The sequence below is a fragment of the Engystomops pustulosus genome, chromosome 8, assembly GCF_040894005.1.
Source record: "Engystomops pustulosus chromosome 8, aEngPut4.maternal, whole genome shotgun sequence".
NCBI lineage: Eukaryota > Metazoa > Chordata > Amphibia > Anura > Leptodactylidae > Engystomops > Engystomops pustulosus.
Window position 1 is genome coordinate 124,039,995 of NC_092418.1, and position 72,089 is coordinate 124,112,083.

At 46.5% G+C, this 72,089-nt stretch overlaps 1 long non-coding RNA gene across 1 annotated transcript; it reads right to left on the minus strand.

The window, feature by feature from the left end:
• Nucleotides 1-15,526: 15,526 nt before the first annotated feature.
• LOC140074988 (uncharacterized) lies at nt 15,527-34,451 on the minus strand. Its single transcript, XR_011849324.1, has 3 exons — nt 34,099-34,451; nt 31,594-31,739; nt 15,527-16,136 (listed from the first exon to the last, which is right to left on the minus strand). It is a non-coding gene; the product is annotated as an uncharacterized lncRNA (long non-coding RNA).
• Nucleotides 34,452-72,089: the final 37,638 nt, after the last annotated feature.

A 72,089-nucleotide genomic window follows, 5' to 3' on the forward strand; every position in this document is an offset into this window, starting at 1 on the left:
TCTGTACTGTGACATCACTGTGTGTATTATGTCTGTACTGTGACATCACTGTGTGTATTATGTCTGTACTGCGACATCACTGTGTGTATTATTCCTGTACTGTGACATCACTGTGTGTATTATCCCTGTACTGTGACATCACTGTGTGTATTATCCCTGTACTGTGACATCACTGTTTGTATTATCCCTGTACTGTGACAACGCTGTGTGTATTATCTCTGTACTGTGACATCACTGTGTGTATTATCCTGTACTGTGACATCACTGTGTATTATCCTGTACTGTGACATCACTGTGTGTATTATCCCTGTACTGTGACATCACTGTGTGTATTATCTCTGTACTGTGACATCACTGTGTGTATTATCCCTGTACTGTGACATCACTGTGTGTATTATCCCTGTACTGTGAAATCACTGTGTGTATTATCCCTGTACTGTGACATCGCTGTGTGTATTATCCTGTACTGTGACATTGCTGTGTGTATTATCCCTGTACTGTGACATCACTGTGTGTATTATCCCTGTACTGTGACATCACTGTGTATATTATCCCCTGTACTGTGACATCACTGTGTGTATTATCCTGTACTGTGACATCACTGTGTGTATTATCCCTGTACTGTGACATCACTGTGTGTATTATCCCTGTACTGTGACATCACTGTGTGTATTATCTCTGTACTGTGGCATCGCTGTGTGTATTATCTCTGTACTGTGACATCACTGTGTGTATTATCCTGTACTGTGACATCACTGTGTGTATTATCCTGTACTGTGACATCACTGTGTGTATTATCCCTGTACTGTGACATCACTGTGTGTATTATCCTGTACTGTGACATCACTGTGTGTATTATCCTGTACTGTGACATCACTGTGTGTATTATCCCTGTACTGTGACATCACTGTGTGTATTATCCCTGTACTGTGACATCACTGTGTGTATTATCCCTGTACTGTGACATCACTGTGTGTATTATCCCCTGTACTGTGACATCACTGTGTGTATTATCCCTGTACTGTGACATCACTGTGTGTATTATCTCTGTACTGTGACATCGCTGTGTGTATTATCCCTGTACTGTGACATCACTGTGTGTATTATCCCTGTACTGTGACATCGCTGTGTGTATTATCCCTGTACTGTGACATCACTGTGTGTATTATCCCTGTACTGTGACATCACTGTGTGTATTATCCCTGTACTGTGACATCGCTGTGTGTATTATCCCTGTACTGTGACATCACTGTGTGTATTATCCCTGTACTGTGACATCACTGTGTGTATAATCCCTGTACTGTGACATCACTGTGTGTATTATCCCCTGTACTGTGACATCACTGTGTGTATTATCCCCTGTACTGTGACATCACTGTGTGTATTATCCCTGTACTGTGACATCACTGTGTGTATTATCCCTGTACTGTGACATCACTGTGTGTATTATCTCTGTACTGTGACATCACTGTGTGTATTATCCCTGTACTGTGACATCACTGTGTGTATTATCCCTGTACTGTGACATCACTGTGTGTGTATTATCCTGTACTGTGACATCACTGTGTGTATTATCTCTGTACTGTGACTTCGCTGTGTGTATTATCCCCTGTACTGTGACATCACTGTGTGTATTATCCCTGTACTGTGACATCACTGTGTGTATTATCCCTGTACTGTGACATCACTGTGTGTATTATGTCTGTACTGTGACATCACTGTGTGTATTATCCCTGTACTGTGACATCACTGTGTGTATTATGTCTGTACTGTGACATCACTGTGTGTATTATGTCTGTACTGTGACATCACTGTGTGTATTATCCCTGTACTGTGACATCACTGTGTGTATTATGTCTGTACTGTGACATCACTGTGTGTATTATGTCTGTACTGTGACATCACTGTGTGTATTATCCCTGTACTGTGACATCACTGTGTGTATTATGTCTGTACTGTGACATCACTGTGTGTATTATGTCTGTACTGTGACATCACTGTGTGTATTATCCCTGTACTGTGACATCACTGTGTGTATTATCCCTGTACTGTGACATCACTGTGTGTATTATCCCTGTACTGTGACATCACTGTGTGTATTATCCCCTGTACTGTGACATCACTGTGTGTATTATCCATGTACTGTGACATCGCTGTGTGTATTATCCCTGTACTGTGACATCACTGTGTGTATTATCCTTGTACTGTGACATCACTGTGTGTATTATCCTGTACTGTGACATCGCTGTGTGTATTATCCCTGTACTGTGACATCACTGTGTGTATTATCCCTGTACTGTGACATCACTGTGTGTATTATCCCTGTACTGTGACATCACTGTGTGTATTATCCCTGTACTGTGACATCACTGTGTATTATCTCTGTACTGTGACATCACTGTGTGTATTATCCCTGTACTGTGACATCACTGTGTGTATTATCCCTGTACTGTGACATCACTGTGTGTATTATCCTGTACTGTGACATTGCTGTGTGTATTATCCCTGTACTGTGACATCACTGTGTGTATTATCCCTGTACTGTGACATCACTGTGTGTATTATCCCTGTACTGTGACATCACTGTGTGTATTATCCCTGTGCTGTGACATCACTGTGGGTATTATCCCTGTACTGTGACATCACTGTGTGTATTATCCCTGTGCTGTGACATCACTGTGGGTATTATCCCTGTACTGTGACATCACTGTGTGTATTATCCCTGTACTGTGACATCGCTGTGTGTATTATCCCCTGTACTGTGACATCACTGTGGGTATTATCCCTGTACTGTGACATCACTGTGTGTATTATCCCTGTACTGTGACATCGCTGTGTGTATTATCCCCTGTACTGTGACATCACTGTGTGTATTATCTCTGTACTGTGACATCACTGTGTGTATTATCTCTGTACTGTGACATCACTGTGTGTATTATCCCTGTACTGTGACATCGCTGTGTGTATTATCCCTGTACTGTGACATCACTGTGTATTATCCCTGTACTGTGACATCGCTGTGTGTATTATCCCTGTACTGTGACATCACTGTGTGTATTATCCCTGTACTGTGACATCGCTGTGTGTATTTTCCCTGTACTGTGACATCACTGTGTGTATTATCCCTGTACTGTGACATCACTGTGTGTATTATCCCTGTACTGTGACATCACTGTGTATTATCTCTGTACTGTGACATCACTGTGTGTATTATCCCTGTACTGTGACATCACTGTGTGTATTATCCCTGTACTGTGACATCACTGTGTGTATTATCCTGTACTGTGACATTGCTGTGTGTATTATCCCTGTACTGTGACATCACTGTGTGTATTATCCCTGTACTGTGACATCACTGTGTGCATTACCTCTGTACTGTGACATCACTGTGTATTATCCCTGTACTGTGACATCACTGTGTGTATTATCCCTGTACTGTGACATCACTGTGTGTATTATCCCTGTGCTGTGACATCACTGTGTGTATTATCCCTGTACTGTGACATCACTGTGTATTATCCTGTACTGTGACATCACTGTGTGTATTATCCCTGTACTGTGACATCACTGTGTGTATTATCCCTGTACTGTGACATCACTGTGTGTATTATCCTGTACTGTGACATCGCTGTGTGTATTATCTCTGTACTGTGACATCACTGTGTGTATTATCCCTGTACTGTGACATCACTGTGTGTATTATCCCTGTACTGTGACATCGCTGTGTGTATTATCCCCTGTACTGTGACATCACTGTGTGTATTCTCTCTGTACTGTGACATCACTGTGTGTATTATCCCTGTACTGTGACATCACTGTGTGTATTATCCCTGTACTGTGACATCGCTGTGTGTATTATCCCCTGTACTGTGACATCACTGTGTGTATTATCTCTGTACTGTGACATCACTGTGTGTATTATCTCTGTACTGTGACATCACTGTGTGTATTATCCCTGTACTGTGACATCGCTGTGTGTATTATCCCTGTACTGTGACATCACTGTGTGTATTATCCCTGTACTGTGACATCGCTGTGTGTATTATCCCTGTACTGTGACATCACTGTGTGTATTATCCCTGTACTGTGACATCGCTGTGTGTATTATCCCTGTACTGTGACATCACTGTGTGTATTATCCCTGTACTGTGACATCACTGTGTGTATTATCCCTGTACTGTGACATCACTGTGTATTATCTCTGTACTGTGACATCACTGTGTGTATTATCCCTGTACTGTGACATCACTGTGTGTATTATCCCTGTACTGTGACATCACTGTGTGTATTATCCTGTACTGTGACATTGCTGTGTGTATTATCCCTGTACTGTGACATCACTGTGTGTATTATCCCTGTACTGTGACATCACTGTGTGTATTATCCCTGTACTGTGACATCACTGTGTGTATTATCCCTGTACTGTGACATCACTGTGGGTATTATCCCTGTACTGTGACATCGCTGTGTGTATTATCCCTGTACTGTGACATCACTGTGTGTATTATCCTTGTACTCTGACATCACTGTGTGTATTATACCTGTACTGTGACATCACTGTGTGTGTTATCCCTGTACTGTGACATCGCTGTGTGTATTATCCCTGTACTGTGACATCGCTGTGTGTATTATCCCTGTACTGTGACATCGCTGTGTGTATTATCCCTGTACTGTGACATCACTGTGTGTATTATCCCTGTACTGTGACATCACTGTGTGTATTATCCCTGTACTGTGACATCACTGTGTGTATTATCCCCTGTACTGTGACATCACTGTGGGTATTATCCCTGTACTGTGACATCGCTGTGTGTATTATCCCTGTACTGTGACATCACTGTGTGTATTATCCTTGTACTGTGACATCACTGTGTATTATTAGGATAAGGTCCTGTTACTCGTTTGCTTTGTTGCTTATTATTCCCAGGAGACTTTAATATCCGAATAAAGTTTTTGTTTTTGATCTGAATAAAGTTTGCATTTCTCTCTCTTGTGGAGAATATAAAATGTTCTTAATTACAATCTGCAGGAAAACCTTCAATGTATCAATAAACCTGGAATCAGGCTATAAAATTGTTACTGGTTGTGGAGCAGAAAGGTCACGGGTGGAGAAGTCATTTCTGGAGAAGTATCTGCAGGAATATAATTATCGGCTGAGCCGTGAATAAGGGGTTTGTCTTGTGCCCAACTTTTATCTGGATCCGGAAGCCGCTGATTTACAATAAACACTTCATATCTTGTACGTTACAGACCTGCGGAGGAGGACGGGGAGGTCCGGGCCCGGTGCCCACCAAATCAATCCAGGACACACAGAACCCGGGGACCTGCTCAGGGAAACCGAACAAAGGTCTAATTCAGCTTGTGATTAGGAGATTTGGGAAAGACAATGGTCGTCTTTATATAACAACAACCTCCTCTATATAATGTACACAGTGTCCGACTGGGAGGACTAGACCCATCCGTGAGATCCCTGGGGACCACCAGCCACATCCACCTGTTACCTGACCAGGTCATTCCCATAAACGTGGCCGACACAAGTTACTTCTCATTAGGGATGAGTTGGGTTCTTCTTTCGGGTCAGTAATAAGTCCATGTTCAAGTCTGGGATTCTGCGTAACGCTCAACGGTAACGCCCATGACCGGTGCTGGCACCAAGCCCAGGTGCTATCCCTTACATGCTCCGGTATGTAACTGAGAACTGTGCTGGCACCAACCAATGGTGTCATCCCTTAGATGCCGCGGGCAAAGCCACCAGCTTTCTGGGGTTCTTGTCACTTCCTGTAACGTTGCGTCGCTGGATATTACACTGATACCACTGATGACCTCCCTGGCATTATGTAGGGGACATCAGTGCTGGCCCGGTCACGGCTGTTAACAAGTCGACCCATCTTATAAGCCAGTAAGAGGTCATCAGCCATGATCAGTGCAAGCACCAAATACGGATCTTCAGAATCGGGTCTGGGTATACGAACCTGGACAGTTAATCCACATTCGGCTGAACCTGTCAGACCCGATTCCACCTGATTCCGATCATCACCACTTCTCAGCCCTTGCCATGGGCTGGATGCTCCCGTCAGTAACTTGGTGACAGGTTTTTGTCTTGAACTTTGCTGATGAGCGATGATTAGGGCCCAATAGTCTTATGGACAAGTGGAGCCTTGGGGGGGGAGGGGGGGATGGTACTAGTTGTCTAGATTCTGCATCGTGTCAGCCCAGAGCGCCGGTGCATGATTTGCTCTATATAGTAAGAAGATCCGGCACAACTGGGCACCGGATGATCCTCGTGGTCCAGTGGCAGCTCAAGTGGTTGGGGCTGAGCTGCATTAACGATGAAGTGGGTGTGGCGATGCCGAGGGTGAAGTAGTTGGTGGCAGCACTGACCGGGGCTCGAGCAGAAGACGTGGTCATATCTGTCTGTAAATAATGCAACAACCTTTTACTTGTTTAGATGGGTCCATTTGTGGCACTGATGGCTTTGTGGGATGGGCTAAAGGTCACAGGGCACCCGCCAGCCAATCAGTGACTCACGGAGAGGCACTTGTGATATAAGAAGAAGTGACTCCCTCTGGTCCCGGGCGCTTGTTAGTGCTGAATTTATCATACGCTGATGTGTGATGTCATCTCTGCCCCCCCCCCCCCCCCCCCCCCGCTGCAGGTGTAGAAGTGGCGTAAGGAGGTAAACTGGCGCAATCACCCGGCCAGATTTCAGGAATTGCGCCAATTTCATCACTAATTTTAATTGCTAAACTTATAGGGAACCTGTCACCAGGGACCTCATTTTCACTAAAGACAGGCTGCAGGAGCCCATCACACCTGCTGCTCATCTGTCTTTCTGCTTTCTCTAAGCATTTGCATTACAATATAATTGTGTGTTATAAATTACCTTGCACCCTTACAGAATCCTCTTTGTAGTACCAGGGGTTGGGCTTTTGTTTGGATGCATTTCAAAAACAGCATGTGACTTGTTTGTGCTGCTCACTCCTCAGCTCTCAGACAGCTCATTTGTGCTCCAGTAGAGCTCCTCCCTCTCCCACTGATGTCACTCTGTGAGCTCTGTAAAGGCGCAGGAGGGAGGAGCTGCACAGGAGCACAAAGGTGGGGGCTGAGAGCTGAGGAGTCTGCAGTACAGACAAGTCACATGTTGTTTTCTGAAATGCCTCCAAATCAAAGCCCAACCCCTGGGACTACACAGAGGATTCTGTCAGGGTGCAAGTTAAGTTATAACACACAATTATATTGTAATTAGAGATGAGTGAGCACTAAAATGCTCGAGTGCTCGTTACTCGAGTTGAACTTTTCCTGATGCTCGAGTGCTCGTATCGAATAACGAGCCCCATTGCAGTCAATGGGAGACTCGAGCATTTTTCAAGGGGACCAATAAAATGTGTCATTTTAGAAATAAGGAAGTCAGTTTTGTTTCTTAATTTTTTTTATTCAATGGAATATTCATGGAACTTCAAAAAGAAGAATGACCCGTGTTATACATCTGCAATGTGTTCTTCACAGATATTGTTCTTCACAGATATTGTTCTTCACAGACTATTGTAAAGAACACCGTTCTGCGCTCGTGTCTTCTGATAAGTTAGGAGATGTATAGAAACATCTGCAATGTGTTCTTCACAGATATTGTTCTTCACAGATATTGTTCTTCACAGACTATTGTAAAGAACACTGTTCTGCACTAATGTCTTCTGATAAGTTAGGAGATGTATAGAAACATCTGCAATGTGTTCTTCACTGTGTTCTTCACTTAAATGATCCTTAAGTGATTCCTGCAGGGGAAATAATTGTCCGAGCAACGAGCAGTTTCGAGTACTCTAATACTCTAACGACCATCAAGTATACTCGCTCATCTGTAATTGTAATGCAATATCTGTATCTGTCCTCCACATGTATACAACTTTTGACTTGCCGTTTGCGCTTATTTGCAACTTTCTTCACTCCTAAAACTTTCTCCCTTCAGAGTTCTCCTCTTTCTAGTTTTCTACAATGTTTCCTGAGTTATCACCTGCATCCAGATGTGAAAGTTGCAACTTTTTTGAAAAGTTGCAAAAAAGGTTGCAAATTTTTTGGCAAATCTACCGCTGCCCCGGACAAGGCGTAGAAATTACCTGGGGAACTTTTGGAGTCGGGAAGTAAGAATTCTCCTTATAGAAACTAGAGGCAGCTGTGTAGGAGTGCAGAGTCTTATAGCCATGGATGCTGCACTAAGGGAATTCTGGGAAAATAGGCAAAGTTTTCCAGGATGGGATAAGGAAAACCACACCTCTTCTAGCTCCTTGTGAGGCAGCTCCTTGACATCAAGCATGACCTCCAGGAAGCCTAATGACCTGATGCAGGATTAAAACCAAACCAGTCCATGTATTCCAGAAGGACCAGACTCCGCTCTGTAGATGGCGATGAATGATGTTTCCACCTGGTTGGGTCTCCTCCGTACAGCGCAGGGGGTGGGTTTGGGTGGGTGAGAGGCTTGTGACTGGAGTCAAGAATAAGAGAGCTCCTTATAGAGACTGACAACTTTTAGAGACTTTTTGTTATGAAGTCGCAAATTTACTAAAGACCAAAGTCACTCGTATCAATAAGGAAGAACAGCTACATTACATCCGACCAGCAGGAAAGCCAAGAAAAGTCCCCAAAAACAGACGGACAAAGCCAGACTTATGATACATGTGCCCCTATCTATGTTCTCAGCAGGACAACACGTGGGGCAAATCTACCTTCTATCTATCTATCTATCTATCTATCTATCTCCTATCTATCTATCTCCTATCTATCTATCTCCTATCTATCTATCTCCTATCTATCTATCTCCTATCTATCTATCTCCTATCTATCTATCTCCTATCTATCTATCTCCTATCTATCTATCTATCTATCTATCTCCTATCTATCTATCTATCTATCTCCTATCTATCTATCTATCTATCTCCTATCTATCTATCTATCTTCTATCTATCTATCTATCTCCTATCTATCTCCTATCTATCTATCTATCTATCTCCTATCTATCTCCTATCTATCTATCTCCTATCTAACTATCCCCTATCTATCTATCTATCTATCTATCTATCTATCTCCTATCTATGTTCTCAGCAGGACAACACGTGGGGCAAATCTACCTCCTATCTATCTATCTATCTATCTATCTCCTATCTATCTATCTCCTATCTATCTATCTATCTATCTATCTCCTATCTATCTCCTATCTATCTATCTATCTATCTATCTATCTCCTATCTATCTATCTATCTCCTATCTATCTCCTATCTATCTATCTATCTCCTATCTATCTCCTATCTATCTCCTATCTATCTATCTCCTATCTATCTATCTCCTATCTATCTCCTATCTATCTCCTATCTATCTCCTATCTATCTATCTATCTCCTATCTATCTATCTATCTCCTATCTATCTATCTATCTCCTATCTATCTATCTATCTCCTATCTATCTATCTATCTATCTATCTATCTCCTATCTATCTATCTCCTATCTATCTATCTATCTATCTATCTCCTATCTATCTATCTCCTTTCTATCTCCTATCTATCTATCTATCTATCTCCTATCTATCTATCTATCTATCTCCTATCTATCTATCTCCTTTCTATCTCCTATCTATCTATCTATCTATCTCCTATCTATCTATCTATCTATCTATCTCCTATCTATCTATCTATCTATCTCCTATCTCCTATCTATCTATCTATCTATCTATCTCCTATCTATCTATCTATCTATCTATCTATCTCCTATCTATCTATCTATCTATCTCCTATCTATCTATCTATCTATCTATCTCCTATCTATCTATCTCCTATCTATCTATCTATCTATCTCCTATCTATCTATCTATCTCCTATCTATCTATCTATCTTCTATCTATCTATCTCCTATCTATCTATCTCCTATCTATCTATCTCCTATCTATCTATCTCCTATCTATCTATCTCCTATCTATCTATCTATCTATCTATCTCCTATCTATCTATCTCCTATCTATCTATCTCCTATCTATCTATCTATCTCCTATCTATCTATCTATCTATCTCCTATCTATCTATCTATCTCCTATCTATCTCCTATCTATCTCCTATCTATCTCCTATCTATCTATCTCCTATCTAACTATCCCCTATCTATCTATCTATCTATCTATGTATCTATCTATCTATCTCCTATCTATCTATCTCCTATCTATCTATCTCCTATCTATCTATCTATCTATCTATCTATCTATCCATCTATCTATCTATCTCCTATCTATCTATCTATCTCCTATCTATCTCCTATCTATCTCCTATCTATCTATCTCCTATCTATCCATCTCCTATCTAACTATCCCCTATCTATCTATCTATCTATCTATCTATGTATCTATCTATCTATCTCCTATCTATCTATCTCCTATCTATCTATCTATCTATCTATCTATCTATCTATCTATCTATCTATCTATCTATCTATCAGTGTTATGTGTGCGGAGTGTTAGTTGCTGAGCTGAGCCGGTGTCTTGTAGTAATCTCTGTGTGAAGCGGTGGAGCCGGTTCCTCTGTGTCGCTGGTGTTTGCTTTGGCTCTGGTGATGTTGTTCTTGTGAGATGACAGGAAGCAGATCTCGTCTCGCTGTGTGCACACGCGTGTAATCTCCCCGGTGTCTGTCTGGACCTCCATCTCCCTTATATCCATCCACATTATGTTCTAGATACTCGGCTGATCGGACATCAGTATTTCTTTGGTCAGAGATTTGGACTGGACGTGGGACATGACTGGGGCTCTAAGGAATTTGTACCGAAAATTGCGCCATATTTACCGCTTGTCGTAGACTTTCCTGGTGTCTTGTTCATCGTGGATTCATGGCTAAAGAGTAACGGAGTCTCATCTCACTCTAGTACAATCATGTATACAGAGGATACAGTATATACAGTCCTGTACACAGGGGATACAGTATATACAGTCCTGTATACAGAGGATACAGTATATACAGTCCTGTATACAGAGGGTACAGTATATACAGCTCTGTATACAGAGGATACAGTATATACAGTCCTGTATACAGAGGATACAGTATATACAGTCATGTATACAGAGGATACAGTATATACAGTCATGTATACAGAGGATACAGTATATACAGCCCTGTATACAGAGGATACAGTATATACAGTCCTGTATACAGAGGATACAGTATATACAGTCCTGTATACAGAGGGTACAGTATATACAGTCCTGCATACAGAGGATACAGTATATACAGTCCTGCATACAGAGGATACAGTATATACAGCCCTGTATACAGAGGGCACAGTATATACAGTCCTGCATACAGAGGATACAGTATATACAGTCCTGTATACAGAGGATACAGTATATACAGTCCTGTATACAGAGGGCACAGTATATACAGTCCTGCATACAGAGGATACAGTCCTGTATACAGAGGATACAGTATATACAGCCCTGTATACAGAGGGCACAGTATATACAGTCCTGCATACAGAGGATACAGTATATACAGTCCTGTATACAGAGGATACAGTATATACAGCCCTGTATACAGAGGGCACAGTATATACAGTCCTGCATACAGAGGATACAGTATATACAGTCCTGTATACAGAGGATACAGTATATACAGTCCTGTATACAGAGGATACAGTATATACAGACCTGTATACAGAGGATACAGTATATACAGTCCTGTATACAGAGGATACAGTATATACAGTCCTGTATACAGAGGATACAGTATATACAGTCCTGTATACAGAGGATACAGTATCTACAGTCCTGTATACAGAAGATACAGTATATACAGTCCTGTATACAGAGGGCACCGTATATACAGTCCTGTATACAGAGGATACAGTATATACAGTCCCGTATACAGAGGATACAGTATATACAGTCCTGTATACAGAGGATACAGTATATACAGTCCTGTATACAGAGGATACAGTATATACAGTCCTGTATACAGAGGATACAGTATATACAGTCCTGTATACAGAGGATACAGTATATACAGTCCTGTATACAGAGGATACAGTATATACAGTCCTGTATACAGAGGATACAGTATATACAGTCCTGTATACAGAGGATACAGTATATACAGTCCTGTATACAGAGGATACAGTATATACAGTCCTGTATACAGGGGATACAGTATATACAGTCCTGTATACAGAGGATACAGTATATACAGTCCTGTATACAGAGGATACAGTATATACAGTCCTGTATGCAGAGGATACAGTATATACAGTCCTGTATGCAGAGGGTACAGTATATACAGTCCTGTATACAGAGGATACAGTATATACTGTCCTGTATACAGAGGGCACAGTATATACAGTCCTGTATACAGAGGGTACAGTATATACAGTCCTGTACACAGAGGATACAGTATATACAGTCCTGTATACAGAGGATACAGTATATACAGTCCTGTATACAGAGGATACAGTATATACAGTCCTGTATGCAGAGGGTACAGTATATACAGTCCTGTATACAGAGGATACAGTATATACTGTCCTGTATACAGAGGGCACAGTATATACAGTCCTGTATACAGAGGGTACAGTATATACAGTCCTGTACACAGAGGATACAGTATATACAGCCCTGTATACAGAGGATACACTATACACAGTCCTGTATACAGAGGATACAGTATCTACAGTCCTATATACAGAGGATACAGTATATACAGCCCTGTATACAGAGGATACAGTATATACAGCCCTGTATACAGAGGATACAGTATATACAGTCCTGTATACAGAGGATACAGTATATACAGCCCTGTATACAGAGGATACAGTATATACAGTCCTGTATACAGAGGGTACAGTATATACAGTCCTGTATACAGAGGGTACAGTATATACAGCTCTGTATACAGAGGATACAGTATATACAGCCCTGTATACAGAGGATACAGTATATACAGTCCTGTATACAGAGGATACAGTATCTACAGTCCTATATACAGAGGATACAGTATATACAGTCCTGTATACAGATGATACAGTATATACAGTCCTGTATACAGAGGGTACAGTATATACAGCCCTGTATACAGAGGATACAGTATATACAGTCCTGTATACAGAGGATACAGTATATACAGTCCTGTATACAGAGGGTACAGTATATACAGTCCTGTATACAGAGGATACAGTATATACAGTCCTGTATACTGAGGGTACAGTATATACAGCCCTGTATACAGAGGATACAGTATATACAGTCCTGTATACAGGGGATACAGTATATACAGTCCTGTATACAGAGGATACAGTATATACAGTCCTGTATACAGAGGGTACAGTATATACAGTCCTGTATACAGAGGGTACAGTATATACAGTCCTGTATACAGAGGGTACAGTATATACAGTCCTGTATACTGAGGGTACAGTATATACAGCCCTGTATACAGAGGATACAGTATATACAGCCCTGTATACAGAGGATACAGTATATACAGTGCTGTATACAGAGGATACAGTATCTACAGTCCTGTATACAGAGGATACAGAATATACAGTCCTGTATACAGAGGATACAGTATATACAGTCCTGTATACAGAGGGTACAGTATATACAGTCCTGTATGCAGAGGGTACAGTATATACAGTCCTGTATACAGAGGATACAGTATATACTGTCCTGTATACAGAGGGCACAGTATATACAGTCCTGTATACAGAGGGTACAGTATATACAGTCCTGTACACAGAGGATACAGTATATACAGTCCTGTATACAGAGGATACAGTATATACAGTCCTGTATACAGAGGATACAGTATATACAGTCCTGTATGCAGAGGGTACAGTATATACAGTCCTGTATACAGAGGATACAGTATATACAGTCCTGTATGCAGAGGGCACAGTATATACAGTCCTGTATACAGAGGGTACAGTATATACAGTCCTGTACACAGAGGATACAGTATATACAGCCCTGTATACAGAGGATACACTATACACAGTCCTGTATACAGAGGATACAGTATATACAGTCCTGTATACAGAGGGTACAGTATATACAGCTCTGTATACAGAGGATACAGTATATACAGTCCTGTATACAGAGGATACAGTATATACAGTCCTGTATACAGAGGATACAGTATCTACAGTCCTGTATACAGAGGATACAGTATATACAGTCCTGTATGCAGAGGGTACAGTATATACAGTCCTGTATACAGAGGATACAGTATATACAGTCCTATATACAGAGGATACAGTATATACAGTCCTGTATGCAGAGGGTACAGTATATACAGTCCTGTATACAGAGGGTACAGTATATACAGTCCTGCATACAGAGGATACAGTATATACAGTCCTGTATACAGAGGATACAGTATATACAGTCCTGTATACAGAGGATACAGTATATACAGTCCTGTATACAGAGGATACAGTATATACAGTCCTGTATACAGAGGGCACAGTATATACAGTCCTGTATTCAGAGGATACAGTATATACAGTCCTGTATACAGAGGATACAGTATATACAGTCCTGTATACAGAGGATACAGTATCTACAGTCCTGTATACAGAGGATACAGTATCTACAGTCCTGTATACAGAGGATACAGTATTTACAGTCCTGTATACAGAGGATACAGTATATACAGTCCTGTATACAGAGGATACAGTATCTACAGTCCTGTATACAGAGGATACAGTATCTACAGTCCTGTATACAGAGGATACAGTATATACAGTCCTGTATACAGAGGATACAGTATATACAGTCCTGTATACAGAGGGTACAGTATATACAGCTCTGTATACAGAGGATACAGTATATACAGTCCTGTATACAGAGGATACAGTATATACAGTCCTGTATACAGAGGATACAGTATATACAGTCCTGTATACAGAGGATACAGTATATACAGTCCTGTATACAGAGGATACTTGGTTGTCACAAGTCCTCTCCCCTTCAGCGGTTCCGGCCGGACCCCCTTTCCCCCCCCCGACCCCCCCCCTTGTGGTTTCTCCCGCAAATAATGTTATTGTTTTTGGCGCTGCCCGGCGGTCTGCGAGGATCTCCAGACCGCCGGAGCGTCTCAGTCCGGCGCTTATGTCTTCTGACCCCCCCTCGGCGGTGCGGAGGTCGGGCTCTGCCCGTGCTGCTCCTGATTGTGGCGCACGGGCACGCGCCACTAGCGGGCGCAGCGGTGCGCGTGACCGAGCGGTTACCGCATTTCCGGCCGGGGGGGGGGGGGGGGGGCTTCCTGCTCCTGCTCCGGTCCGGACTGGTTCCCAGCGCTTCAGCCACACGCTTCCTAGCAGCACGGCAGCCAGACCAGCCGCATCAGCCATGGGGAACTCCAGGTCTGCCGGATCTTCCACAGACACCCCTCTTCCTTCTCAGGATGAGTCTGGGGTGTCTGTTCCTCCTCCCCTCACGCCTTCCCCAGTGGTGGCAGTATCTCCTGCCATGCCTATGGCTGCGGGGTCTGACCAGGGCCAGATTACGGGTCCCAGCGGTATGGAGCACCTCATTTAAGATGGGGCCCCCCAGCTCGGCAGCCAACGCGGGGCCCCCTTCCACAACAATATATGTGAAAAAAAGATACCACATAGTTATCCTATTACAAATATCAGCGCCATACTACTACCAGATAATGATACCACAATACTGTTACCAATTAAAACTATCATAAAACCAATATTCCAAACTATTCCAAAAGATGCCTCGAAACTGCAACCCACAGCATCACCACAACATAAAGAAAATACCAACATCCTGATACTGAACACAATACTCTGTACACAGACCAGTATTACCAATGATTTACCACATATAAACTCCATTTATTGATGAACTTGATGAACACCACGAGGAAAGGGCAATATCACTAATGACACCTCTGTACAAGGCCCAAATAATAACATTACATCCTGATTATCACCACTACATAATGACTGGATAATACTGCAATATTATATGATAACCTACACACGCAGACCAGTATGTACCAGCATATAGTAACTATATAGTAGTAGATCCCAGTCCTCAGGTGACGCCCCTGATGTTGTCTCTTCCCTCCTGTCTAATCTTCAGGGAGACTTCTTGCAGCCAGGACTCATCTCTGCAGGTTTATAAAACAGACCTGGTTGGCGTCATCCTATATACATATATTTAAATACCCCTTACAACACAACTGACCATACTGTGCCCCCACATATATCATATATACCCCTCACACTACAACTGATCACACTGTGCCCCCACATATATCATATATAACCCTCACACTACAACTGACCACACTATAACCCCCACATATATCATATATAACCCTCACACCACAACTGACCACACTGTGCCCCCACATATCATATATACCCCTCACACTACAACTGACCACACTGTGCCCCCACATATATCATATATAACCCTCACACTACAACTGACCACACTGTGCCCCCCACATATATCATATATACCCCTCACACCACAACTGACCACACTGTACCCCACATATATTATATGTACCCCTCACACCACAACTGACCACACTGTGCCCCCACATATCATATATACCCCTCACACTACAACTGACCACACTGTGCCCCCACATATCATATATACCCCTCACACTACAACTGACCACACTGTGCCCCCACATGTATCATATATACCCCTCACACTACAACTGACCACACTGTGCCCCCACATGTATCATATATACCCCTCACACTACAACTGACCACACTGTGCCCCCACATATATCATATATACCCCTCACACCACAACTGACCACACTATAACCCCCACATATCATATATACCCCTCACACCACAACTGACCACAATGTGCCCCCACATATCATATATACCCCTCACACTACAACTGACCATACTGTGCCCCCACATGTATCATATATACCCCTCACACTACAACTGACCACACTGTGCCCCCACATGTATCATATATACCCCTCACACTACAACTGACCACACTGTGCCCCCACATATATCATATATACCCCTCACACCACAACTGACCATACTGTGCCCCCACATATATCATATATACCCCTCACACTACAACTGATCACACTGTGCCCCCACATATATCATATATAACCCTCACACTACAACTGACCACACTATAACCCCCACATATCATATATACCCCTCACACCACAACTGACCACAATGTGCCCCCACATATCATATATACCCCTCACACTACAACTGACCACACTGTGCCCCCACATATATCATATATACCCCTCACACCTCAACTGACCACACTGTGCCCCACATATATCATATATACCCCTCACACTACAACTGACCACACTGTGCCCCCACATGTATCATATATACCCCTCACACTACAACTGACCACACTGTGCCCCCACATATATCATATATACCCCTCACACTACAACTGACCACACTGTGCCCCCACATATATCATATATACCCCTCACACTACAACTGACCACAATATAACCCCCACATATCATATATACCCCTCACACCACAACTGACCACAATGTGCCCCCACATATCATATATACCCCTCACACTACAACTGACCACACTGTGCCCCCACATGTATCATATATACCCCTCACACTACAACTGACCACACTGTGCCCCCACATGTATCATATATACCCCTCACACTACAACTGACCACACTGTGCCCCCACATATATCATATATACCCCTCACACTACAACTGACCACACTGTGCCCCCACATATATCATATATACCCCTCACACTACAACTGACCACACTATAACCCCCACATATCATATATACCCCTCACACCACAACTGACCACAATGTGCCCCCACATATCATATATACCCCTCACACTACAACTGACCACACTGTGCCCCCACATGTATCATATATACCCCTCACACTACAACTGACCACACTGAGCCCCCCATATATCATATATACCCCTCACACTACAACTGACCACACTGTGCTCCCACATATATCATATATACCCCTCACACCACAACTGACCACACTGTGCCCCCACATATCATATATACCCCTCACACTACAACTGACCACACTGAGCCCCCCATATATCATATATACCCCTCACACTACAACTGACCACACTGTACCCCCACATATATATCATATATACCCCTCACACTACAACTGACCACACTATAACCCCCACATATCATATATACCCCTCACACTACAACTGACCACAATGTGCCCCCACATATCATATATACCCCTCACACTACAACTGACCACACTATAACCCCCACATATCATATATACCCCTCATACCACAACTGACCACAATGTGCCCCCACATATCATATATACCCCTCACACTACAACTGACCACACTATAACCCCCACATATCATATATACCCCTCACACCACAACTGACCACAATGTGCCCCCACATATCATATATACCCCTCACACTACAACTGACCACACTATAACCCCCACATATCATATATACCCCTCACACCACAACTGACCACAATGTGCCCCCACATATCATATATACCCCTCACACTACAACTGACCACACTGTACCCCCACATATATATCATATATACCCCTCACACTACAACTGACCACACTGTGCCCCCACATGTATCATATATACCCCTCACACTACAACTGACCACACTGTGCCCACACATATATATCATACATACCCCTCACACTACAACTGACCACACTGTGCCCCCACATATATATCATACATACCCCTCACACTACAACTGACCACACTGTGCCCCCACATATTTCATATATACCCCTCACACCATAAATGACCACACTGAGCCCCCCATATATCATATATACCCCTCACACTACAACTGACCACACTATAACCCCCACATACATATCATATATACCCCTCACACTACAACTGACCACACTGTACCCCCACATATATATCATATATACCCCTCACACTACAACTGACCACACTGTGCCCCCACATGTATCATATATACCCCTCACACTACAACTGACCACACTGTGCCCACACATATATATCATACATACCCCTCACACTACAACTGACCACACTGTGCCCCCACATATATTTAAATACCCCTTACAACACAACTGACCATACTGTGCCCCCACATATATCATATATACCCCTCACACTACAACTGACCACACTGTGCCCCCACATATATCATATATACCCCTCACACTACAACTGACCACACTATAACCCCCACATATCATATATACCCCTCACACCACAACTGACCACAATGTGCCCCCACATATCATATATACCCCTCACACTACAACTGACCACACTGTGCCCCCACATGTATCATATATACCCCTCACACTACAACTGACCACACTGTGCCCCCACATGTATCATATATACCCCTCACACTACAACTGACCACACTGTGCCCCCACATATATCATATATACCCCTCACACTACAACTGACCACACTGTGCCCCCACATATATCATATATACCCCTCACACTACAACTGACCACACTATAACCCCCACATATCATATATACCCCTCACACCACAACTGACCACAATGTGCCCCCACATATCATATATACCCCTCACACTACAACTGACCACACTGTGCCCCCACATGTATCATATATACCCCTCACACTACAACTGACCACACTGTGCCCCCACATGTATCATATATACCCCTCACACTACAACTGACCACACTGAGCCCCCCATATATCATATATACCCCTCACACTACAACTGACCACACTGTGCTCCCACATATATCATATATACCCCTCACACCACAACTGACCACACTGTGCCCCCACATATCATATATACCCCTCACACTACAACTGACCACACTGAGCCCCCCATATATCATATATACCCCTCACACTACAACTGACCACACTGTACCCCCACATATATATCATATATACCCCTCACACTACAACTGACCACACTATAACCCCCACATATCATATATACCCCTCACACTACAACTGACCACAATGTGCCCCCACATATCATATATACCCCTCACACTACAACTGACCACACTATAACCCCCACATATCATATATACCCCTCATACCACAACTGACCACAATGTGCCCCCACATATCATATATACCCCTCACACTACAACTGACCACACTATAACCCCCACATATCATATATACCCCTCACACCACAACTGACCACAATGTGCCCCCACATATCATATATACCCCTCACACTACAACTGACCACACTATAACCCCCACATATCATATATACCCCTCACACCACAACTGACCACAATGTGCCCCCACATATCATATATACCCCTCACACTACAACTGACCACACTGTACCCCCACATATATATCATATATACCCCTCACACTACAACTGACCACACTGTGCCCCCACATGTATCATATATACCCCTCACACTACAACTGACCACACTGTGCCCACACATATATATCATACATACCCCTCACACTACAACTGACCACACTGTGCCCCCACATATATATCATACATACCCCTCACACTACAACTGACCACACTGTGCCCCCACATATTTCATATATACCCCTCACACCATAAATGACCACACTGAGCCCCCCATATATCATATATACCCCTCACACTACAACTGACCACACTATAACCCCCACATACATATCATATATACCCCTCACACTACAACTGACCACACTGTACCCCCACATATATATCATATATACCCCTCACACTACAACTGACCACACTGTGCCCCCACATGTATCATATATACCCCTCACACTACAACTGACCACACTGTGCCCACACATATATATCATACATACCCCTCACACTACAACTGACCACACTGTGCCCCCACATATATATCATACATACCCCTCACACTACAACTGACCACACTGTGCCCCCACATATTTCATATATACCCCTCACACCATAAATGACCACACTGAGCCCCCCATATATCATATATACCCCTCACACTACAACTGACCACACTATAACCCCCACATACATATCATATATACCCCTCACACCACAACTGACCACAATGTGCCCCCACATATCATATATACCCCTCACACTACAACTGACCACACTATAACCCCCACATATCATATATACCCCTCACACCACAACTGACCACAATGTGCCCCCACATATCATATATACCCCTCACACTACAACTGACCACACTATAACCCCCACATATCATATATAACCCTCACACCACAACTGACCACAATGTGCCCCCACATATCATATATACCCCTCACACTACAACCCCCACATATCATATATACCCCTCACACTACAACTGACCACACTGTACCCCCACATATATATCATATATACCCCTCACACTACAACTGACCACACTGTGCCCCCACATGTATCATATATACCCCTCACACTACAACTGACCACACTGTGCCCCCACATATATATCATACATACCCCTCACACTACAACTGACCACACTGTGCCCCCACATATATATCATACATACCCCTCACACTACAACTGACCACACTGTGCCCACACATATATATCATACATACCCCTCACACTACAACTGACCACACTGTGCCCCCACATATTTCATATACCCCTCACACCATAAATGACCACACTGAGCCCCCCATATATCATATATACCCCTCACACTACAACTGACCACACTGTACCCCCACATATATATCATACATACCCCTCACACTACAACTGACCACACTGTGCCCCCACATATTTCATATATACCCCTCACACCATAAATGACCACACTGTGCCCCCACACCACTACCATTACCACTGCATCATGTCTGAATAATACCGTCCCACCGCTACCATTACCACTGCATCATGACTGAATAATACCACCACACCACTACCATTACTACTGCATCATGGCGGAATAATATGACCACACCACTACCATTACCACTGCATCATGACTGAATAATACCACCACACCACTACCTTTACTACTGCATCATGTCTGAATAATATGACCACACCACTACCATTACCACTGCATCATGTCTGAATAATACCACCACACCACTACCATTACCACTGCATCATGTCTGAATAATACCACCACACCACTACCATTACCCCTGCAGCATGTCTGAATAATACCACCACACCACTACCATTACCTCTGCATCATGTCTGAATAATACCACCACACCACTACCATTACCCCTGCAGCATGTCTGAATAATACCACCACACCACTACCATTACCACTGCATCATGTCTGAATAATACCACCACACCACTACCATTACCACTGCATCATGTCTGAATAATACCACCACACCACTACCATTACCCCTGCAGCATGTCTGAATAATACCACCACACCACTACCATTACCACTGCATCATGTCTGAATAATACCACCACACCACTACCATTACCACTGCAGCATGTCTGAATAATACCACCACACCACTACCATTACCACTGCATCATGTCTGAATAATACCTCCACACCACTACCATTACCTCTGCATCATGTCTGAATAATACCTCCACACCACTACCATTACCTCTGCATCATGACTGAATAATACCACCACACCACTACCATTACCACTGCATCATGACTGAATAATACCACCACACCACTACCATTACCACTGCATCATGACTAAATAACACCACCACACCACTACCATTACCACTGCATCATGACTGAATAATACCACCACACCACTACCATTACCACTGCATCATGTCTGAATAATACCACCACACCACTACCATTACCACTGCATCATGTCTGAATAATACCACCACACCACTACCATTACCCCTGCAGCATGTCTGAATAATACCACCACACCACTACCATTACCACTGCATCATGTCTGAATAATACCACCACACCACTACCATTACCACTGCATCATGTCTGAATAATACCGCCAGACCACTACCATTACCACTGCATCATGTCTGAATAATACCACCACACCACTACCATTACCACTGCAGCATGTCTGAATAATACCACCACACCACTACCATTACCACTGCATCATGTCTGAATAATACCTCCACACCACTACCATTACCACTGCATCATGTCTGAATAATACCTCCACACCACTACCATTACCTCTGCATCATGTCTGAATAATACCACCACACCACTACCATCACCCCTGCATCATGTCTGAATAATACCTCCACACCACTACCATTACCTCTGCATCATGTCTGAATAATACCACCACACCACTACCATTACCACTGCATCATGACTGAATAATACCTCCACACCACTACCATTACCTCTGCATCATGTCTGAATAATACCTCCACACCACTACCATTACCTCTGCATCATGACTGAATAATATGACCACACCACTACCATTACCTCTGCATCATGACTGAATAATACCTCCACACCACTACCATTACCACTGCATCATGTCTGAATAATACCACCACACCACTACCATTACCACTGCATCATGTCTGAATAATACCTCCACACCACTACCATTACCTCTGCATCATGACTGAATAATACCTCCACACCACTACCATTACCTCTGCATCATGTCTGAATAATACCTCCACACCACTACCATTACCTCTGCATCATGTCTGAATAATACCACCACACCACTACCATTACCACTGCATCATGACTGAATAATACCTCCACACCACTACCATTACCTCTGCATCATGTCTGAATAATACCACCACACCACTACCATTACCACTGCATCATGTCTGAATAATACCACCACACCACTACCATTACCACTGCATCATGTCTGAATAATACCTCCACACCACTACCATTACCACTGCATCATGTCTGAATAATACCACCACACCACTACCATTACCTCTGCATCATGACTGAATAATACCTCCACACCACTACCATTACCTCTGCATCATGTCTGAATAATACCTCCACACCACTACCATTACCTCTGCATCATGTCTGAATAATACCACCACACCACTACCATTACCTCTGCATCATGACTGAATAATACCACCACACCACTACCATTACCACTGCATCATGACTGAATAATACCACCACATCACTAGCATTACCACTGCATCATGTCTGAATAATACCACCACACCACTACCATTACCTCTGCATCATGACTGAATAATACCTCCACACCGCTACCATTACCACTGCATCATGACTGAATAATACCACCACACCACTACCATTACCTCTGCATCATGTCTGAATAATACCTCCACACCACTACCATTACCACTGCATCATGTCTGAATAATACCTCCACACCACTACCATTACCACTGCATCATGTCTGAATAATACCACCACACCACTACCATTACCACTGCATCATGACTGAATAATACCACCACATCACTAGCATTACCACTGCATCATGACTGAATAATACCTCCACACCGCTACCATTACCACTGCATCATGACTGAATAATATGACCACACCACTACCATTACCACTGCATCATGTCTGAATAATACCTCCACACCACTACCATTACCTCTGCATCATGTCTGAATAATACCTCCACACCACTACCATTACCTCTGCATCATGACTGAATAATACCACCACACCACTACCATTACCACTGCATCATGACTGAATAATACCACCACACCACTACCATTACCACTGCATCATGACTAAATAACACCACCACACCACTACCATTACCACTGCATCATGACTGAATAATACCACCACACCACTACCATTACCACTGCATCATGTCTGAATAATACCACCACACCACTACCATTACCACTGCATCATGTCTGAATAATACCACCACACCACTACCATTACCCCTGCAGCATGTCTGAATAATACCACCACACCACTACCATTACCACTGCATCATGTCTGAATAATACCACCACACCACTACCATTACCACTGCATCATGTCTGAATAATACCGCCAGACCACTACCATTACCACTGCATCATGTCTGAATAATACCACCACACCACTACCATTACCACTGCAGCATGTCTGAATAATACCACCACACCACTACCATTACCACTGCATCATGTCTGAATAATACCTCCACACCACTACCATTACCACTGCATCATGTCTGAATAATACCTCCACACCACTACCATTACCTCTGCATCATGTCTGAATAATACCACCACACCACTACCATCACCCCTGCATCATGTCTGAATAATACCTCCACACCACTACCATTACCTCTGCATCATGTCTGAATAATACCACCACACCACTACCATTACCACTGCATCATGACTGAATAATACCTCCACACCACTACCATTACCTCTGCATCATGTCTGAATAATACCTCCACACCACTACCATTACCTCTGCATCATGACTGAATAATATGACCACACCACTACCATTACCTCTGCATCATGACTGAATAATACCTCCACACCACTACCATTACCACTGCATCATGTCTGAATAATACCACCACACCACTACCATTACCACTGCATCATGTCTGAATAATACCTCCACACCACTACCATTACCTCTGCATCATGACTGAATAATACCTCCACACCACTACCATTACCTCTGCATCATGTCTGAATAATACCTCCACACCACTACCATTACCTCTGCATCATGTCTGAATAATACCACCACACCACTACCATTACCACTGCATCATGACTGAATAATACCTCCACACCACTACCATTACCTCTGCATCATGTCTGAATAATACCACCACACCACTACCATTACCACTGCATCATGTCTGAATAATACCACCACACCACTACCATTACCACTGCATCATGTCTGAATAATACCTCCACACCACTACCATTACCACTGCATCATGTCTGAATAATACCACCACACCACTACCATTACCTCTGCATCATGACTGAATAATACCTCCACACCACTACCATTACCTCTGCATCATGTCTGAATAATACCTCCACACCACTACCATTACCTCTGCATCATGTCTGAATAATACCACCACACCACTACCATTACCTCTGCATCATGACTGAATAATACCACCACACCACTACCATTACCACTGCATCATGACTGAATAATACCACCACATCACTAGCATTACCACTGCATCATGTCTGAATAATACCACCACACCACTACCATTACCTCTGCATCATGACTGAATAATACCTCCACACCGCTACCATTACCACTGCATCATGACTGAATAATATGACCACACCACTACCATTACCACTGCATCATGTCTGAATAATACCTCCACACCACTACCATTACCACTGCATCATGTCTGAATAATACCACCACACCACTACCATTACCACTGCATCATGACTGAATAATACCACCACATCACTAGCATTACCACTGCATCATGACTGAATAATACCTCCACACCGCTACCATTACCACTGCATCATGACTGAATAATATGACCACACCACTACCATTACCACTGCATCATGTCTGAATAATACCTCCACACCACTACCATTACCACTGCATCATGACTGAATAATACCTCCACACCGCTACCATTACCACTGCAGCATGTCTGAATAATACCACCACACCACTACCATTACCTCTGCATCATGTCTGAATAATACCACCACACCACTACCATTACCTCTGCATCATGTCTGAATAATACCACCACACCACTACCATTACCTCTGCATCATGTCTGAATAATACCTCCACACCACTACCATTACCACTGCATCATGACTGAATAATATGACCACACCACTACCATTACCACTGCATCATGTCTGAATAATACCACCACACCACTACCATTACCCCTGCAGCATGTCTGAATAATACCACCACACCACTACCATTACCACTGCAGCATGTCTGAATAATACCACCACACCACTACCATTACCACTGCATCATGTCTGAATAATACCTCCACACCACTACCATTACCACTGCATCATGACTGAATAATACCACCACACCACTACCATTACCACTGCAGCATGTCTGAATAATACCTCCACACCACTACCATTACCACTGCAGCATGTCTGAATAATACCACCACACCACTACCATTACCACTGCATCATGTCTGAATAATACCTCCACACCACTACCATTACCACTGCATCATGACTGAATAATACCACCACACCACTACCATTACCACTGCATCATGACTGAATAATACCACACACCACTACCATTACCACTGCATCATGTCTGAATAATACCTCCACACCACTACCATCACCCCTGCATCATGTCTGAATAATACCTCCACACCACTACCATTACCTCTGCATCATGTCTGAATAATACCACCACACCACTACCATTACCTCTGCATCATGTCTGAATAATACCTCCACACCACTACCATTACCTCTGCATCATGTCTGAATAATACCTCCACACCACTACCATTACCTCTGCATCATGTCTGAATAATACCACCACACCACTACCATTACCTCTGCATCATGACTGAATAATACCACCACACCACTACCATTACCACTGCATCATGACTGAATAATACCTCCACACCGCTACCATTACCACTGCATCATGACCGAATAATACCACCACACCACTACCATTACCACTGCATCATGGCGGAATAATATGACCACACCACTACCACTGCAGCATGACTGAATAATACCACCACACCACTATCATTACCACTGCATCATGGCGGAATAATACCACCACACCGCTACCATTACCACTGCATCATGACTGACTAATACCACCACACCACTACCATTACCACTGCATCATGGCGGAATAATACCGCCACACCACTACCATTACCCCTGCATCATGACTGAATAATACCACCACACCACTACCATTACCACTGCATCATGACTGAATAATACCTCCACACCACTACCATTACCACTGCATCATGTCTGAATAATACCACCACACCACTACCATTACCTCTGCATCATGACTGAATAATACCTCCACACCACTACCATTACCTCTGCATCATGTCTGAATAATACCTCCACACCACTACCATTACCTCTGCATCATGACTGAATAATACCACCACACCACTACCATTACCTCTGCATCATGACTGAATAATACCTCCACACCACTACCATTACCTCTGCATCATGTCTGAATAATACCACCACACCACTACCATTACCCCTGCAGCATGTCTGAATAATACCACCACACCACTACCATTACTACTGCATCATGTCTGAATAATACCACCACACCACTACCATTACCTCTGCATCATGACTGAATAATACCACCACACCACTACCATTACCACTGCAGCATGTCTGAATAATACCACCACACCACTACCATTACCACTGCATCATGTCTGAATAATACCTCCACACCACTACCATTACCACTGCATCATGTCTGAATAATACCTCCACACCACTACCATTACCACTGCATCATGACTGAATAATACCTCCACACCACTACCATCACCCCTGCATCATGTCTGAATAATACCACCACACCACTACCATTACCACTGCATCATGACTGAATAATACCACCACACCACTACCATTACCACTGCATCATGACTAAATAACACCACCACACCACTACCATTACCACTGCATCATGACTGAATAATACCACCACACCACTACCATTACCACTGCATCATGACTGAATAATACCACCACACCACTACCATTACCACTGCATCATGTCTGAATAATACCACCACACCACTACCATTACCACTGCAGCATGTCTGAATAATACCACCACACCACTACCATTACTACTGCATCATGTCTGAATAATACCACCACACCACTACCATTACCTCTGCATCATGACTGAATAATACCTCCACACCACTACCATCACCCCTGCATCATGTCTGAATAATACCACCACACCACTACCATTACCTCTGCATCATGACTGAATAATACCTCCACACCACTACCATTACCTCTGCATCATGTCTGAATAATACCTCCACACCACTACCATTACCTCTGCATCATGTCTGAATAATACCACCACACCACTACCATTACCACTGCATCATGACTGAATAATACCTCCACACCACTACCATTACCTCTGCATCATGTCTGAATAATACCACCACACCACTACCATTACCACTGCATCATGTCTGAATAATACCACCACACCACTACCATTACCACTGCATCATGACTGAATAATACCACCACACCACTACCATTACCACTGCATCATGACTGAATAATACCACCACATCACTAGCATTACCACTGCATCATGACTGAATAATACCTCCACACCGCTACCATTACCACTGCATCATGACTGAATAATATGACCACACCACTACCATTACCACTGCATCATGTCTGAATAATACCTCCACACCACTACCATTACCACTGCATCATGACTGAATAATACCTCCACACCGCTACCATTACCTCTGCATCATGTCTGAATAATACCTCCACACCACTACCATTACCTCTGCATCATGTCTGAATAATACCACCACACCACTACCATTACTACTGCATCATGTCTGAATAATACCTCCACACCACTACCATCACCCCTGCATCATGTCTGAATAATACCTCCACACCACTACCATTACCTCTGCATCATGTCTGAATAATACCACCACACCACTACCATTACTACTGCATCATGTCTGAATAATACCTCCACACCACTACCATTACCTCTGCATCATGTCTGAATAATACCACCACACCACTACCATTACCTCTGCATCATGTCTGAATAATACCACCACACCACTACCATTACCTCTGCATCATGTCTGAATAATACCTCCACACCACTACCATTACCTCTGCATCATGACTGAATAATACCACCACACCACTACCATTACCACTGCATCATGTCTGAATAATACCTCCACACCACTACCATTACCACTGCAGCATGTCTGAATAATACCTCCACACCACTACCATTACCACTGCATCATGTCTGAATAATACCACCACACCACTACCATTACCTCTGCATCATGTCTGAATAATACCTCCACACCACTACCATTACCTCTGCATCATGTCTGAATAATACCTCCACACCACTACCATTACCTCTGCATCATGTCTGAATAATACCACCACACCACTACCATTACCACTGCATCATGTCTGAATAATACCTCCACACCACTACCATTACCTCTGCATCATGTCTGAATAATACCTCCACACCACTACCATCACCCCTGCATCATGTCTGAATAATACCACCACACCACTACCATTACCACTGCATCATGACTGAATAATACCACCACACCACTACCATTACCACTGCATCATGACTAAATAACACCACCACACCACTACCATTACCACTGCATCATGACTGAATAATACCACCACACCACTACCATTACCACTGCATCATGTCTGAATAATACCACCACACCACTACCATTACCCCTGCAGCATGTCTGAATAATACCACCACACCACTACCATTACCACTGCATCATGTCTGAATAATACCACCACACCACTACCATTACCCCTGCAGCATGTCTGAATAATACCACCACACCACTACCATTACCACTGCATCATGTCTGAATAATACCACCACACCACTACCATTACCACTGCATCATGACTGAATAATACCTCCACACCGCTACCATTACCACTGCATCATGACTGAATAATACCACCACACCACTACCTTTACCACTGCATCATGTCTGAATAATACCACCACACCACTACCATTACCACTGCATCATGTCTGAATAATACCACCACACCACTACCATTACCACTGCATCATGTCTGAATAATACCTCCACACCACTACCATTACCTCTGCATCATGTCTGAATAATACCACCACACCACTACCTTTACCACTGCATCATGTCTGAATAATACCACCACACCACTACCTTTACCACTGCATCATGTCTGAATAATATGACCACACCACTACCATTACCGCAGCGGTATGACTGAATAATACCTCCACACCACTACCATTACCACTGCATCATGTCTGAATAATACCGCCACACCACTACCATTACCCCTGCATCATGACTGAATAATACCTCCACACCACTACCATTACCTCTGCATCATGTCTGAATAATACCACCACACCACTACCTTTACCACTGCATCATGTCTGAATAATATGACCACACCACTACCATTACCGCAGCGGTATGACTGAATAATACCACCAGACTGCCACCATTACTACTGCAAAATAATACCACCAGACCGCTAGCATTACTACTGTGGTATGACTGAATAATACCACCAGACTGCCACCATTACTACTGCAAAATAATACCACCAGACCGCTAGCATTACTACTGTGGTATGACTGAATAATACCACCAGACTGCCACCATTACCACTGCACAATAATACCACCTAACACATACTCAATAAAAAACCAGTACCAAAAAATGCATTCAAATTAAAAATGAAATGCTCTGCAGATAAACAAAAATATTTTAATATAATTATATCTGATTACTCACTGTTTACTGTCTTCTTCATTACAACCTCATTACAGCCTCTATAGCGCCCCCTGTAGACTGGGATCTCTTCTTCATCCGGTGTAACTCCTCCAGCTGTGATAAATTCGCCCCTAGATGTCTTCAGCTCTTGGCAGCACATCTGTGCCCTTAAAGATACCTCAATTACTGACAATATCATGGCACCTGGATATATATAGACAGCACCTGCTTACTAAAGCTATATATGGCACCCCCTGCTATAGGCCACTCACTGTACACTGCCATTTACATTCATTTATATAAAGCTGCCCCTGCTATACAGCAACCGCCACTTAACAACTAAACCCAAAACATATAAATGACACCTACTCCCCTATACAGTGGCTCCTCTATATATAAATGACACCTCCTCCTGTCCCCTATACAGTGGCTTCCCTATATATAAATTACACCCCCCCCTCGTCCCCTATACAGTGGCTCCTCTATATATAAATGACACCTCCTCCCGTCCCCTATACAGTGGCTCCTCTATATATAAATGACACCCCCCTCGTCCCCTATACAGTGGCTCCTCTATATATAAAAATTACACCCCCCTCGTCCCCTATACAGTGGCTTCCCTATATATAAATTACACCCCCCTCGTCCCCTATACAGTAGCTTCCCTATATATAAATTACACCCCCCTCGTCCCCTATACAGTGGCTTCCCTATATATAAATTACACCCCCTCATCCCCTATACAGTGGCTTCCCTATTTATAAATTACACCCCCTCGTCCCCTATACAGTGGCTTCCCTATTTATAAATTACACCCCCTCGTCCCCTATACAGTGGCTTCCCTATTTATAAATCACACCCCCTCATCCCCTATACAGTGGCTTCCCTATTTATAAATTACACCCCCTCGTCCCCTATACAGTGGCTTCCCTATTTATAAATTACACCCCCTCGTCCCCTATACAGTGGCTTCCCTATTTATAAATCACACCCCCTCATCCCCTATACAGTGGCATCCCTATTTATAAATCACACCCCCTCATCCCCTATACAGTGGCTTCCCTATTTATAAATTACACCCCCTCGTCCCCTATACAGTGGCTTCCCTATTTATAAATTACACCCCCTCGTCCCCTATACAGTGGCTTCCCTATTTATAAATCACACCCCCTCATCCCCTATACAGTGGCTTCCCTATTTATAAATTACACCCCCTCGTCCCCTATACAGTGGCTTCCCTATTTATAAATTACACCCCCTCGTCCCCTATACAGTGGCTTCCCTATTTATAAATCACACCCCCTCATCCCCTATACAGTGGCATCCCTATTTATAAATTACACCCCCTCATCCCCTATACAGTGGCATCCCTATTTATAAATTACACCCCCTCGTCCCCTATACAGTGGCATCCCTATTTATAAATCACACCCCCTCATCCCCTATACAGTGGCATCCCTATTTATAAATTACACCCCCTCGTCCCCTATACAGTGGCTTCCCTATTTATAAATTACACCCCCTCGTCCCCTATACAGTGGCTTCCCTATTTATAAATTACACCCCCTCATCCCCTATACAGTGGCTTCCCTATTTATAAATTACACCCCCTCGTCCCCTATACAGTGGCTTCCCTATTTATAAATTACACCCCCTCATCCCCTATACAGTGGCTTCCCTATTTATAAATTACACCCCCTCATCCCCTATACAGTGGCTTCCCTATTTATAAATCACACCCCCTCATCCCCTATACAGTGGCTTCCCTATTTATAAATTACACCCCCTCGTCCCCTATACAGTGGCATCCCTATTTATAAATTACACCCCCTCGTCCCCTATACAGTGGCATCCCTATTTATAAATCACACCCCCTCATCCCCTATACAGTGGCTTCCCTATTTATAAATCACACCCCCTCATCCCCTATACAGTGGCATCCCTATTTATAAATTACACCCCCTCATCCCCTATACAGTGGCATCCCTATTTATAAATTACACCCCCTCGTCCCCTATACAGTGGCATCCCTATTTATAAATCACACCCCCTCATCCCCTATACAGTGGCTTCCCTATTTATAAATTACACCCCCTCGTCCCCTATACAGTGGCTTCCCTATTTATAAATTACCCCCTCCTGTCCCCTATACAGTTCCTTCTCATATATATATATATATATATATTACACCCTCTCCCGTCCCCTATACAATGGCTCCTCTCTATATAAATTACACCCCCCACTCCCCATACAGTGGCTCCTCTATATAAATAACCCCCCTCCACTAAACATTTGCTCCTCAACATATATAAAATACACCCCCCATATACAGTGACTCTTCTATATATAAATTACACCCCCCTCGTCCCCTATACAGTGGCTTCCCCCCTCTGTCTCCTATACAGTGCCTCCACCATATATAAATACCCCCCTCCACTATACATTTGCCCCTTAATATATATAAATTATCTTCTATCTTCCTTTCTGGGCCCCTGTAAAACAATAAAATAATAAAAGTTCACTCACCTTTCCAGACGATCCCTCGCAGCGCTGACAGGATGATCTGCATCCGGGCTCTTCATCTCCCTGCAGTGTGGAGACACAGACGGCGCGATCTATGAGTCATAGATCGGCCGTCTGTGGAGGACTGAAAGTGCAGGCAGAGGTCACTCTACCTGCACTTCTGCCACTCTATGGTATCTGTGCCTTAAAGGCACAGTACCATATAGTGTGTGCGTGTCAGTATGGGGCTGCTAATAGCGTTTAGCAGCCCCATACTTAGCAGCTGATACCTGCGGGGGCCCCTGTAGCATGTTCTTGTGTACAGGGCCGGATCTACAGCGCCAGATGCCGGGGCCCCATAGAGAGAGGGCTGAACCCGGGGCCCCATAGAGAGAGGGCTGAACCCGGGGCCCGGCGCAAGTGCTCCAGGAGCGCCAATGTAGATCCGGCTCTGGGTCTGACTCTGGCGATGGCACAGTTTTATCTCAGCCAGCAGTCTACCCCTCTGCCTTTTTTGCTATGCGCCAGGCCCCTGTTTTTCCCTTGGGGGCTGATAGTGTGCCAGTGTCCCTGCCCAATCCCAGCACGCTAGGCGCTCACCATCTTCTTCCTCCTCCCGGGACGACCGCAGGCGCAGGCGCCGCGGCTCTGCGGCGTCAATTTCTCAGCAAAGTGGCCGCTCCAGGTCGACTCGAAGACATAGGAGATCCAGGTCGTCCAGATGGCGCTCCCCGTCATCCTCGGGCGGTTCATCGAGCCCATCGGCGAGGTCTGGTCCAAGTCGCCGGGCACGGCATCAGCGGGACCGCAGTGGGTCATCCAGGGCGTCCGGCCTGGTTCCAGCAGCAGCGAGCACGTCGCCCGCGGTTGTGACCGCGGGTGCTCCTCCTCCAGGTACTTTTCAATATGCTGGGGCGTGGGGTGGTGGGGAGGGCCCAGGGGGGGGGGGTTCTGAGCTGGTAGCGTCATTGAAGGCTTTGTTAGACCGTTATACCCCCCCTGCGCCCGCCCCCCTCCCTCAGCCCCCCTCCTCTGGGTCAGCTGCCCCTCTGCTGGCGGGGATTCACAAGGATGCTGTGTTTTGCGGGGTGAGCCCGCTTGGGGCGCATTTGGATGCTGAGTTGAAAGAGAAGATTTGGTCTAATGCATATATTGACATCTGGTCGCTTGTGTCGGTTGATCAGAATACGGTGGATCGTGAGAGGGTGGTGGCTACTGCCCGCCCTCAAGACAGGAAGCCGAAAGTGGCTAAGACGATTAATAATTGGTTACAGGTAGAGATGAGCGAACATGCTCGTCCGAGCTTGATGCTGGTTGGAGCATTAGCGTACTCGAAACTGCTCGTTGCTCGGACGAATACTTCGCCCGCTCGAGAAAATGGCAGCTCCCGCCGTTTTGCTTTTTGGCGGCCAGAAACAGAGCCAATCACAAGCCAGGAGACTCTGCACTCCACCCAGCATGACGTGGTACCCTTACACGTCGATAGCAGTGGTTGGCTGGCCAGATCAGGTGACCCTGGGATAGACTAGCCGCTGGCCGCGCTGCTCGGATCATTCTGTCTCTGGATGCCGCTAGGGAGAGAGCTGCTGCTGGTCAGGGAAAGCGTTAGGGTGTTCTATTAGCTTACTGTTAGGCAGGAGTGATTCTCCAAGAACCCAACAGCCCTTCTTAGGGCTACAATAACGTTCTACTTTTTTTTTTTTTTATTTGCATCTATTACCATTTTGTGAGGAATTAGCAGGGGGACTTGCTACCGTTGTGTTTAGCTCTTAGTGGCACACATATCCATAGCAAAGACCGAAGTGGGAAAATTCAGTAGGGGTTGGATTTCTATTAGGCACTAACTCAGTGTCATCTCATCTGGCATAGTAGTGTGCTTTCATACTTGGCTAGAAAATAGCCATAGGAGAATCCAAACGGCTTACTTACGCCTACAGTAGCGTTATATATATTTGATTTCTGGTTGATCTGCTGGTGGCTGTACTTGCTGCAGTGCATCTACTAGCAAATTGTGAGCAATTTGTAGTGAGACTTGCGACCGCTGTGTTTTGCGCTTAGTGACGCACATATCCATTGCAAAGACCGAAGTGGGAAAATTTAGTAGGGGTTGGATTTCAATTAGGCACAGTCTGCCATTTGTCCTTTTTTATTTTACGTTTATTTTGTTTAATAACTCAGCGTCATCTCATCTGGCATAGTAGTGTGCTTTCATACTTGGCTAGAAAATAGCCATAGCAATAGGATAGCATCGTTTGGTTTTAAAAACTCAAAAACACAAAAAAAAACAAAAAACACAAAAAAAAGTAAAAAAAAAATTAAAGTTATAACTCTCATTTTAAAAATGTTTAACCCGAGGGCTAGGGGTAGAGGACGAGGGCGGGGACGTGGGCGTCCAACTACTGCAGGGGTCAGAGGCCGTGGTCCTGGCCGGGGTGAGACACCACCTGCTTATGAGGGAGCAGGGGAACGCCGCAGAGCTACACTCCCTAGGTTCATGTCTGAAGTTACTGGGACTCGTGGTAGAGCACTGTTGAGGCCAGAACAGTGCGAACAGGTGATGTCGTGGATTGCCGACAATGCTTCGAGCAATTTGTCCACCAGTCAGTCTTCCACGCAGTCCACCCATGTCACCGAAATCGCCACTCCTCCAGCTCCTGCACCTCGGCCTCCTCCCCCCCAGTCTGCCCCCTCCCAGGAAAATTTGGCATTTGAACCGGCATACTCTGAGGAACTGTTTTCTGGACCCTTCCCACAGTCACAAACCACTTGTCCGGTTGCTGCTGAGCAATTTTCCGATGCCCAGGTTTTCCACCAGTCACAGTCTGTGGGTGATGATGACCTTCTTGACGTAGTGGAAGTGTGTAAAGAGGTGTCCGACGAGGAGGAGACACGGTTGTCAGACAGTGGGGAAGTTGTTGTCAGGGCAGGAAGTCCGAGGGGGGAGCAGACTGAGGGATCGGAGGATGATGAGGTGACAGACCCAAGCTGGGTTGATAGGCCGGGTGAACACAGTGCTTCTGAGACGGAGGAGAGTCCTCGACCAGAACAGGTTGGAAGAGGCAGTGGTGGGGCCAGACGGAGAGGCAGGGCCAGAGCTGGTGCATCAGCGCCAAATGTGTCAACTAGTGAAGCTCCCGTGGCGAGGGCTCTTGCGGCGAGGGCTAGATTTTCAGAAGTCTGGAGGTTCTTTAAGGAAACACCGGATGACCGACGGACTGTGGTGTGCAACATTTGCCAAACCAGGCTCAGCAGGGGTTCCACCACTACTAGCTTAACTACCACCAGTATGCGCAGGCATATGAATGCTAAACACCCCACTCAGTGGCAACAAGCCCGTTCACCTCCGACCGTGCACACCACTGCTCCTTCCCCTGTGTCAGCTGATAGTCAGCCCCCTGCCCAGGACCCTGCCACAAAAACCCCATCGTCGCCTCCACGATCCTCCACAGCATCCACCAGCGTTCAGCTCTCCATACCCCACACGCTGGAGCGGAAACGCAAATATAGTGCAACCCACCCGCACGCCCAAGCCCTTAATGTGCACATCTCCAGATTGCTTAGCCTGGAGATGCTGCCCTATAGGCTAGTAGAGACCGAGGCCTTTCGCAACCTCATGGCGGCGGCCGCCCCTCGGTATTCGGTCCCCAGCCGCCACTACTTTTCCCGATGTGCGGTCCCAGCCCTGCACCAGCACGTGTCAGACAACATCATCCGTGCCCTGACCAACGCCGTTTCTGACAAGGTCCACCTGACCACGGACACGTGGACGAGTGCTGCCGGGCAGGGCCACTATATATCGCTGACGGCACATTGGGTTAACTTGGTGGAGGCTGGGACCGAGTCTGACCCTGGGGCTGGTCATATACTGCCGACGCCGAGGATTGCGGGGCCTACCTCGGTCCAGGTGTTTCAGGCCTACTATGCCTCCTCCTCCTCCCATCCCTCCTCCACCTCCTCCTCCGAACTACCATCCGTGGGCATGGCGCCATCAGTCGGTAGCTCTAGGCATAGCAGCAGTGCCGTCGCTAAGCGACAGCAGGCGGTGCTCAAACTGCTGAGCCTAGGCGATAAAAGGCACACCGCCCAAGAGCTATTACAGGGCATCACGGCGCAGACTGATCTGTGGCTGGCACCGCTGAACCTGAAGCCAGGCATGGTTGTGTATGACAACGGCCGTAACCTGGTGGCGGCTCTGCAACTCGGCAGACTGACACATGTGCCATGCCATGTGTTAAATCTGATAGTTCAGCGTTTCCTCAAGACATACCCCAATCTGTCAGATTTGCTCACGAAGGTGCGCCGCATCTGTGCGCATTTCAGGAAGTCCAGCACAGATGCTGCCACTCTCAGGGCAGCGCAGCGCTGCCTCCAACTGCCCGCTCACCGACTGTTGTGCGACGTGCCCACGAGGTGGAATTCAACACTGACCATGTTATCCAGAGTTTACCAGCAGCGCCGAGCGATTGTAGACTGCCAGATGTCAACTTCCACCAGAACTGGTAGTCAGGTCAGTCAGCTTCCTCAAGTCTACAATGAGGAGTGGACGTGGATGTCTGATATCTGTCAGGTGCTGAGTAACTTTGAGGAGTCAACACAGATGGTCAGTGGCGATGCCGCCATCATCAGCCTCACCATCCCGCTGCTTGGCCTGTTGAAAAACTCTCTGATCAGCATGAAGTCGGAAGCTTTGCGCTCGTCACAAGAGACGGGGGAAGAATATTCCCTTGTTGATAGCCAAAGCACCCTCAGGTCTGTTTCTCAGCGCATATCGGAGGAGGTGGAGGTGGAGGAGGATGAGGAGGAAGAGGAGGAGAATGTTGGCGAGACACAAGAGGGGACCATTGTTGAGACCTTCACTGTTCAGCGTGTATGGGCAGAAGAAGAGGAGTTGGAGGAGGAGGAAATGGACAGTCAGGCCAGTGAGGGGAGTGAATTCTTACGCGTTGGTACTCTGGCGCATATGGCAGATTTCATGCTAGGCTGCCTATCCCGTGACCCTCGCGTTCAAAGAATTTATTCCAGCACCGATTACTGGGTGTTCACTCTCCTGGACCCACGGTACAAGCAAAATCTTTCCACTCTCATCCCTGCAGAGGAAAGGAGTGTGAGAATGCATGAATACCAGCAGGCCCTGGTGCACAAGCTGAAACAGTATTTCCCTTCTGACAGCGCTAGCGGCAGAGTGCGTACTTCTGCGGGACAAGTAGCGAGGGAGAGTAGGCGAGCAGGCAGCTTGTCCAGCACTGGCAAGGGTACGCTTTACAAGGCTTTTGCCAGCTTTATGTCACCCCAGCAAGACACTGTCACCTGTCCCCAGTCTCGGCAGAGTAGGGCTGATCTTTACAGAAAGATGGTGAGGGAGTACGTAGCTGACCATACCATCGTCCTAAATGATCACACAGCTCCCTACAACTACTGGGTTTAAAAGCTGGACATGTGGCATGAACTGGCGCTGTACGCCTTGGAGGTTCTTGCCTGCCCTGCCGCTAGCGTCTTGTCCGAGCGGGTTTTCAGTGCAGCTGGTGGCATCATCACCGATAAGCGTACACGCCTGTCGACTGACAGCGCTGACAGGCTGACGCTTATTAAAATGAATAAAGCCTGGATTTCTCATAATTTCCAATCTCCACCAGGTGAAGGAAGCTCAACCTGAATAATTGATCCACTCCTCCTCCTCCTCCTCATTTTCCTCCTTCTCCTCCTCTTTGTACAGTAAAGCAGAGGAAACTGGCTATTTTTTGACAGGGCCCACTGGCTCTAGCTATAGTACTTTTAATTTTTTAGTGCATTTAATTTTTCTGGAGGGCCACCGACCCGGTCCTCTGTTTTAAACAATTTTTGGGAGTGCCACATACAGGCACTCAATCTATTCAATTTTTCTGGAGGGCCACCTACCTGCTCCTCTGGTTTGAAAACTTTTTGGGACTGCCACATACAGGCACTCAATCTATTCTATTTTTCTGGAGGGCCACCTACCTGCTCCTCTGGTTTGAAAACTTTTTGGGACTGCCACAATCAGGCACTCAATCTATTCAATTTTTCTGGAGGGCCACCTACCTGCTCCTCTGGTTTGAAAACTTTTTGGGACTGCCACAATCAGGCACTCAATCTATTCCATTTTACTGGAGGGCCACCTACCTGCTCCTCTGGTTTGAAAAATTTTTGGGACTGCCACATACAGGCACTCAATCTATTCCATTTTACTGGAGGGCCACCTACCTGCTCCTCTGGTTTGAAAAATTTTTGGGACTGCCACATACAGGCACTATCCAAATTAAATTGTCTCCATAGCAGCCTCCACACGTTGTCTCCATTGCTACCTCCAAAAGTCGTCCATATAGCTGCCTCCATACATCGTCCCTTTATCAAACGAGGTGTGTCAGGCAGAAATTTGGGTTGTTTTCATGGATTCCACATCAAAGTTGTTAACTTTGTCGCCACCCTGCTGTGTTATCCACAAAATATACTGGCAAACTTTTATCATTTACCGATATTATTTCAGCGCTTCTTGCGCATCTGTTTACATTCCCCTCACCCGGCATATCCTAAACTTATAAGAACGCTACTACACTTGATCTTATACAAAAGGTTCTTAGAAGTGCTGTTTGGGGAGTAGCCTAGAGACAGGGGCTTGGATTGGCGAAAGCTCGCCTGGCAGCGGAGCGCCAGCTCCATGCCAAGATCCAACTAACATAGTTTTAACTGCAGCACCTTTAATCTACTACTAGTTCACTGCCTCCATAATAATAATAATAATAATTAGAGATGAGCGAACACTAAAATGCTCGGGTACTCGTTATTCGAGACGAACTTTTCCCGATGCTCGAGTGCTCGTCTCGAATAACGAACCCCATTGAAGTCAATGGGAGACTCGAGCATTTTTCAAGGGGACCAAGGCTCTGCACAGGGAAGCTTGGCCAAACACCTGGGAACCTCAGAAAAGGATGGAAACACCACGGAAATGGACAGGAAACAGCAGGGGCAGCATGCATGGATGCCTCTGAGGCTGCTTAATCGCACCATTATGCCAAAATTATGGGCAACAGCATGGCCATGACAGAGTGACAGAATGAAGCTAGATAGCATCTAAAACATCTAATAATTGACCCTGACACTATAGGGGACGGCATGCAGAGGCAGCGGCAGCAGCGGCAGGCTAGAGAGTGGCATGGCGACATACCCTAAATGGACTCAGGCTTCAAACCAATGGGTGGCAGAGAGGAACCAAAGGAGGTGAGCAAGAAGCGCTCAAATAATATCGGTACATGATAAAAGTTTGCCAGTATATTTTGTGGATAACACAGCAGGGTGGCGACAAAGTTAACAACTTTGATGTGGAATCCATGAAAACAACCCAAATTTCTGCCTGACACACCTCGTTTGATAAAGGGACGATGTATGGAGGCAGCTATATGGACGACTTTTGGAGGTAGCAATGGAGACAACGTGTGGAGGCTGCTATGGAGACAATTTAATTTGGATAGTGCCTGTATGTGGCAGTCCCAAACATTTTTCAAACCAGAGGAGCAGGTAGGTGGCCCTCCAGTAAAATGGAATAGATTGAGTGCCTGTATGTGGCAGTCCCAAAAATGTTTCAAACCAGAGGAGCAGGTAGGTGGCCCTCCAGTAAAATGGAATAGATTGAGTGCCTGTATGTGGCAGTCCCAAAAATTCTTCAAACCAGAGGAGCAGGTAGGTGGCCCTGCAGTAAAATGGAATAGATTGAGTGCCTGTATGTGGCAGTCCCAAAAATGTTTCAAACCAGAGGAGCAGGTAGGTGGCCCTCCAGTAAAATGGAATAGATTGAGTGCCTGTATGTGGCAGTCCCAAAAATGTTTCAAACCAGAGGAGCAGGTAGGTGGCCCTCCAGTAAAATGGAATAGATTGAGTGCCTGTATGTGGCAGTCCCAAAAATTCTTCAAACCAGAGGAGCAGGTAGGTGGCCCTCCAGTAAAATGGAATAGATTGAGTGCCTGTATGTGGCAGTCCCAAAAATTGTTTCAAACAGAGGACCGGGTAGGTGGCCCTCCAGAAAAATTAAATGCATGAAGTACTATAGCAAGAGCCAGTGGGCCCTGTCAAAAAATAGCCATTTTCCTCTGCTTTACTGTACAAAGAGGAGGAGAAGGAGGAAAATGAGGAGGAGGAGGAGGAGTGGATCAATTATTCAGGTTGAGCTTCCTTCACCTGGTGGAGATTGGAAATTCTGAGAAATCCAGCCTTTATTCATTTTAATAAGCGTCAGCCTGTCAGCGCTGTCAGTCGACAGGCGTGTACGCTTATCGGTGATGATGCCACCAGCTGCACTGAAAACCCGCTCGGACAAGACGCTAGCGGCAGGGCAGGCAAGAACCTCCAAGGCGTACAGCGCCAGTTCGTGCCACATGTCCAGCTTTGAAACCCAGTAGTTGTAGGGAGCTGTGTGATCATTTAGGACGATGGTATGGTCAGCTACGTACTCCCTCACCATCTTTCTGTAAAGATCAGCCCTACTCTGCCGAGACTGGGGACAGGTGACAGTGTCTTGCTGGGGTGACATAAAGCTGGCAAAAGCCTTGTAAAGCGTACCCTTGCCAGTGCTGGACAAGCTGCCTGCTCGCCTACTCTCCCTCGCTACTTGTCCCGCAGAACTACGCACTCTGCCGCTAGCGCTGTCAGAAGGGAAATACTGTTTCAGCTTGTGCACCAGGGCCTGCTGGTATTCATGCATTCTCACACTCCTTTCCTCTGCAGGGATGAGAGTGGGAAGATTTTGCTTGTACCGTGGGTCCAGGAGAGTGAACACCCAGTAATCGGTGCTGGAATAAATTCTTTGAACGCGAGGGTCACGGGATAGGCAGCCTAGCATGAAATCTGCCATATGCGCCAGAGTACCAACGCGTAAGAATTCACTCCCCTCACTGGCCTGACTGTCCATTTCCTCCTCCTCCAACTCCTCCAACTCCTCTTCTTCTGCCCATACACGCTGAACAGTGAAGGACTCAACAATGGTCCCCTCTTGTGTCTCGCCAACATTCTCCTCCTCTTCCTCCTCATCCTCCTCCACCTCCACCTCCTCCGATATGCGCTGAGAAACAGACCTCAGGGTGCTTTGGCTATCAACAAGGGAATATTCTTCCCCCGTCTTTTGTGACGAGCGCAAAGCTTCCGACTTCATGCTGACCAGAGAGTTTTTCAACAGGCCAAGCAGCGGGATGGTGAGGCTGATGATGGCGGCATCGCCACTGACCATCTGTGTTGACTCCTCAAAGTTACTCAGCACCTGACAGATATCAGACATCCACGTCCACTCCTCATTGTAGACTTGAGGAAGCTGACTGACCTGACTACCAGTTCTGGTGGAAGTTGACATCTGGCAGTCTACAATCGCTCTGCGCTGCTGGTAAACTCTGGATAACATGGTCAGTGTTGAATTCCACCTCGTGGGCACGTCGCACAACAGTCGGTGAGCGGGCAGTTGGAGGCGGCGCTGCGCTGCCCTGAGAGTGGCAGCATCTGGGCTGGACTTCCTGAAATGCGCACAGATGCGGCGCACCTTCGTGAGCAAATCAGACAGATTGGGGTATGTCTTGAGGAAACGCTGCACTATCAGATTTAACACATGGGCCAGGCATGGCACATGTGTCAGTCTGCCGAGTTGCAGAGCCGCCACCAGGTTACGGCCGTTGTCACACACAACCATTCCCGGCTTGAGGTTCAGCGGTGCCAGCCACAGATCAGTCTGCGCCGTGATGCCCTGTAATAGCTCTTGGGCGGTGTGCCTTTTGTCGCCTAGGCTCAGCAGTTTGAGCACCGCCTGCTGTCGCTTAGCGACGGCACTGCTGCTGTGCCTAGAGCTACCGACTGATGGCGCCGTGCCCACGGATGGTAGTTCGGAGGAGGAGGTGGAGGAGGGGTGGGAGGAGGAGGAGGCATAGTAGGCCTGAAACACCTGGACCGAGGTAGGCCCCGCAATCCTCGGCGTCGGCAGTATATGAGCAGCCCCAGGGTCAGACTCGGTCCCAGCCTCCACCAAGTTAACCCAATGTGCCGTCAGCGATATATAGTGGCCCTGCCCGGCAGCACTCGTCCACGTGTCCGTGGTCAGGTGGACCTTGTCAGAAACGGCGTTGGTCAGGGCACGGATGATGTTGTCTGACACGTGCTGGTGCAGGGCTGGGACGGCACATCGGGAAAAGTAGTGGCGGCTGGGGACCGAATACCGAGGGGCGGCCGCCGCCATGAGGTGGCGAAAGGCCTCGGTCTCTACTAGCCGATAGGGCAGCATCTCCAGGCTAAGCAATCTGGAGATGTGCACATTAAGGGCTTGGGCGTGCGGGTGGGTTGCACTATATTTGCGTTTCCGCTCCAGCGTCTGGGGTATGGAGAGCTGAACGCTGGTGGATGCTGTGGAGGATCGTGGAGGCGACGATGGGGTTTTTGTGCCAGGGTCCTGGGCAGGGGGCTGACTAGCAGCTGACACAGGGGAAGGAGCAGTGGTGTGCACGGCCGGAGGTGAACGGGCTTGTTGCCACTGAGTGGGGTGTTTAGCATTCATATGCCTGCGCATACTGGTGGTAGTTAAGCTAGTAGTGGTGGAACCCCTGCTGAGCCTGGTTTGGCAAATGTTGCACACCACAGTCCGTCGGTCATCCGGTGTTTCCTTAAAGAACCTCCACACTTCTGAAGATCTAGCCCTCGCCGCAAGAGCCCTCACCACGGGAGCTTCACTAGTTGACAGTGGCGCTGATGCACCAGCTCTGGCCCTGCCTCTCCGTCTGGCCCCACCACTGCCTCTTCCAACCTGTTCAGGTCGAGGACTCTCCTCCGTCTCAGAAGCACTGTGTTCACCCGGCCTCTCAACCCAGCTTGGGTCTGTCACCTCATCATCCTCCGATCCCTCAGTCTGCTCCCCCCTCGGACTTCCTGCCCTGACAACAACTTCCCCACTGTCTGACAACCGTGTCTCCTCATCGTCGGACACCTCTTTACACACTTCCACTACGTCAAGAAGGTCATCATCACCCACAGACTGTGACTGGTGGAAAACCTGGGCATCGGAAAATTGCTCAGCAGCAACCGGACAAGTGGTTTGTGACTGTGGGAAGGGTCCAGAAAACAGTTCCTCAGAGTATGCCGGTTCAAATGGCAAATTTTCCTGGGAGGGGGCAGACTGGGGGGGAGGAGGCTGAGGTGCAGGAGCTGGAGGAGTGGGGATTTCGGTGACATGGGTGGACTGCGTGGAAGACTGACTGGTGGTGGACAAATTGCTCGAAGCATTGTCAGCAATCCACGACATCACCTGTTCGCACTGTTCTGGCCTCAACAGTGCTCTACCACGAGTCCCAGTAACTTCAGACATGAACCTAGGGAGTGTAGCTCTGCGGCGTTCCCCTGCTCCCTCATCAGCAGGTGGTGTCTCACCCCGCCCAGGACCACGGCCTCTGACCCCTGCAGTAGTTGGACGCCCACGTCCCCGCCCTCGTCCTCTACCCCTAGCCCTGGGGTTAAACATTTTTAAAATGAGAGTTATAACTTTTTTTTTTTTTTTACTTCTTTTTGTTTTTTTTTGTGTTTTTTTTGTGTTTTTTGTTTTTTTTTGTGTTTTTTGTTTTTTTTTGAGTTTTTAGAACCAAACAATCCTATCCTATTGCTATGGCTATTTTCTAGCCAAGTATCAAAGGAAGCACACTACTATGCCAGATGAGATGACACTGAGTTATTGCCTAATAGAAATCCAACCCCTACTGAATTTTCCCACTTCGGTCTTTGCTATGGATATGTGCGCCACTAAGAGCTAAACACAACGGTAGCAAGTCCCCCTGCTAATTCCTCACAAAATGGTAATAGATGCAAATTAAAATAAAAAAAGTAGAACGTTATTGTAGCCCTAAGAAGGGCTGTTGGGTTCTTGGAGAATCACTCCTGCCTAACAGTAAGCTAATAGAACACCCTAACGCTTTCCCTGACCAGCAGCAGCTCTCTCCCTAGCGGCATCCAGAGACAGAATGATCCGAGCAGCGCGGCCAGCGGCTAGTCTATCCCAGGGTCACCTGATCTGGCCAGCCAACCACTGCTATCCACGTGTAAGGGTACCACGTCATGCTGGGTGGAGTGCAGAGTCTCCTGGCTTGTGATTGGCTCTGTTTCTGGCCGCCAAAAAGCAAAACGGCGGGAGCTGCCATTTTCTCGAGCGGGCGAAGTATTCGTCCGAGTAACGAGCAGTTTCGAGTACCCTAATGCTCGACCGAGCATCAAGCTCGGACGAGCATGTTCGCTCATCTCTAATAATAATCTTTATTTATATAGCGCCATCATATTCTGTAGCGCTTTACAAATCATAGGAAACAAATACAAATGTAATGTAACAGAGCACAACATTTGTATGGAACAACAGGAGTGAGGTCCCTGCTCGCCAGAGCTTACGGTTTATGAAGATGATGGGGTAACACGAGGTAAAAGAATATTTAATGGTCAAGCCATTCTTCTTAGGGAATAGAACAAAATATAATAAATGGAATTGCTGTCGCTTGAACCACTCAGCCGTCATCTTATATACCAGGTCCAGGGTGAATGGGACTGTAGAGAAGTCTGGTGCCTGTTGGTTGCTGGATAACAGATGGGAGGACGACACAGGACGGGTTAGTAGAAGAGTTAAAACTTCATGCAGTTAATGAGTGTTATAGGCTTGCCTAAAGAAATGGGTTTTAAGAGCACGTTTGAAACTTTGGAGGTTAGGTATTAGTCTGATAGTCCGGGGCAGAGCATTCCATAGAATTGGTGCAGCTCTAGAGAAGTCTTGGAGACGCGAGTGGGAGGTCCGCACTAGGGTAGAGGTTAATCTAAGATCACTGGCGGATCTAAGAGCACGGGTTGGGCGATAGACTGAGATAAGAGAGGAGAGGTAGGGGGGTGCCGCATTATACAGAGCTTTATGGATGAGGGTTATTATTTTAAACTGTATTCGAAAGGAGACTGGCAGCCAGTGCAGCGACTGGCATGAACTGTAAGCATACATGGTCCCCTTATCAAACGAGCTGTGTCAGGCAGAATTTTGGGTTGTTTTCATGGCTTCCACAACAAACTTGTTAACTTTGTCGCCACCCTGCTGTGTAATCCACAAAAAATACTGGCAAACTTTTATCATTTACCGATATTATTTCAGCGCTTCTTGCGCATCTGTTTACATTCCCCTCACCCGCCATATCCTAAACTTATAAGAACGCTACTACACTTGATCTTATACAAAAGGTTCTTAGAAGTGCTGTTTGGGGAGTAGCCTAGAGACAGGGGCTTGGATTGGCGAAAGCTCGTCTGGCAGCGGAGCGCCAGCTCCATCACAAGATCCAACTAACATAGTTTTAACTGCAGCACCTTTAATCTACTACTAGTTCACTGCCTCCATACATGGTCCCCTTATCAAACGAGCTGTGTCAGGCAGAATTTTGGGTTGTTTTCATGGCTTCCATGTTAACTTTGTCGCCACCCTGCTGTGTAATCCACAAAATATACTGGCAAACTTTTATCATGTACTGATATTATTTGAGCGCTTCTTGCTCACCTCCTTTGGTTCCTCTCTGCCACCCATTGGTTTGAAGCCTGAGTCCATTTAGGGTATGTCGCCATGACACTCTCTAGCCTGCTGCCGCTGCCTCTGCATGCCGTCCCCTATAGTGTCAGGGTCAATTATTGGATGTTTTAGATGCTATCTAGCTTCATTCTGTCACTCTGTCATGGCCATGCTGTTGCCCATAATTTTGGCATAATGGTGCGATTAAGCAGCCTCAGAGGCATCCATGCATGCTGCCCCTGCTGTTTCCTGTCCATTTCCGTGGTGTTTCCATCCTTTTCTGAGGTTCCCAGGTGTTTGGCCAAGCTTCCCTGTGCAGAGCCTTGGTCCCCTTGAAAAATGCTCGAGTCTCCCATTGACTTCAATGGGGCTCGTTATTCGAGACGAGCACTCGAGCATCGGGAAAAGTTCGTCTCGAATAACGAGTACCCGAGCATTTTAGTGCTCGCTCATCTCTAGTTACAGGCTTTCTCCGTCTTGGGTTATGTTATGGGTCAAAAGCATCCGGAGCGCTGTTCAGAATTGTTTTTGTATCAAGATGTCATTTACACTTCGTTTAAGACTCATGGTGGCAATGCTTGGTGGAAGTATGATGAGGACTTTAGGCGGCGGCTTGCATTGGAGCCTGATGTGGGTTGGGGTGTTAAGGTGACCGATGTTTGGGTGCGTTTGATGGTGTCCCCTAAGCCGCCTTTTCAGTCCTCGGCCGCCGGTTCCTCTGCATCTGCTGCTCAGGGATCGGTGGCCCCCCGGCGACCTGGCGCCTGCTGGCTGTATAATGACGGACACTGCCGTTTCTATGGCTTGTGTAGGTACAAGCACGAGTGCTCCTCTTGTGGGGGTGGCCACACAGTCGTCCGTTGTCCCCGTGCGCCACAGAAGCAGGGCGCCAGGTCCCAACCCCTCCCTGATCGGAAAGACGCCAGTGAACGTAGTCGCGATGTTGCCGTGGCTCTACCAGTATCCTGATCGGCTGGCCGCCAGTCAGTTGTGGGAAGGTTTTAGTTGTGGGTTTTTTATACCTTTTGAGTATAGGGAGGAAGGTTGTGTGTCGAAGAATTTGAAGTCTGCCAGGGAGAATCCTGGCATTTTAAGGGAGAAGATTCAGAAGGAAGTGGATTTGGGTAGGATTGAGGGCCCTTTTGATACGCCGCCTTTCCCTAATTTGCGTGTTTCCCCTTTGGGAGTTGTTCCCAAGAAGGAACCGGGAAAGTTTTGCCTCATTCACCACTTGTCCTTTCCGAAGGGCACGTCTGTGAATGATGGTATTTCTGCCGAGGAGGCTTCTGTCTCCTACGTGTCTTTTGATAGGGCGGTTTATCTTCTTAGGGAGGCGGGTCAAGGGGCCCTCATGGCTAAGTCTGATGTGGAATCGGCTTTTCGTTTGTTGCCAGTTCATCCGGAATGTTATCATCTACTAGGTTGTTGTGTTGATGGCCTTTTTTATTACGACACTTGCCTGCCCATGGGGTGTTCCATTTCTTGTCGTTATTTCGAGTCGTTTAGTTCATTTCTGGAGTGGGTAGTTCGTTGGGAGACAGGTTTTCGTTCGGTCACCCATTATCTAGATGATTTTCTTTTTGTGGGGCCGGCGGAGAGCCCTGTGTGTTTGCATCTCCTTTCTACTTTTCGGTTTTTGATGCAGCGTTTCGGGGTGCCGTTGTCGGTTGATAAGACAGAGGGACCGAAAACGGTCATTTCCTTTTTGGGCATCGAGTTCGATTCAGAGGCCATGGTGTATCGTTTGCCTGTGGATAAGTTGGAAAGGCTGGTGTCTCTGGTAGAAGGATTCTGCGCTGTGAAGAGGGTTACGCTGCGGCAGGTGCAGTCGCTTCTCGGCCTTTTGGTTTTCGCTTGTAGAATCATGCCAATGGGCCGGGTTTTTTCTAGACGCTTGTCTTTGGCCACGAGGGGAGTGGTTAATCCAGACCATCACATTCGCATTTCTGCTTCATTGCGTGCGGATTTGCAAATGTGGCGGCAGTTTTTGGTGTCCTATAATGGTAGGACTTGCTGGCAAAGTGATGAGGTGGAGAATGTTGAGCTCTCATTGTTTACAGACGCTGCTGGTGGTAGCGGTTTTGGGGCGGTTTTTGGCGACGAATGGTGTGCGGCTCCTTGGCCTGAGTCATGGATACAGGATGGTCTGGTTCGCAACCTTACGCTTTTGGAGCTCTTTCCAATAGTGGTTGCGGTTGAGATTTGGGGGTATGTTTTTTCCAACAGGAGGATTCGTTTTTGCACTGATAATTTGGGTGTTGTTTATTGCATTAACAAACAGACTTCCTCCTCTTTGCCAGTTTTGTCTCTCCTGCGGCATCTGGTTCTGCGTTGCCTTCAGTGTAACATCCATTTCCGTGCCCGTCATGTCCCTGGGGTTGAGAATATTGTCGCTGATCCGTTGTCACGCTTTGATTTCCAGGTTTTCTGGCAGCGCCACCCATCGGCGGCGCTGTTGGGCAAGGAGTGCCCGGGTTTCCTGTGGGAGCTGATCCGCAGCTGATGGCCTTAGTTCGGTCATCTTTGGCCCCGTCTACTTGGCAGCAGTACGGTAAGGCGTGGGAGGCCTGGTTGGCTGTGTCTGGTGGGTTTGATGTTTTCCATTGTGTTTCTGACAGAATTCAGGTTACCCACCGGTATTTGGTATCATTGCGGGAATTAGGTGTGTCCGGTGCAGTAGCGCTGCGCAGGTTAGCTGGGGTAGCTTTTTTCTTGCAGCTTTATGGCTTTTCAGATGTCACAAAGTCTTTTGTGATACGACAAGCTTTGAAGGGTTGGCGTCGAGAACACGTTACTGTGGAATCGCGTTGCCCGGTTTCTTTTGCTCTGTTGTGTGACCTGATACGGGTCACTCCGATAGTGTGTTCCTCTCCTACAGAGGCTTTATTGTTTGCGCTGGCTTTCAGTTTTGCATTTTTTGGGGCTTTTCGGGTGAGTGAGCTGGTGTCCCCTTCTTCTGTCAAGCGGGGTGGTTTGTTTAGAGGGGATGTGTGTTTGGGTCCAGGTTGTGTTAGGATTCGGGTGCGTAGGTCCAAGACTGACCTTTATGGTCGGGGTTCATGGGTTCGCCTTCTGGCGGTACTCGGGCCAGCGTGCCCTTATGCCCTTGCACAAGACTATGTGTCTTTGTCTCTTCCGGGGGACAATTTCTTATCCCATGGGGATGGTTCCCCTTTGACGTGTTTTCAATTCCGGTCTGTTTTTAAGAAATGTTTGTTGGAGGTTGGTTCAGATGTATCCGCATATGGGACCCATTCGTTTAGGATTGGCGCAGCAACTGAGGCGGCTAGAGCGGGCTTGCCCGACTCTGAAGTTATGCGGATAGGTAGATGGAGGTCTGCGTGTTTTGCTAGATATGTTCGCCCTGATCTGCTCTAATTTATTTGTTTGTCTTGCAGGCTCTTCAGGATCACTCCATCCGACAGTTTGGATTTTGGGGCATTCGTATGTCCTTTGGGCGGGTCAGAGAGCGGCATGTCGGCCGGGTGGTCGGCAACTCGGTTTTCAACGCGCTGATGTGTTTTGGAGAGGTGTTCGTGGTTTGAAGTGGGTTCAAGTTTTGCCAGAAGCGGTGGAGATTATTTCCCGGAAGTGGTTCTCGTGTGGTCAGAGATTATCCCTCGCAGGGTGTGGCATGGGGCCAGGGATGCGGCGGCAGTGGAGAGATCACGCCGCACAGTTAATGCTAGAATGGCGCGGTATGTAAGAGCTAAGTGTGGGGTTGTCGTGCGTCATCAGGAGTTGGAAGGCGACAATGCTGCTTTGTTGCGTCCTGACGGCGTTCATTTGAACGAGATTGGGTTAGATATATTTCTGGCAGGTTTGCAGGATGGGGTGGAGCAGGCTCTATTCTTGTTGGGTGGTGGTCGTAGCTCCGTGTAGGGGTACACGGACCTACTAGTGGCGGAAAATGGAGATTTGAGATGTGTACTTTGCTCGTCTGGCCGACTTGCCATCTGGGAGTCCAGATGGGCATAGTGCAGTCCCGAGCCGTTTTACCGTTGGATGGAGATTTCTTTCACCAAATGTGCCTAATGTTGTTCAATAATGTTTGAGATTGTTAAACAATAATTGTTAATAAATGCTGTGACCGGTTTTCCACCACCCAACATGAGCCTCAATGTCAACGTTATTTGGGTTTACTACGGGATGATTGAATGCTGTCATTAAAGTGCTGGTTTAGTTATAAATGCTAAGAAGGGGGTTAGTCATTCATTCCACCAGTCTGTGTACAGAGGATACAGTATCTACAGCCCTGTATACAGAGGATACAGTATATACAGTCCTGTATACAGAGGATACGGTATATACAGTCCTGTATACAGAGGATACAGTATATACAGTCCTGTATACAGAGGATACAGTATATACAGTCCTGTATACAGAGGATACGGTATATACAGTCCTGTATACAGAGGATACGGTATATACAGTCCTGTATACAGAGGATACAGTATATACAGTCCTGTATACAGAGGACACAGTATATACAGTCCTGTATGCAGAGGGTACAGTATATACAGTCCTGTATACAGAGGATACAGTATATACAGTCCTGTATACAGAGGATACAGTATATACAGTCCTATATACAGAGGACACAGTATATACAGCCCTGTACACAGAGGATACAGTATATACAGTCCTGTATACAGAGGATACAGTATATACAGTCCTGTACACAGGGGATACAGTATATACAGCCCTGTATACAGAGGATACGGTATATACAGTCCTGTATACAGAGGATACGGTATATACAGTCCTGTATACAGAGGATACAGTATATACAGTCCTTTATACAGAGGATACAGTATATACAGTCCTGTATACAGAGGATACAGTATATACAGTCATGTATACAGAAGATACAGTATATACAGTCCTGTATACAGATGGTACAGTATATACAGTCCTGTATACAGAGGATACAGTATATACAGTCCTGTATACAGAGGGTACAGTATATACAGCCCTGTATACAGAGGATACAGTATATACAGTCCTGTATACAGAGGGTACAGTATCTACAGTCGTGTACACAGAGTATACAGTATATACAGCCCTGTATACAGAGGATACAGTATATACAGCCCTGTATACAGAGGATACAGTGTATACAGTCCTGTATACAGAGGATACAGTATATACAGTCCTGTATACAGAGGATACAGTATCTACAGTCCTGTATACAGAGGATACAGTATATACAGTCCTGTATACAGAGGGTACAGTATCTACAGTCGTGTACACAGAGTATACAGTATATACAGCCCTGTATACAGAGGATACAGTATATACAGCCCTGTATACAGAGGATACAGTGTATACAGTCCTGTATACAGAGGATACAGTATATACAGTCCTGTATACAGAGGATACAGTATCTACAGTCCTGTATACAGAGGATACAGTATATACAGTCCTGTATACAGAGGATACAGTATCTACAGTCCTGTATACAGAGGATACAGTATCTACAGTCCTGTATACAGAGGGTACAGTATATACAGTCCTGTATACAGAGGATACAGTATATACAGTCCTGTATACAGAGGGTACAGTATCTACAGTCGTGTACACAGAGTATACAGTATATACAGCCCTGTATACAGAGGATACAGTATATACAGCCCTGTATACAGAGGATACAGTGTATACAGTCCTGTATACAGAGGATACAGTATATACAGTCCTGTATACAGAGGATACAGTATCTACAGTCCTGTATACAGAGGATACAGTATATACAGTCCTGTATACAGAGTATACAGTATATACAGTCCTGTATACAGAGGATACAGTATATACAGTCCTGTATACAGAGGATACAGTATATACAGTCCTGTATACAGAGGATACAGTATATACAGTCCTGTATACAGGGGGTACAGTATATACAGTCCTGTATACAGAGGATACAGTATATACAGTCCTGGCCATAAGTCCTGAGAATGACACAATCTCCTCTTGTCACATGATGTGTCCCTCTGGTCTGTCAGATGTTTATCACATACAGAGATACAAGTGCAATCATATTATGGGGAGCAGAAGCTTTTATTGTCAGGTGGGAGGAGTTACTGCAGCGAGTCAGGATCTGCAGGACCTCTCCTTCTTCTTCAGGACCTCTGCAATTCTCCCTGGCAGCTCTCACTCACCTCCTGCACCAGATCCTGACTGATCGCCGTCCATTCCTGCACAGTCACTGCTGCATTCTGTCACAATGTGTTGGGTTTTGTTTGTCCCCCGTCTCCTGATGATTGACCACAAGTTCTCAATGCACTCACACCTGCTGCTGCCATTCCTGAGCTCTGCGATGCTGGGAGCCCCATCCCCAAGCTGAGACACTTGTAAGGGACGGTCCTGGCGCTTGCTGCTCCTTCTTGGGCCCCTGGAGCCTTTCTGGTAACAATGGAGCCTCTCTCCTTGGATTCCTTGATGATGCGATAGATCGGTGACTGAGGTGACATCTCTCTCGCTGCGATACTCTTCCCTGTGGCCAGGTTTGTGCAGTGCAATGATGACTGCTCGTGTTTCTTTAGAGATAACCATGGGTAACAGAAGGGAAACAATGATGCCAAGCACCAGGCTCCTTGTAAAGTGTCCAGGGGTGTGATTGTTACTGAATCCTGACAGATTGTCCCCCAGCCCTGTCCCCATCAGCCCCCGCACCTGTGTTACTGGGGACATCACTGACACCATGTTACCTGCTCCTATTATACTGCCCAGTGGTGATTGTTACTTACACATGACACATTGTCCCCCAGCCCTGTCCCCATCAGCCCCTGCACCTGTGTTACTGGAGACATCACTGACACCATGTTACCTGCTCCTATTATACTGCCCAGTGGTGATTGTTACTTACACATGACACATTGTCCCCAGCCCTGTCCCCATCAGCCCCCGCACCTGTGTTACTGGAGACATCACTGACACCATGTTACCTGCTCCTATTATACTGCCCAGTGGTGATTGTTACTTACACATGACACATTGTCCCCAGCCCTGTCCCCATCAGCCCCTGCACCTGTGTTACTGGGGACATCACTGACACCATGTTACCTGCTCCTATTATACTGCCCAGTGGTGATTGTTACTTACACATGACACATTGTCCCCAGCCCTGTCCCCATCAGCCCCCGCACCTGTGTTACTGGAGACATCACTGACACCATGTTACCTGCTCCTATTATACTGCCCAGTGGTGATTGTTACTTACACATGACACATTGTCCCCCAGCCCTGTCCCCATCAGCCCCTGCACCTGTGTTACTGGAGACATCACTGACACCATGTTACCTGCTCCTATTATACTGCCCAGTGGTGATTGTTACTTACACATGACACATTGTCCTCAGCCCTGTCCCCATCAGCCCCGGCACCTGTGTTACTGGAGACATCACTGACACCATGTTACCTGCTCCTATTATACTGCCCAGTGGTGATTGTTACTTACACATGACACATTGTCCCCAGCCCTGTCCTCATCAGCCCCCGCACCTGTGTTACTGGAGACATCACTGACACCATGTTACCTGCTCCTATTATACTGCCCAGTGGTGATTGTTACTTACACATGACACATTGTCCCCAGCCCTGTCCCCATCAGCCCCTGCACCTGTGTTACTGGAGACATCACTGACACCATGGCCGCTGCTCCGCCTAAGGCGCCTGCAATGAGGGGAAATGTGTTTTGGGGGAAAACTATAATTTTCTAGGCAAATATTGACTTTGTAATGAATTGGTGTAAAGCTGATCGCTCTGTATAACATTCTGGAGAATATGCAGATTACCGTTATAACACCTGATGCCGGAGACTTTGTAACAATTGCCATTTGTATCATTCTCAGAACTTATGGCCATGACTGTAGAAGCCTTTAAATTAGTTTTTTTAAAAAAAAGACCTGTCCCCCCTACAAGAAAGAGGCTTGTGGGCTAAAAAATACTCATAACATAATAATTTCACAAAATCAGATTAGTGGAGGTTCAACAAGCAGACAGAGAATGGAACAGGGAGCAGACAGCTCTGTGCTCAGTGTTGTGGCCAAACAGAGTCACTGCAGCTCAATTCCCATTCCAATGAATAAGATCAGAGCTGCAGTGACCTCATCTGACCACTACACTGGGAGCGGCGCTCTTCCTGCTTTATTCTCTGCTGATCAGTCTTGTCTGTGCTGTGGTATATGATATAATGGACTGTATGAGGCTTGTTTTCTCAGTAACAAATTGCTGGTTGATGGTATTTAATAGCGATGGGAAGCGGGAAAAAAATTCCAAATGCAGTGAAATTATCGAAATAACGTTTTCTTGTGGACTTGGATTTTACGGCTTTCACTGTGAGCCCCAAATGACGCGTCTGCTTTATTCTTTGGGTCTGTCCCGTTCGGGGATAACACATTTATACAGGTATTTGAATGTTTTCACACATTTACTAAAATTAAATCCTCCTGTCCAAAAAAATTCTTCATTTTGCCATCATCTGGCGCTGATAACTTTTTATACTTTTTTTTGTACGGAGCTCTGGGTGGTGTAATTTTTTGTGACTTTTGATGTTCTTTTCAATGCTACCATTTGTAGGACTGTACTGAGGCCTTTTGATCACATTTTTATATTTTTCAAAATGGCAAAAAAAAGTGGCATTTTGACTTTGTGCGCTTTTTTACGGTACGGGGTTAATTGCCAGGAATAACCATTATCGTATTTAGATTTTGGGATGCGGCGATACCTAATATGTGTAGGATTTTCACTGTTTATTTTTTTAGCAGTTTTACGGAAAGGGTACTGACTATTCTTTATGGTGAAACTGCGAATGGCTCATTAAATCAGTTATGGTGATTAGAATTTTTAGATTTTTTGAATTTTATTTAATCGCACATTGAAATACATTGAGTAAAAAGAGACATCCTCGGGTGTTTGTGTGACCCAAGGCTGTCATAGCAGCAGATTGCCCCGAGGACTTCACAGGGAGAGCGACGATCCAAGCCAAGCTTTGCCGTTGGCGACTGACGGGTTTCGATTGTGAGTGTTACCGGTGGGTGTTTGCTGCATATACAGAAAACACTCGATGTATACAAGTGGAGTGTTTATGAGCCAAACCAGAACTTCTGACTGAAGACCGGGTTCATGGACTTGAACTTACGGGGGGGGGTTCATTTACTAAGGGCCCGATTAGCGGTTTCCCGACATGTTCCCCGAATATTTCCGATTTGCGCCGATTTCCCCTGAATTGCATCGGTTTTTGACGCACACGATCGGATTGTGGCGCATCGGCGATGGAAATCGGGGGGCGTGGCCGTACGAAAACCCCACGGATTCGGAGAAACCCCATGGATTCGGAGGACACGCGCTTACCTTCCCCAAGTATAGGAACGTGCACTCCGGCAGACCTCGGCGCAGCTCAGCAGCGACACCTGGTGGACGTCGGAGGAACTGCCTTAGTGAATCGCCGGAAGACCCGAATCCTCCGCAGAGAACGCGCCGCTGGATCGCGAATGGACCGGGTAAGTAAATCTGCCCCATTATGTTTGTCACGGACCTGCACATTGCGGTTGGGGTCTTCTCATCACTATTGAGGACATGTTCTAGGGAATAATAGTTACATACGAGCGAAGCAGATTTATCTTAGTATTATACAGTATTTTTGTTGTACTTTTTTTATTTTTTGGTGCTTTTTCGATCCGGTTGCTGGTAGCAGTTTCCTGGTTTGCACCTCATTTGCCTAATTTGTATTTCTCCTGCTTCCAGATGTTTGTGGCTGATCTAACATTGATTTGTGCCAAAGTGCAAATAATTGAGCCAAAACCCTCCAGTCCTGAGCGTGTGTAGGAAAGACAATGGTCGGAGCTTTTTTTGCACCTTTTTGAAAATTTGTGTTTAAAAAGTCTAAAAAAGAACCTAGAAAATGGCAAATGAGGGGCACAAAGAGCGCCAGGGCGCGGGGGGTGGAGGTGATTGGAGGTGGAGAAGTTACATTGGGGAGAGTTACGTTGTGTTTCGGGTCCATCGTCCACTATTTTCATCTTCTCTGTTTCTTGGACGTTTCAGGGCGTAACATATTGCGGCTTCTTATTCCAGGATGAGCCCTACACAAGATCTTCAGGCGTCCAGAGTCATTTCTAAACGAGGGATTGACTGGAAGCTTCCGGCTGTTTACGCTCCAGTTGAGTTACAGAAGTGAAATGTGTTTTCTTTTCATTGCGATTTTCCTATCTGCTTCTCACGTCAATCTATTATTAAGGAAACAGAGACGAGAGTTAAGAAAGGACAATTATACAGAACAGGATTCCTGGTAAAACCCATCAGAGGGCACAAAAACCAACAGACGCCGGGGAGATGATTAATTTTTCAAGAACTAATGCAATTTTGCGGCAGTGTATCTGCACCTAGAGAATGATGTGATATTTCCTATGATAAAGCGCGAGGCTCGTTACGGAATCGGAATTCCCTACAAAAGAAGATAAATGGATTGTTTGAGTTGTGGTTTATGTGTTTAACACTCATTTAAAGGTATTTGAATGGTTTCCCTTGATATTGCAGCGGATACATCGCTGCCACTCACAAGCCCATCCAGACGCCGCCGATCAAAGGGAGCGTTACTTTGGAGTAACTGTGCATAATTCTACATTTATTTCAAATAATATCCATGTCTGTGCATTTCTTATCTCGTTCTTCTGCTTTCATCCCCTTTTATGAATCTTATTCTTCCAAGGGTTTAAGTGGAGAGGAAGGAATTATTCTGGTGGAGACATTTAGCGCATTTTGATAATTGAGTCTGAATTCACCTCCATTGAGCAAATAATGGCGCCATATAATGCTGACATAATACCGCCACGCGGAGTCCAAACAGGTCAGGTTTGGAGATTTGGACTATTTTCGTTGTTTTGTGGTCACACATCCAATAACCTGTATATGACAACAATGGGAATAATCATTTCATATAGTGCACAGATACGTCTCTCTAGGGTTAGGTTCACACCATCGGTCCTATTGATCGGGCTTATACCCCTGGAACCAGGCATAAAAGCCCTGAAATAGGCACGGCCAGGAGTGGGGACTATCTCCCCATTACGTCACCTGGTGGGGTGTGAAGGGGTGAAGCCCAGTTCAGTGGGGAGTAACACGGAGGTTCCGGTAGCCTCGCGGCTCCACCACCTCCGCACCATGGGGGAGGGGGGAATGGAAGGGGGAGGGGGGAATGGAAGGGCGCGGTGGGGTGGGGCCCGGGTGGATCCTGCCCCATACCTGCGCACTGTTTCGAAATCTGCAAGCATTTGCAGGTTTTGTGCAAAACTAAATGGGAAGACCTAAGCCTCGTGACGCATCCAGGAGGGAAGGGGGGGGGGGAGGGATGGGTGCATGTGATAATTCCCACGCTGCATATGATAAATTTCCTCTATAGTCTTAAATTTTAACACTATACAAGTCCTGACCTCCTGCCCACACAACACCCTCCTCTTCTCCTGCTGTAGGCTTTGGATGTACTTTCATGCCCTGGATAAACTACTGTATATTAGTGTATAAGTCACTGCCCTGTCCAATGTCATCCCACTCATCCACTGCTGCGGAGGCTGTGATCAGAGACAAGGTCCAATTTACACATTGTGGGCAGCAAAAATAAATCTTGTTACCCTGGATCATAATCAGAATAATAGTAACACCCCCCCCCCCTACTGCTGCAGAGGCTCCTGTGAGTAATACTGTCATATCACACAGTTTGGAGTAACAAAAAACATGTTAATCATGGATATAGGAACATCCAGCCCTGCTGCGGGGTCCTGTAACTTTGGACATTTGTGGACATTTGCATTTCATGTGACTTCAGCATTTCTTACCTTATTTTACATCAAGGGTTAACTTGCAGTAATCTATAGTATTTTTCTATATACATTCTGTTTATTATTACTGTATAGACTGGCAGAAAGGGTTAATGAGCGCTGAGAGACATTTCTGACTGTATCTCCATCTCCCAGAGAAGCCGGTAGTAATTTTCCAGCTCTAGTAATGATCGCTTTGGAGAAGAACAACAGACGTGCTCACCCGACAAGCAGACAGCCGGACCTATAGAGTGACAGGAGCTGCCGGGAAAGTTGTTTACACTTTAGAAACTTCCTGCCATAGAATATTATGGGGACTCTGTAAGTCTATGGGAGAACACTTTGTCATTGTTTTTATACTAAAATGTAACAATTTCTTCCCTGAAGGGATATAAGGAGAACAATCCCAGATCCTGTTTTGTAGTTTGGGAACACGGTGCCTGGAGGAGAAGAGCAACCAGAAGAAGAAGCTGAGACTGGGCTCCTAACCTGTGGCTAGGGTCCCATCTGAGAAAGGAAGGGACAGCAAGCCCGGGTCTATATACAGCATTAACCCTTCCTCTACCAGGAGGAGATTGAAGAAGTCAGCCCTTTGATTTGCTTTTATTGCTTTGCACCTGAATTTCTTAAAGGACATCTAGCACAAGGTGAAGGATTGTAAACCAAGCACTGACTTACTGGTGTGCGCCCTCTCTGGCAGGATCTGTGGCTCTTTTTATGCTTATTTTCAAGAAAAAGGGGCTTAAAAATTTATGCAAATGAGCTTGAGAAGCTCAAGGCTCCATTAACTTCTATGGAGCCTGGAGCCCTTCAGGCTAATTTTGCATAATTTTAAAAGCTTTTTTTTTAAAAAAACAGGACATAAGAAGCTGAAAGAAAAGCAGATCCTACCAGAGGGGACACACAAGTATGTCAGTGCTTGGTTTTACAATCCAGGCAGTGGGGCGGGCAGTGGGGCGAGCGGTGGGGCGGGCAGTGGGGGGAGCAGTGGGGCGAGCAGTGGGGCGGGCAGTGGGGCGAGCAGAGGGGCGAGCGGTTGGGCAAGCAGTGGGGCGGGCAGTGGGTTGAGCCGTAGGACGAACAGTGGGGCGAGCAGTGGGGCGGGCAGTGGGTTGAACCGTAGGACGAACAGTGGGGCGAGCAGTGGGGCGGGCAGTGGGGCGAGCAGAGGGGCGAGCAGTGGGGTGAGCAGTGGGGTGAGCAGTGGGGCGAGCAGTGGGGCGGGCAGTGGGGCGAGCAGTGGGGCGGGCAGTGGGTTGAGCCGTAGGACGAACAGTGGGGCGAGCAGTGGGGCGGGCAGTGGGGCGAGCAGAGGGGCGAGCTGTGGGGCGAGCAGTGGGGTGAGCAGTGGGGCGAGCAGTGGGGCGGGCAGTGGGGGGAGCAGTGGGACGGGCAGTGGGTTGAGCCGTAGGACGAACAGTGGGGCGAGCAGTGGGGTGGGCAGTGGGGGGAGCTGTGGGGCGAGCAGTGTGGCGGGCAGTGGGTTGAGTCGTAGGACGAACAGTGGGGCGAGCAGTGGGGCTGGCAGTGGGGGGAGCAGTGGGGCGAGCAGTGGGGGGAGCAGTGGGGCGAGCAGTGGGGCAAGCAGTGGGGGGAGCAGTGGGGCGAGCAGAAGGGCGGGCAGTGGGGGGAGCAGTGGGGGGAGTAGTGGGGCGAGCAGTGGGGTGAGCAATATTTACTCATCTCTCAGTCGCCTAATGGGAGCTCAGAACCATCGGCTTCTTCCTGGGAACCGATAACTTTTCTTACAATGAAACTTTTTGACCCCCCAATAAATACAGTGATGATTTCTGTCTTCCCTTTCATTGTGGGCAGAGATAATGAAGGAGGACTCCATGTTCTCAGGGATTAGCGCTTTGTCTGTATATTTATTAAGCAATAGCTAAAACCTATGTCAAACATTGTAAACCGAAACGCTTCTCCCGGAGAGACACCAGAGATTACAGGTAAATCCTTTGATATCTGAGAATCTTGAAGTTGCCCGTCCAAGGAATGAAAGCAGAAGACAAACTTTTCCAAACCTGCAGGATGAGCCCTGACTCCGGCGACGCTGATTAAACACCCAAATAAATAATTGCTCAGGAACAAATACTTTTTCGGCTTCCTGAAAATCGCGACGTTTAATGAGGTTTGGGATTAAACGCTTCAAACAGTAAATATAGATAATCATGAGATGATGAATAAACAGCAGAAAGCTCTCGCTCCACAAGCTCCACATTTGGGTTGGGGCTCATGCGCCGTGTACGTAACAGCCTCACATTGTGCCCAGACCTCAGAACCCTCCACAAAGATACAAGAACCATCGATCGTTCCTCTATAAGTCTCCGCTGTAATGAGCTCATGACCAGCTGCTTCCGGTTCACAATCCTTAAAGGGGTCGTCCACTTTTAACAAACTTCAGCAGATAATTGATATTGTTTTGGCAATGAAAAGTTCTACAATTTTCATATAAACTTTCTGTATCAGTTCTTCATGGTTTTCTAGACCTCTGCTTGCTGTCATTCTATAGGAAGCTTCATTGTTTACTTCCTGTGGATGAGAACCGGACCCTGGTCTTGTGATGTCACACAGGTGCAAGTCTCACTGTATTTCTGGTCATGTGAAGTCACACGGGTGCACAGCTCGTTATATCCCTGGTCATGTGATGTCACACAGGTGCATGGCTCGTTATATCCCTGGTCATGTTATGTCACACAGGTGCACGGCTCGTTATATCCCTGGTCATGTGATGTCACACAGGTGCACGGCTCGTTATGTCCCTGGTCATGTGATGTCACACAGGTGCACAGCTCGTTATATCCCTGGTGATGTGATGTCACACAGGTGCACAGCTCATTATATCCCTGGTGATGTGATGTCACACAGGTGCACAGCTCGTTATATCCCTGGTCATGTGATGTCACACGGGTGCACAGCTCGTTTTATCCCTGGTCATGTGATGTCACACAGGTGCACGGCTCGTTATATCCCTGGTCATGTCATGTCACACAGGTGCAAAGCTCGTTATATTTCTGGTCATGTGATGTCATCCTGGTGCATGGCTCATTATATCCCTGGTCATGTGATGTCACACAGGTGCATGGCTGGTTATACCCCTGGTCATGTGATGTCACACAGGTGCATGGCTCATTATATCCCTGATCATGTGATGTCACACAGGTGCACAGCTTGTTATATCCCTGGTCATGTGATGTCATACAGGTGCACGGTTCGTCATATTTCTGGTCATGTGATGTCACACAGGTGCACGGCTCGTTATGTCCCTGGTCATGTGATGTCACACAGGTGCACGGCTCGTTATATCCCTGGTCATGTGATGTCACACAGGTGCACGGCTCGTTATATCCCTGGTCATGTGATGTCACACAGGTGCACGGCTCCTTATGTCCCTGGTCATGTGACGTCACACAGGTGCATGGCTTGTTATATCCCTAGTCATGTGATGTCATACAGGTGCACGGCTCATTATATCCCTGGTCATGTGATGTCACACAGGTGCACGGCTCATTATATCTCTGGTCATGTGATGTCACACAGGTGCAAAGCTCATTGTATCCCTGGTCATGTGATGTCACACAGGTGCAAAGCTCATTGTATCCCTGGTCATGTGATGTCACACAGGTGCACGGCTCGTTATGTCCCTGGTCATGTGATGTCACACAGGTGCACGGCTCGTTATATATTTGGTCATGTGATGTCACACAGGTGCACGGCTCGTTATATCCCTGGTCATGTGATGTCACACAGGTGCACGGCTCGTTATATCCCTGGTCATGTGATGTCACACAGGTGCATGGCTCGTTATATATTTGGTCATGTGATGTCTCACAGGTGCACGGCTCGTTATGTCCCTGGTCATGTGATGTCACACAGGTGCATGGCTCGTTATATATTTGGTCATGTGATGTCACACAGGTGCACGGCTCGTTGTAACACGCTGCTCTAATTGCTCTCTGTGAAATAACAAACCATCCACATCATATGAGCAGGGAAAGGTTTTTATCCATAGGAAGTAAACAAAGAAGCTTCTTGTTGAATGACAGCAAGCAGAGATCTAGAATTTGCTTCATAGAGTATTTTTAACAAAGGTTTTGGTCTCCCACTTCCTGTTAGAACCTGTGGCAGACACTGGAGAGAAGACACGCGTGTTACTGAGCTCCACGGTCCAGCATGTGACCTGCTCAGCAGATCCAGACCGACCTATAAGTCCTAGGGCAGTGATGGCGAACCTATGGCACGTGTGCCGGAGGCAGCACTCTGAGTCCTTTCTGTGGGCACCCAGGCTGTCTCCCCAAGACAAAGTTCACCAGACAGGACTTAAATCTTCCTGCAGTCCTAGACAATTGAGATGCAGCTCTTGGCACACTTAAAGTGATGTATCCTGTGACTTGGAATATTTTTGGAGGTCCTACTACTGGCCCCGTGATTCTTCCTGTGCAGAGAGACCCTGGAGAGAACAATGATGTATGAATTTGCCTTCCTGCTTTCAACTGTATTGGTGTCCTCAGGGTGCTGATACGATTGACTGTTGTGGAACAAAAGAGAGCAATAAGTTACTGTTTAAATTGTCAAGTTGGCACTAGATGGTAAATAAGTAGGTTTTGTTGAAGTTTGGGCACCTGGTATCTAAAAGGTTTGCCATCACTGTCCTAGGGGGTCAGTTTTTGGGCTTGATATCTACGAGGGGGGTAACTCTGGCGTCTGATGCTGTTGGTTTCTTGTGACTTTTTAAAAAAGTTGCACAAAAGTCACACATTTTTGAGCAAGACATTCTAATTTTTTCCCGCGCCAGAAGAGGAGCAAAGCTTTTTTTATGCAAGAATTTAGGACTTTTTGCAGCCATGTGCAAAACTATGACGTCAGAATCTGTACTCCGAAGATACATCGGGTGCGAGACTCGAAAACTTGGCTGCAGTGAGATGGCGGCCGGGCGGGTGAAAAAGTCGCGCACTCATCCTCAGATTTATCAATGCCCCCCCCCCCAAATGCAAATAATAAGAAATGAAAAAAGAAATAAATGACTACAATGCAGGAGGGGCTCTGGTAACGCCCCTGGAGCACTTCTGACTCATTAGCATAATTTTAAATGTTGATTTTAGAAGTCCGGAGAAATATCAGAAGATTCTCACCGTCCTGGTGCCGGGATCTATGGATGGATTTTGATGGGAGATTCCCTCTCTGTGTGTGACCCCTCCAGAGCCGCAGCAGTGATTCCTCTACTGAAAACCTGGTGAGATCAGGGAGGAGGATGGTTATTTCAGGAGAAGTTTTGGTCGCTGTCTTCATACAATTAAAGGCATAAAAGGGGAATTTTTAAGCAGATTTTGAGTTGGAACCTTTCCTGTCATTTTATGGAGAAATCAGTTTAATATGAATTAGTTCTTGGTGCCCCAAGGGCGGGATTATTCCTAATGCACCTACTGTCCTATTATTCCGGCTCCCACCAACATCCGGCTCTGCCGATTCACATTCCCTTTAGTGTACAAAACCGGTGCAGTAACAGTCAGGGCTCCGCCCCCCAGAATCTCATTTGCATAAAAATAAAAGAAATTCTGTGAAAGTCAGATTATTTGGAAAGAGGAAGTGCCCTGCACAACGCCGGTCCTGCCTGCGGGACGATTCAGGGACATTAAATATTATTATCAGTCACTTTACTTTGTACAGAGGCGCCGCCCATTCTGTAAGAAAGCTTCCACCGCTGCAGAATCTGTGACTGTATCCCGGATCTGTAATGTGACGGGAAGGCGCTGCCATCACATCGGCTAATTAATGCTGCACACAGTGTTATTACATAGTGTCACACGTATTAGTACAAACAATTAGAGCTCAGTCTATGATTCATAACATATGAATATTTAAAGCACAAGGGAATCCGATCCGGAGAAAACTCTTCCTCATTTATGTGGGATTCACACTGAGCCGGAATCCTGCAGGGACTGATGTGCACACGGAAAGATTCTTAAATGTTGTAATCCGGAAATATCTTTTTACTATTTGGGAGAATTCCGGACGTGTCTGTATGAAGTGTCACGTGGCGCGGATTGTTGTATTATCACGGAGACTCCCATTGGCTTGTGGCTTCTAGAGATGATAGGGATTGATGAACGGACCCGATAATCGAGTCTGGGTTCAGAGTTCGCATTCAGCCACCGACCAATCCGACGCCCCTAACAGCTAGCGATGGCTATGATTGGCCAGGGGGTGTCCTGACCAGTCCTGGCCAAATGTGGTGATTCTGGGGAGACCCCGTGGTCTGTCCTATCCTACTTCTATATCTCTGACTATACAATAATATTACACATTCCGGCATTGAGGTTTTCATAACCCCAGAATAAAATGAAGATGTGGCCTAGATTTTATCAACCTAGATACTCAAACCGAAATATTCCTAGAGTTTTTCTTCATAATGGATCTTGTCCTAGATTTTTCAAGCAGAAATCATCCTTAAAATATTTGCAGATCCCGGGAAGCTCCCATTAATATTTGTGCCATGAAGCAACCGTAGAAGATCCTCAAACATCTAGAAATCTGCATTATTATAATTTCGTTATTTTTGTATCTTTGTCAAAATATAAGATGGAATAGAACCAATTCCTGCCGAAAAAGATACAAGTAAAATAATGGATTTCCCTGGCGATAAACAATCGGGTTCTGCCGTTTTAGCAATTTGAATTCTTATGGTTAATGATTTTTAATTGGCAAAAGGCAAAACGCATAAAATGATTGAGTTATTTTCATGTAATTGTAGATTGTTATCCCCACCCATCATCAATATAATCAATATAATAGGATCATCCTTACAGAAACCTGGATATGGAAGGATATTCTACAATAACAATGAGGGTCGGAGACGGCTGTAAATTTGATAGTGAAGGTTCAAGTAGCAGAAAACATGTTGCAAAATGGTTGAGAATCTCAGCTCCTGGCAGGACACGTGTGGAGTAATAGGCAATATGAAGGGATGAACAGACCCGATCCATGGTGTTTGGGTCCATACAGAACATAAGGGTTTGGGTCCCCGGAGTGCAGCCAGAAGTTTAGGTTCAGTATTCGGGCTCACCCCCTAACCAGTAACACCAGTGACTGGTGCTGCCAGCGATCGTTGGTGTGAACCCTTCAAATGCCGCCGGTGGCATTTTCCCAAGGATCGTCCTCCCTGATGATGTCACACGGAGGGATGATCATGGGGGAATTGCTCGGGAATTACTTGCCTCTAGATTCCGAAAGGCTTTATAGGTGATTGAAGGTTCAAATATTCAGAGAAATGGAACAATCTACTAAATGATCAGCCCATTATTTCAAACACGGCAAAGTCCAAAGAAAAATGTAACATCGACATCAGCTTCACCGGAGCTTTGCCAAATTTTTTAAAAGATCAGGTCTGAATTAGAGATGAGCGAGCACTAAAATGCTCGAGTGCTCATTACTCGGGTCGAACTTTTCCCGATGCTCGAGTGCTCGTCTCGAATAACGAACCCCATTGAAGTCATAGGGAGACTCAAGCATTTTTCACTGAAAGAACACATTGAAAGAAGAACACATTGCAGATGTTTCCATACATGTTTCCATTAGAGATGAGCGAACATGCTCGTCCGAGCTTGATGCTCGGTCGAGCATTAGGGTACTCGAAACTGCTCGTTGCTCGGACGAATACTTCGCCCGCTCGAGAAAATGGCAGCTCCCGCCGTTTTGCTTTTTGGCGGCCAGAAACAGAGCCAATCACAAGCCAGGAGACTCTGCACTCCACCCAGCATGACGTGGTACCCTTACACGTCGATAGCAGTGGTTGGCTGGCCAGATCAGGTGACCCTGGGATAGACTAGCCGCTGCCCGCGCTGCTCGGATCATTCTGTGTCTGGATGCCGCTAGGGAGAGAGCTGCTGCTGGTCAGGGAAAGCGTTAGGGTGTTCTATTAGCTTACTGTTAGGCAGGAGTGATTCTCAAAGAACCCAAAAGCCCTTCTTAGGGCTACAATAACGTTCTACTTTTTTTTTTTTTTATTTGCATCTAGTACCATTTTGTGAGGAATTAGCAGGGGGACTTGCTACCGTTGTGTTTAGCGCTTAGTGACGCACATATCCACCTCAAACACCAAAGTGGGAAAATTTATTAGGGGTTGGATTTCAATTAGGCACAGTCTGCCATTTGTCCTTTTTTATTTTACGTTTATTTTGTTTAATAACTCAGCGTCATCTCATCTGGCATAGTAGTGTGCTTTCATACTTGGCTAGAAAATAGCCATAGCAATAGGATAGCATTGTTTGGTTTTAAAAACTCAAAAACACAAAAAAAAACAAAAAACACAAAAAAAAGTAAAAAAAAAATTAAAGTTATAACTCTCATTTTAAAAATGTTTAACCCGAGGGCTAGGGGTAGAGGACGAGGGCGGGGACGTGGGCGTCCAACTACTGCAGGGGTCAGAGGCCGTGGTCCTGGGCGGGGTGAGACACCACCTGCTGATGAGGGAGCAGGGGAACGCCGCAGAGCTACACTCCCTAGGTTCATGTCTGAAGTTACTGGGACTCGTGGTAGAGCACTGTTGAGGCCAGAACAGTGCGAACAGTTGATGTCGTGGATTGCTGACAATGCTTCGAGCAATTTGTCCACCAGTCAGTCTTCCACGCAGTCCACCCATGTCACCGAAATCGCCACTCCTCCAGCTCCTGCACCTCAGCCTCCTCCCCCCCAGTCTGCCCCCTCCCAGGAAAATTTGGCATTTGAACCGGCATACTCTGAGGAACTGTTTTCTGGACCCTTCCCACAGTCACAAACCACTTGTCCGGTTGCTGCTGAGCAATTTTCCGATGCCCAGGTTTTCCACCAGTCACAGTCTGTGGGTGATGATGACCTTCTTGACGTAGTGGAAGTGTGTAAAGAGGTGTCCGACGATGAGGAGACACGGTTGTCAGACAGTGGGGAAGTTGTTGTCAGGGCAGGAAGTCCGAGGGGGGAGCAGACTGAGGGATCGGAGGATGATGAGGTGACAGACCCAAGCTGGGTTGAGAGGCCGGGTGAACACAGTGCTTCTGAGACGGAGGAGAGTCCTCGACCAGAACAGGTTGGAAGAGGCAGTGGTGGGGCCAGACGGAGAGGCAGGGCCAGAGCTGGTGCATCAGCGCCAAATGTGTCAACTAGTGAAGCTCCCGTGGCGAGGGCTCTTGCGGCGAGGGCTAGATCTTCAGAAGTCTGGAGGTTCTTTAAGGAAACACCGGATGACCGACGGACTGTGGTGTGCAACATTTGCCAAACCAGGCTCAGCAGGGGTTCCACCACTACTAGCTTAACTACCACCAGTATGCGCAGGCATATGAATGCTAAACACCCCACTCAGTGGCAACAAGCCCGTTCACCTCCGGCCGTGCACACCACTGCTCCTTCCCCTGTGTCAGCTGATAGTCAGCCCCCTGCCCAGGACCCTGCCACAAAAACCCCATCGTCGCCTCCACGATCCTCCACAGCATCCACCAGCGTTCAGCTCTCCATACCCCAGACGCTGGAGCGGAAACGCAAATATAGTGCAACCCACCCGCACGCCCAAGCCCTTAATGTGCACATCTCCAGATTGCTTAGCCTGGAGATGCTGCCCTATAGGCTAGTAGAGACCGAGGCCTTTCGCAACCTCATGGCGGCGGCCGCCCCTCGGTATTCGGTCCCCAGCCGCCACTACTTTTCCCGATGTGCCGTCCCAGCCCTGCACCAGCACGTGTCAGACAACATCACCCGTGCCCTGACCAACGCCGTTTCTGACAAGGTCCACCTGACCACGGACACGTGGACGAGTGCTGCCGGGCAGGGCCACTATATATCGCTGACGGCACATTGGGTTAACTTGGTGGAGGCTGGGAGCGAGTCTGACCCTGCGGCTGGTCATATACTGCCGACGCCGAGGATTGCGGGGCCTACCTCGGTCCAGGTGTTTCAGGCCTACTATGCCTCCTCCTCCTCCCACCCCTCCTCCACCTCCTCCTCCGAACTACCATCCGTGGGCACGGCGCCATCAGTCGGTAGCTCTAGGCACAGCAGCAGTGCCGTCGCTAAGCGACAGCAGGCGGTGCTCAAACTGCTGAGCCTAGGCGATAAAAGGCACACCGCCCAAGAGCTATTACAGGGCATCACGGCTCAGACTGATATGTGGCTGGCACCGCTGAACCTGAAGCCAGGCATGGTTGTGTGTGACAACGGCCGTAACCTGGTGGCGGCTCTGCAACTCAGCAGACTGACACATGTGCCATGCCTGGCCCATGTGTTAAATCTGATAGTTCAGCGTTTCCTCAAGACATACCCCAATCTGTCTGATTTGCTCACGAAGGTGCGCCGCATCTGTGCGCATTTCAGGAAGTCCAGCACAGATGCTGCCACTCTCAGGGCAGCGCAGCGCCGCCTCCAACTGCCCGCTCACCGACTGTTGTGCGACGTGCCCACGAGGTGGAATTCAACACTGACCATGTTATCCAGAGTTTACCAGCAGCGCCGAGCGATTGTAGACTGCCAGATGTCAACTTCCACCAGAACTGGTAGTCAGGTCAGTCAGCTTCCTCAAGTCTACAATGAGGAGTGGACGTGGATGTCTGATATCTGTCAGGTGCTGAGTAACTTTGAGGAGTCAACACAGATGGTCAGTGGCGATGCCGCCATCATCAGCCTCACCATCCCGCTGCTTGGCCTGTTGAAAAACTCTCTGATCAGCATGAAGTCGGAAGCTTTGCGCTCGTCACAAGAGACGGGGGAAGAAGATTCCCTTGTTGATAGCCAAAGCACCCTCAGGTCTGTTTCTCAGCGCATATCGGAGGAGGTGGAGGTGGAGGAGGATGAGGAGGAAGAGGAGGAGAATGTTGGCGAGACACAAGAGGGGACCATTGTTGAGTCCTTCACTGTTCAGCGTGTATGGGCAGAAGAAGAGGAGTTGGAGGAGTTGGAGGAGGAGGAAATGGACAGTCAGGCCAGTGAGGGGAGTGAATTCTTGCGCGTTGGTACTCTGGCGCATATGGCAGATTTCATGCTAGGCTGCCTATCCCGTGACCCTCGCGTTCAAAGAATTTATTCCAGCACCGATTACTGGGTGTTCACTCTCCTGGACCCACGGTACAAGCAAAATCTTTCCACTCTCATCCCTGCAGAGGAAAGGAGTGTGAGAATGCATGAATACCAGCAGGCCCTGGTGCACAAGCTGAAACAGTATTTCCCTTCTGACAGCGCTAGCGGCAGAGTGCGTAGTTCTGCGGGACAAGTAGCGAGGGAGAGTAGGCGAGCAGGCAGCTTGTCCAGCACTGGCAAGGGTACGCTTTACAAGGCTTTTGCCAGCTTTATGTCACCCCAGCAAGACACTGTCACCTGTCCCCAGTCTCGGCAGAGTAGGGCTGATCTTTACAGAAAGATGGTGAGGGAGTACGTAGCTGACCATACCATCGTCCTAAATGATCACACAGCTCCCTACAACTACTGGGTTTCAAAGCTGGACATGTGGCACGAACTGGCGCTGTACGCCTTGGAGGTTCTTGCCTGCCCTGCCGCTAGCGTCTTGTCCGAGCGGGTTTTCAGTGCAGCTGGTGGCATCATCACCGATAAGCGTACACGCCTGTCGACTGACAGCGCTGACAGGCTGACGCTTATTAAGATGAATAAAGCCTGGATTTCTCATAATTTCCAATCTCCACCAGGTGAAGGAAGCTCAACCTGAATAATTGATCCACTCCTCCTCCTCCTCATTTTCCTCCTTCTCCTCCTCTTTGTACAGTAAAGCAGAGGAAACTGGCTATTTTTTGACAGGGCCCACTGGCTCTAGCTATAGTACTTTATGCATTTAATTTTTCTGGAGGGCCACCTACCCGGTCCTCTGTTTTAAACAATTTTTGGGAGTGCCACATACAGGCACTCAATCTATTCAATTTTTCTGGAGGGCCACCTACCCGGTCCTCTGTTTTAAACAATTTTTGGGAGTGCCACATACAGGCACTCAATCTATTCAATTTTTCTGGAGGGCCACCTACCTGCTCCTCTGGTTTGAACATTTTTTTGGACTGCCACATACAGGCACTCAATCTATTCCATTTTACTGGAGGGCCACCTACCTGCTCCTCTGGTTTGAAAAATTTTTGGGACTGCCACATACAGGCACTATCCAAATTAAATTGTCTCCATAGCAGCCTCCACACGTTGTCTCCATTGCTACCTCCAAAAGTCGTCCATATAGCTGCCTCCATACATCGTCCCTTTATCAAACGAGGTGTGTCAGGCAGAAATTTGGGTTGTTTTCATGGATTCCACATCAAAGTTGTTAACTTTATCGCCACCCTGCTGTGTTATCCACAAAATATACTGGCAAACTTTTATCATTTACCAATATTATTTCAGCGCTTCTTGCGCATCTGTTTACATTCCCCTCACCCGCCATATCCCAAACTTATAAGAACGCTACTACACTTAACTTGGTGCAGGCTTGGACCGAGTCTGACCCTGGGGCTGCTCATATACTGGCGACGCAGAGAATTGCGGGGCCTACCTCGGTCCAGGTCTCAAAGGCCTACTATACCTCCTCCCACCCCTCCTCCACCTCCTCCTCCTCCGAATTACCATCCGTGGGCATGGCGCCATCAGTCGGTAGCTCTAGGCACAGCAGCAGTGCCGTCGCTAAGCGACAGCAGGCGGTGCTCAAA